General features: G+C 45.4%; 1 protein-coding gene across 1 annotated transcript; it reads right to left on the bottom strand.

Annotated features, from left to right (window-relative positions):
• Positions 1-49768: 49768 nt before the first annotated feature.
• On the bottom strand, positions 49769-56809 carry LOC147702807 (securin-like). The gene is made up of 6 exons (XM_086928829.1): positions 56732-56809; positions 52988-53108; positions 52318-52490; positions 50692-50758; positions 50379-50525; positions 49769-49922 (listed from the first exon to the last, which is right to left on the bottom strand). Exons 2-6 carry the CDS (start codon positions 53076-53078, stop codon positions 49849-49851), a joined length of 552 nt encoding a protein of 183 aa, XP_086784955.1. The 5' UTR covers positions 53079-53108; positions 56732-56809; the 3' UTR covers positions 49769-49848.
• Positions 56810-72089: the final 15280 nt, after the last annotated feature.

Here is a 72089-nt window from a genome sequence, read left to right as displayed (position 1 = left end):
TTGCTGCATGCAACTTACTTACCAAATTAAACAGGACAACTACAACAACATACAGATACAGTATCCATTGTTTTCTTCTATGAGTGTGACTGCATTTCTTGGATCTCTCTCTGCTTCTAAATTGATCCCTACAGCCATTCTATAGGTTTTACTTCGGCTATTTTTTAAACCTAATTTAATGTAAGAAGTGTTTCTCTGAGTGCAGAGATAGGCAAGTGAAAACGCTGCAGCCCTGTACTGTCGCATTCTGTCATTCACGGTTGTCGAAAGTACTACTTACTTTTCAGTAACAATGCATGCAGTAGTGTATGCACTTCCTTTATGTCACTTAAAAGATTTATGGTTAGCTTTGTACCCAAAGATTTCTTTATCTTAAATTATTGTTTGTCCATGCTGTGCTTTTTTTTTCTTCTCTCAACAAAACCTACCCAAAAAGAAACCCCCATTCCCATCCATTTTCCAAACCCTAACCCTCTTCCCCCGGGCTGTGTGGGTTTGATTGATGTGTGACTAAATGACATCAATAATTCCACACACTTGCTGGGGAAGATAAGGTCATAGCAACAGGCTGGTGAAGGAATCCGAGGATATATTCTAGACTTACTCAGCTTCAGTACTATTTCTTGTAGTAGTAGCCAATGTCAAAGAAATTCAACACAAGTACTAGTTATACTTTCAATACTTTACCATTTGTTAGGCTACATTGTGGCACTGTTCTAGTGTACTGTCACCTGCTATATTCTCTATTGTACCGTTGTAATGCTACAGTAAGGACAAACCAGGTTTCATTTTCTTTTTTTCCATAGGCATGCAACTGCCACTGTGTCACACCACTAGTACCACCGCAATGAGGAGGACATTTCATCCGCCCAGGATTGCCAACCTTAATCGCCATTTCCCGTGGAGCCAGCCCTGGGCCTAGCCCTACTTTCAAACACAAATTACAGGTAAGATAAGTGTTTGGTGGGAGGTAGTATAATGGAGTATTAGGAGAGACGAGAGATTGACGGTAGTACTACTAAAGTCCTAGGACTCTTGAATTCACTTACTCTGTGAGAGGCACTTAGTGTTGAAAACATTTAGCCATTTACACTTAAAGGAAGAAAATGACACAGACTTAAGTTTCAGGAACACAAACTTTCTGTTAAACCCCCACCCACCAGACTCAAAAGCAGTAAAAAACAGGTATGCTCAGATAAAGTTTCAAAAAGTATATTTTTGTAGCCCTAACAAAATAATCTCCTGCAAGACCCTCCCTAACCCCAACGATTGTCCTTCAAAAGTCCCAAAAACAACCCAACTCCCAATTCCCACCCTTCAAAAGTCTCTAAAAAAGGGGCAAGGGACACTACGGCAGGCTGCTGTTCACTTTTGCGGCCAGGGCATCATACTCCTTGCGGAGGGTGGCATGGTCGGAGCGGAGGCCATCCACCAAGGTCTTATACGTTAGGACCTCCTGCTCCAGGTAGGACACTCTGAGGCATAAGCGGTGCTGGCGTGCCTTCCAATTCCTGTGGTGGGCAGCTGCTGTCTTTGCTGCTCGGCGGTGGCGGTTGGCTTTGGTAGCCCGGCTCTGTACCGCTGGAGCACTGCGCTGGCTGGCAACCCGTGGGGGAACGGAGGAGGATGTAGCTGTCCCAGTGGATGTTGTACCGGTAGACTGCGTGTCCTCCAGGGCCACCAGCCACCGATATTCTGCGACAGTGGCATCCAGCCTCCGTTGCCGGGCCATTTGAGCCAGCTCCTTCCTTGATGGTCTGTTTGATTTGGAAGGAGCAACTATATGAAGAAAGAAAGACATAGTCTGTAACCAATGCTCCTTAAGATTAACACAAAATGATTGAGCAGAAAGTTGTGTCACAGTACAAGTAGCAAATTGAAAGCACAGTACATAACTATTGAGGACAGTATCTATCTAACCTCCCACTTCTTCATCCTTACTCTAACATTAGTGGGAGTTTAAGGAACAAATTCTACGAGCACTATGGACTTCCATTACAGTCGACTATGACAGTACACCAGTCTTATTCTTCTTCTTCTCTCTTGTTTAGGAAAATTGGTACGTTATCTTATGCAAGCCGGCATAATGCCAGCGCAGTGAACTTGTACCTGAGAAAAACAGACGCACACCATGGTGAGTGAGACAGACTTGCGTTACTGTACCGGTCCAGTACATGCAGGTGGTGAAGCTCTTACTTTTCTATTACGGGTGGCACTGAGAATACTCTGTTAAAAGGGCTACTGCCTAATTAATTTAGCTTTCACCCTACAGTGCAAATGAGTACTAGAAAAGGAAAATGAAGAAGCTAAATAATCTGATTATCTATCATTTCACATGGGATGTATTTGATTACATATGGGATGACTTTAGGTGCTTTGCTTATTATTGAGTGAACAGTGATACACCCACACATGAATGACTTACTACTACTAAACTAAAGTTATTAAGAGAGGTAGGGAGTGTCCACCATAAGAACCGGATATATGCTGTGCTTGCAGTTGCAATACAAACTACTGCTACTATTCATGGTAGTATTTGGACAAAATTACAACTTCTTTTCCTTGCCTTTCATACACTGGAACGGACGTGCGGGTGCGGTGTTACATGCTCTTCAAAGTAACACTTAGTTCATCCAGTGACCGTCTATTCTCTCTAGATACACATATGCTATCTAAGAGTATATGCTATCTAATAGTCAGATAGTACCATGATCCAGGCATCCATTCATTCAAAGTATATGCACACATACAGTTTCTGTTTCATCCACCCAGGCTGTTCTCCTTCCACCCATCCTTGCTTCATCATTCACCCAGCCATGCACCATACTATATTCTTTCCTTCCCAGCCACCTCGGGGACCAAGCAAACACATATCATTCTTCTTTGCCAGTCATCATTAAATTTCTCGTCCTTCCACACTTACTTACACCCTTCTTTCGATTTTCGTTCATCCTATCCATCAAGTTCATCTCAGATCTGATTGGGATTCTTCTCGCCAATGACTACACAGCTAAGTCGAAGTACATTTAGAGGAGGCTACTACCTGGTTGATTTATAATACACCCGTGCAGATAGCGGGCGCATGCTCCTTGCACTTGCTGGTGCGCCCCCTCCCCCTCCCAGAGCCCCAGATAGCACACTCTGCAGTCTTCAATCTCAATAAGTAAGGAATATATAGCTTACCTCTGCCCGCCACCACCGTGTGAACCCTCACAGGCACACTGGTGTCGTCCGGCACTTGCACCGCATCCTCCCCAGAAGTGTTCCCCTCATCCACCACCACCACCTCCGCGCTGGCCCCGCCACCAGATGTTCCACCTACAAAGAACATTTAAGAATGTTAGAATACACCACTCACTACTATATAATATTTGGTCTAGGAGTAAAGAAATGTTAAAAAAACAGCAAACAATGTAATAATTTGTGGCTGTCTACTCTAAAGTAAAAATGTCCCTTTTTCCAGGGAAGGCTGTTGTCTTGCTGCACTTTTTGGCACAACTGATGAATGCTTGCTTTTTATTTTTAACACGCACCACTTTTTCTCCTAACAGACAGAAGCTTGACTTCTAAGAACACGAGCAAGATCAAGTTCAAACCAGGTGAGAGCTCGTCTCGACCACAAGAAATGTGTCCAATTAATCGTCAGCACTAAGCACTTTTCCATTTTCAGTTAAACGTTTACTTTTATGACAAACTTGATTTTAATAAATGTGTTTACTTTTAATAAAGCTTTTAAACTTAAATAGACTCTGTGGTTTTTGGTCCTCCAGAATAGAGTGGCTGAGCTAAAGGTTTTGGAATTTTTGCAAGCATGAGTCCGTGCCTCTGACACTTCTTGACTCTGACTCCGTACTCTTGTCTTGCGTTGGATAATCTAATCATCATTGGGGATCAATCATCGGTGACTTTGGGAGCTAAATGACTCTGCCACACTATCTAGTCAGTAAGGAGATTGGGGGTTCAACTACAAAGTCTGTTATCACTGAGGTATGTGGAAAGTCTAACAGCGCCTATTATAATTGATAAGCTAAGCAATGCATTATTTAGTGTCCATAGTTCTGTTTGTGCAGATTTGTCCCTGCAACAGTAGTAGAATGGATTATCCTCCTATCCAAACCAAAAGTAAAGTAGTATCTTATTCTTTCTTGGTGGTCATTCACCTTTTTATTGTTGGCAATTGTCAAAGCATACACATTTAGAAGACTTGAAAAGACAGTATGGACAATCCCAGAGAACTGCACTCAGTGCATAGAGCTATTGCTGACTAGAATGGGAGTCCAATGGAATTGCCAAATGTGCAATCTTAGTTAGCTACACAGACAGACTAATAAGAATAATCTAGTAATACCACAGGCAGGATAAGAATTTAGATCCAGTCTACAAGAAGATCAAAGACGATTTAGAAAAAATCGAATGAGGAACGCTAAGAAAAAATAGGTACTCTATATTAAAATTAAAAGTTACCGGGCCAGCAAAGGAGCCCTCGCCTGCCCGATCCTGGCCTGCATCCTGGCGAACAGCAGCCTCCTCCTCCTGTGTCCTCTTGCCCCTGGGGGGAGCTGATGTACAACATGAAAGAAAGAAAGACCAGAAAACATGGATGAGATTTGTCAACCAAATCAAACATTTCAAAAGAACAATAATAAAATATTTTGTCGAAATAGCAAATAGACAACTATTCCACAGGATATATTGACCGATCTCATGTGGTCTACTACGTTATTAGTATTGCTTGATTTGCGGACCGTCGACTTGGAAAGTTCCTATGTAACTCACTAAACAAAGTACTAAAAAGGTTTGCCTAGGACTGGCAGGCAGCAGTCCGCAGCACGCGAAGTGACAGACAAAGTCCATCGTGATTGCAGATCAGCGACAACACTAAAGTTTCCTACTACATTAACCAGTCATTAAAATACTCAAACTATCAATCCACCACCACTATTTCTTCTTATCGCCATGTGTACAAAGGAAGGACTGGGCTTGAGTCTGTAGGGGCTGATTTAGAAGCTCCTTGCGGCTCTTTTGCTCCATTGTTGCGTGACTTTTGTGACGCAGCAGCAGAACAAAAGAGGCGCCATGGTGCGTCGTATATTAACAACGTGACGCATATGGGAGATGCATCCCGTTGTAAAGCCCTGCGCCATCAGGGGGCGCTCCGGCGCAAGGGAGGGCGTTCCTGCGCAGGAACGCATCCTAAAAGTGGCTGAGGGAAATCTACAAGATTTCAATCAGTCACTTTGAGGACAATGATGCGTGACTTAAACCCTGCGCCTGCTTGAAGCAGACGTACGGCTTGACGCAGCATTGGGGAGATGGGGCACCCCAGAGCATTGCTGGAGCTGCGCCATCGTTGCGATGCAACTCCAGCAATGTGCCGCCTTTACGGCACAGATGCGTAACGCTTTGGTGACGTTCTGGGCCCATGGTGCGCCGCATTGTAAATACGGCGCACCGTGGGTGGTGGTGGCGTGGCGCACAATTACTGGCGCATCCCTGCTACTTTGCAGGGATGCGACGGTAATTAAAAATCTGACCCTTAATGTCTAGCATTAGGCAGTTCTTTAAACTACACTCATGCATAATTTCACAGGCCAATGAAATGAGCACAAAATCGAAAACAAATAAGCATAGTAGCAGCGCTACTGAGAAGGAGAGCAGTGCACCTGAAATGCACAGAAGATTTTGAAATATAATTTACCTACAATGTAATCAGGAGCATTATTGCTCTTGGTAAAAAACAAAAATGTGCAAGATAATAACACACAGAGCAGGAGAAAACATAGTAAAGAAATAGCTACTACTACTCACCAAGCCCGGGGATCTCAAGGCCGAGCAGGTCGAGCAGATCGCGTTCCCGGTCCAGGACATCCGTCCAGCGGTGGGTGGCCTGGTTGTAGGTGTGCCGGACCCGAGAGTGGTGGTACATGGCCCGGCACACCTTCTCCCACCGCTTCCGGTGCTCCTGGATCCTGTACCCGCTAGCGATCTTGCCGCCTGCAATGATGGTCCTGGGGAGACGGCGCTGACCATAAAAAATTAGTGCGGCCACCTCCTCCGGGCTGAAGATCTCCTGGGGTGCGACCTGCTCCCCCCTCAAACACCCGCACGGGAGCCGGGCACGGGGTGCGGGACCCTTCCCCTTTTTGGGATGCTTCCCGGCTCCCTTTACCATGGTCTGGGCAGAAAGGGAGCTAAATAATAAAGAAAATAGAATAGGAAAGAGAAGAAAAGAAAAGAGTTTAAAAAAGTAGTTTAAAATTAACCAAAAGTAGCAGAAAACACAAAAATATAGAGCTAGAAAAATAGAGGGATAGATAATAAGTAAAATAGATTAAAAAAAACTTCAAACAAGCAAAGGATGGCAGAGATTCAGAGAGGATAGAAAAAGCATGCCCAGAACCATAGCAATGAATGAGAAACAAGATGGCCGCGCCCGTTCACGACCGCGTGGGTAAGTTCGCGTGAGATTTTCCTCGCGAACACACGCGAAATTGTACTAGCGAGCCGCACACTTTGCGAGATTACACATCGCGTCCGGAAACGGAAATACGTCATGCAAACAAGATGGCCGTGCCCATGAACGACCGCGAGGGTAGCTTTGCGCCGTTGCGCTACAAGCGGCTCGCTAAAACGCACAAAACCTTGCGAACTAACACGCCGCAAGAAAACAAATTGCATATTAGCACGAATTCGCAGCTTCCGAATTCGATCTCGCGCAGGCTCGCGCCCCGCGAATCCCGCAAAATTGCAGAAAAACGAGTTTTGCAAAACTGAAAGCACTCAGCAGGTGCAAGAGTTCAAACTCATCATTGGTAACCATTCCCTGTAGTGCTTCCTGACTGGGGCCCCTCCAGAGTTCAGTTGCTAGTTGCAACAATTGTATGACCCTGCTCTGACCCTCACAGCAGGCTCATAGAATAGCTACAAGTAGGCCACAAAGGTCCTGGAAAAAAATTGCACTGCAACAGAAAGCAAATTACTGATAAGGAAGCAGGTGCCAGACTGGAATTTTAAAACAGTGACACATTAATAAACCAACCCCAAATTAATTCATGTCAGTTGAAGCAGGGCAGGTGTGCTTGCTTTTCCCCCCCATAATCTATATTGATGATGAACCAGAGGGTGGCATTGATGTACCAGAGGGTGGCATGGGTGAAACAGAGGGTGGCAGTGGTGAAACAGAGGGTGCTGGGAACCTGTGATGATGAACCAGACGTAGAAACAATATAGTCGCGACCGTTCGAGCCGACAAGTAAGTTCGCAATTGCGAACTGGTACCAAACCCTCGCGAACTGGCAGAAACCCTTGCGAACACAAAGAATTCATGAAAATTCGCGGATTTTGCGGATTGCGAGTTCGCAAATTCGCGAACGCCCGATTCGCAAAATTCGCCCATGCTTAATCCCGATCGTGCTTGCATTGTGTGTAAGTATGACCTATGATATGGCGTGAGGTGTGTTTGTGACCTGATGCACTCAGCCTGTGCGACATTGCAATGTGTGTTTTAATTTCAAAGGTGACTCAGCATATCCCAGTCGACCCTGGCTGCTGAGTCCAGTGCGAAATCCCAGGACCCCGGCTGATGTCAGGTACAATGAGGCACATGGCAGGACCCGACGTGTCATTGAGCGGACTTTTGGGCTACTCAAGTCAAGATTCTGCTGCCTTGACCGGACTGGAGGAGCACTGGCATACTCGCCTAGGAAGGTCTGCAAGATCATTGTGGCATGCTGTATGCTGCACAATTTGGCCATTCACAAGAGGATTCCCCTGCTCGTGGATGACAGAGAGGAACCAAGGCCCGCACCTGCCCAAGGACCTGAGTCCAGTGATGAGGACAGTGGAGAGGAGGAAGGAGTTGACATTCGTCAACAGCTCATCAACCGCTACTTCACTTGAAGGTGTGAAAGATGTTCAACTTGTACATTATCTGTTGTGGTGGTTGTTGTTGTGCAGGGCTATCTGCGGATGGTAGACATAGGCACACGTTCAGTCACCTGTGTGTGGTAAATGCGAAATCGACGTTCCATATGAGGACGTATGTTGGACTCAATTTGTACACACCTGCAGCCCATTGTCTTGTATGCCAGTAGTCTCTTGTGTATGTTTTGTGTAGTGTTCTGTCTGTAATTCCACAATGACACCAGTGACTGTTGTTCTGTTGTGTCTCCCTAGGTGCTTCAGAATGATCCTGCCCTACAAACTGTACATCTTTTGGACACATCATGGACATTGTCAACACTGTAAATATTGCACTAAAAACGATACTGCACAAAATCTGGTGCGTCAGGTATTTTATTTAGAAAGTGGACATGTGATTTGTGCGGGAATATTTACATGAAGGTGGGGAATGATCAGTGAGTTGACAGTCATGGTAGATGAGATGCAAGAGTAGACACCACATGGTTGTGGTGACCCAGTCCAACAGACAAGTGCCATTGCCAAGGAAATGTGGGGAAAGACAGTCCAAAGTCAATGCAGTGGGGAAGAGGGTTGCCATCAGGGCTGGCTCCGTGACTGGCGTGTGGCAGGTGCTTTGCCTCCGGAGACTCCCAGGCTCTTCTTTGGACGCTCCCTTGATCTTTTTGGCGGTGGGGGGCCTGCTGAATAGCCAGCAACATCAGAGGACTCGACCCTCTCTCTGTTGGCGCTGGGCAGGATGGTGCACTGTCATCCTGAGGCACAACAGGAAGGGGCAGAGGTGTTGGTTGGGGCACAGGCCTGTCCCTCTGCAATGCCACTTGCTGGGCCATGAGGTCCACCATTTGACCTATACTTCTGTCGATAGACCTCATCAGCAGGATGAGCTCACTCAAAAGTTCGTCCAACCGGCCACTTTGTCCCTGGACCTGTTCATATGCACCAATGACTCTGGTGAAGTGGTCCAGGGATGGTGTGCCAACCTCCTGATGTCTGGGGGGGACCCTGGCCCTCCCACCTGCCCTGCTGCTATGGACCTGTTGTCTCACCACGGTGGCTCCTCGCACACTCTCCCTGCCCTCCACAGTTGGTGGTGTGTCCTGGTCGTCCCCTTGGACAGGGAGGGTGCTGGTGGTGGTGGTGTCCGAGGTGGCAGCGGTTGAGGCACAGGCTGTGACTGCAGGGGTCTGCTGTGCTGTTGTTGGTGCAGCAGACGTGGTGGTGGGGAGGAAGGGGTCCTGGGCCCGGTTGGGCCTTGGCACACCAGATGGGCCGGGCTGGAGCTCATCGTCCAAACTGTCCTGGGAGTCCATGTACCGGGGGTGGAGACTGGCTCTGCTGGTTGATGTTGTCCGCAGCAGCAAGATCTTCATCACCTGTGGATTAGATGGAAAACGGTCAGTGTTGGGCGATGTGCAGGGATTCTATTAGCTGCATGTCATCTGCTGTCTGTACACTACACAGTTGAGACAAATGTTGTATTCTTGTTACAGTCAATACTGGCTGTTATTACATGGTGCATGCCAACATCATGAACTCATACATGTCCTGTGTCAATGCATTGCATGCAATTGGTGCCCTGTGTAGTGTTGCAGGTCTCCCAGACAGAAACAGCTAGAGCTGTGAGGATGGCTACCAACCTGTTAGGTGAGGGTGGACAGTGCAATGGCTGACACATGCTCAGCTGCTGGAGTGTGGGACAGGGGGCATGCTGGGACTAGTGATACTGTCCTCCCACCCCAAGCAGTCCTCCAATACAAGATGGCTAGCTTCCTGTGAGTCTGTTTGCTGAACATTGCAATGGCTGACACATGCTCCAGGGTGGGTGAGGCCTCCTTGCTGCTGGGGTGTGGGACAGGTGGCATGCTGGGAGCAGTGATACTGTCCTCCCACCCCAAGCAGTCCTCCATTACAAGATGGCTATCTACCTGTTAGGTGAGGGTGGACAGTGCAATGGCTGACACATGCACCTGGGTGGGGGAGGCCTCCTTGCTGCTGGAGTGTGGGACAGGGGGCATGCTGAGAGTAGTGATACTGTCCTCCCACACCCAAGCAGTCCTCCTATACAAGATGGCTACCTACCTGTTAGGTGAGGGTGGGCAGTGCAATGGCTGACACATGCTCCTGGGTGGGGGAGGCGTCCTTGCTGCTGTAGTGTGGGACAGGGGGCATGCTCGGACTAGTGATACTGTCCTCCCACCCCCAAGCAGTCCTCCAATACAAGATGGCTAGCTACCTGTTAGGTGAGGGTGGACAGTGCAATGGCTGACAAATGCTCCTGGGTGGGGGAGGCCTCCTTGCTGCCGGAGTGTGGGACAGGGGGCATACTGGGACTAGTGATACTGTCCTCCCACCCCCAAGCAGTCCTCCAATACAAGATGGCTAGCTACCTGTTAGGTGAGGGTGGACAGTGCAATGGCTGACACATGCTCCTGGGTGGGGAGGCCTCCTTGCTGCTGGAGTATGGGACAAGGGGTATGCTGGGACTAGTGATACTGTCCTCCCACCCCCAAGCAGTCCTCCAATACAAGATGGCTAGCTACCTGGGAGTCTGTTAGCTGAACATTGCAATGGCTGACACATGCTCCAGGGTGGGTGAGGCCTCCATGCGGCTGGGGTATGGGAAAGAGGTCATGCTGGGAGTAGTGATACTGTCCTCCCACCCCCAAGCAGTCCTCCAATACAAGATGGCTACCTACCTGTTAGGTGAGGGTAGACATTGCAATGGCTGACACTTGCTCCTGGGTGGGGGAGGCTTCCTTGCTGCTGGAATGTGTGACAGGGAGCATGCTGGGACTAGTGAGACTGTCCTCCCACCCCAAAGCAGTCCTCCAATACAAGATGGCTACCTACCTGTTAGGTGAGGGTGGACAGTGCAATCAATGGCTGACACATGCTCCTGGGTGGGGGAGGCCTCCATGCTGCAGAGGTGTGGGACAGGGGCATGCTGGGAGTAGAGATACTGTCCTCCCACCCGCAAACAGTCCTCCAATACAAGATGGCTAGCTACCTGTGAGTCTGTTTGCTGAACATTGCAATGGCTGACACATGCTCCAGGGTGGGTGAGGCCTCCATGCTGCTGGGGTGTGGGACAGGGGGCATGCTGGGACTAGTGACACTCTCCTCCCACCCCCAAGCAATCCTCCAATACAAGATGGCTACCTACCTGTTAGGTGAGGGTGGACAGTGCAATGGCTGACACATGCTCCAGGGTGGGGGAGGCCTCCTTGCTGTTGGAGTGTGGGACAGGGGGCATGCTGGGACTAGTGATACTGTCCTCCCACCCCCAAGCAGTCCTCCAATACAAGATGGCTACCTACCTGTTAGGTGAGGGTAGACAGTACAATGGCTGACACATGCTCCTGGGTGGGGAAGGCCTCCATGCTGCAGGGATGTAGGACAGGGGGCATGCTGGGAGTAGTGATACTGTCCTCCCACCCTCTGACTGTCCTCCAATACAAGATGGCTAGCTACCTGTGAGTCTGTTTGCTGAACATTGCAATGGCTGACACATGCTCCAGGGTGGGTGAGGCCGCCATGCCGCTGGAGTGTAAATAAGGGGCATGCTGGGAGTGGTAGTGCAGACCTCCCTCCCCCAAACAGGATGGCTGGCTACCTGTTAGGTGAGGGCGAACAGTGCAATGGTGTTTGAGTTGTGAAAGGAAGTACTTATCAGTGTGTTGTTTGGTAGTTGTTTGTACTTACCAGCCTCCGTTCCCCCGGATACTCCTGTGAGACTCTCAGGATTCAGTATGGCAAGCACCTTCTCCTCCCATGGTGTGAATGTTTTCTGTGGGATGGGAGGGCCACTGCCAGTCAAGTTCGCCAGCTCCCAGTTCTTGCTCCTCTTCTCTTTGACAACCTTCTTGAGATCATGCCACCGCTTCATGATCTCCTTCTTGGATCTTGGGGTGGTCCCTACTGCATTGACCCTTTGGAATATCCTTTCCCACATTTGTGTCCTTGTGGCTAATGGTGTCTGTTGGACCAGGCTACCAAACTGTTGTGGTTCCAATCTCACTATCTCATTGACCATGACTGTCAACTCACCCTCTGTGAATTTTGGCATTTTCTGTGCTGCCATGGTGGTTGGTGTTTGCATTGTTTGTGGGTGCAGGGGTGGGTGCTGTGGGTGTGGTGTTGAGGTGTGAGATGTGTTGTGTGCTGGGGTGTTTTGGTGCTGGAGTTATGGTGGTGATGTGTGTGTGCTGTGTTATTTTGCCTCTCCTCTCAGATCTGGTGTATGCCCTTCTCTTCTGGAGTGTTGCAAAGAATTGTGATCAGTGAAGGACCTGTATTTATACTCAGCTGTGTGGGTGTGTCCAATTGGACCTTTGCTGTGAGGTGTATTGTGGGTGTTGTCATGGGAGTAATTTTTTATTTGTTTTAATTTTTTCTAACATTGGTATGTGTGTTGTGTATTTGCGGGGCATGGCTACTTTGATTTGTGCTCAGTTAGGCATTGCTGCGGTATTTAGGCTTCGTCTACCATGTTTTGCATGTACCCTCCGCGGTGGTGGCTATGCTGCAGCTCTTCCGCTGTCTCTCCCATTTACTGCAGTCTGCGACTGCGGCGGTCGGAAACAGCAGTTCGTACCGCGGGACCATCGGGGAAATCATAATTTCCTGTGCGGTGTCCCCGCTATGCTTGCAGAGGTGTGTAGCTTTTCTGCTGATTTTCCGACCACAGTGGTCGGTTTTTAGAAGTCACCACACGCGTCGGACGTTTTTGGTTAAGCCGCTACCGCCGGGATCGGTCATTTTTGGCGGTTGATCCTAATTTGACCGCCGGGCGGTTGTTTTCCGCCTCCATTGCAGTCGGGGTGATTTTCCGTCCGCTATCCTTGTGGGCCCCTTTATTTGTAACTGCGATGCAACCCTTTCAGGCAGCACTCACAAAGATGTGTTGCTCTTGTCTGTGGATTATACACAGGGTAATAATCTGCATTTCTTTCCTAGCACTGGGCTTATCAAAGTATTGCTTCATTAAGGTTTGTTGACTTTCATCAGTGCCACAGGCATCTCTTGTATGGGTTGCATGCGTTCTTTAACATACTCATCTGAGGGTAGCTCAAACTCCTTTTCCGCAGTGTTTTGGGCGACATATGCCAACAATCCAACACTGGCATGTTTTTTCCAAAAACTGCTTCATGTCTTTAGCCATTTGTCCCATGGTGGCGACAATTGTTCCCATGACACAGGTAAAATAATTTTCCGCATTTGAATGGGAATTACAAAGTGTGCCTTTCTTTACTGATATGCTTGTGTGACAACATTTTGACCCTCTTCTTAAGAAATCTGTGTAGTGTTTGGATGGTACAACATTTCACCTTAAAAGAAACTGTTACCCCATTGTTCTGAGTATGCTGTCTGTCCTTCCCCTAAAAAGCGTGTGATTTCAGTATCTTTGCACTGCAGTTCTCTTAAAAATTGGAAACATTTCTTCTCTTATTGTTCTCGGTTTATATTGAGCTTGTGTGACAGAGTGAATCTGAAGTGTATTTACTTGACAGTTCTCATCTCAAAAAAGGTGCACAGTCTAAATATCGAGTTTTTATTTCGACCTACAGTAATATCGAGTTGCAAATATTGTAGGGACAGAATATCGAAATCAAGAATATCGCCAACCAGAATATCGACTTGAAGGTAAGAAATATCATATGTGTTTCTATCGAAGTTAAATATTATTGATAGCAAAAATATTGATGTTACTAATATTTATATTAGTGTTAAGTATTTTATTATGTATTTTATATGTTTGTGTTTATATTGTTTGTTAATTATTGTACTAGTTTTAGAATATATGTATAACATTTTTAGAAGTTAGTAATTATTTTTAAAGTAAATTATGCATTTTAGTACCGTAGGGGGTTGTGGGTTTATAGGGGAATAGGGTGGAAAGTAATTTAATTATAGTAAATGTATTTTAAAAAAATTAGGAATTAGCAAATATTTTTAAGTACATTTTGCGTTTTAGTTCTGTAATGGGTTGTGGGTTTATAGGGGAATATGGTTGGAAGTAATTTATTGTAATTAAGTAATTATTTATTTTAATTTATTGGTATTGATAATTAATTTTATGTCAAACAATTATTATTTGGTAATTAATTTGTATTCATTGGTAATTAATTTTTATTAATTGAATAATTGGTAATTATATTAAGTGTATTAATGTATTTCTTATTGAAGTGTGCTGTGAGTTTATAGGGGAATAGGGTGGGAAGTAATTTAATTCTAAGTAAATATTCATTTTATTGATGGGTATTAATAATTAATTTATTGTTAAATAATTACTAATTGGCAATGCATTTTTAATAATTAATAATTTTAGTTTTGAAAATTAATTTATTGTTCATCAATTAATAATTGGGAATTATGTTTAATTAATTATTATTTATTGGCCTTTATCAATAATTGATTGTTAATTAATTATTAATTGCTAAATAAGTTTTAATAATTATTGTTTTTTGGTATTGAAAATTAAATATTTGTTATGTAATTATTATTTGATAATTCATTTTATAATTATTATTATTGCTTGGTGTTTATCGTTAATGTAATTGTTAATTAATTATTAATTGGTAAATATTTTTTGGTAATTATTTATAGGTATTGTTAATTAATTTGTTGTTATTTAATAATTAAATCATTAATTATTCAAAATACATATTGTAATTATTTTTAAGTTATTTTTACCGCTACGCTATCCAACACTTTCCCTACTGTTGCACTGTCTGGAGTTGGAATAGTAATTTTTACCTCTACGTTATCCAACACTTTCCCTACTGTTGCACTCTCTGGAGTGGGAGTAGTCATTTTTACCCCTACGCTATCCAACACTTTCCCTACAGTTGCACTCTCTGGAGTTGGAATAGTAATGTTTACCCCTATGCTATCCAACACGTTCCCTACTGTTGCACTCTCTGGAGTTGGAATAGTAATTTGTACCCCTACGCTATCCAATATTTACTGTTTTAGTTATTGTAGTGTATAATTTATTTAAAAATATATTTTTTAATTTGTTATATATTTTTTTTATATTTTTATTTATATTTTTGTTGTATGTGTATGTATGTATTTATAAATGTATTTAACAAGGTATAATTTATGACAATAATTATTTATAAATATTATTAAGTATATATATATATTATGTTTTATATGTATATGTTAATTTGTTCATGGTATAGAGTCAAAATATCGAGTTTTTAATATCAACTAGACATAATATCGAGTACAAAATATAGAATGGACATAATATCGACTAGACATAATATAGACTACCAAAATATCGACTAGAAAATGTTAATATCGAATAGAATGGACATATTATCGAATCAAAAATATAGAATGGACATAATATCGACTAGACATAATACAGACAACAAAAATATCGAATTTAAGGTAAGTTAATATTAATTTTTATTTTTTGTGTAATATAATTCTCTAGCGGGTTGTGGGTTTATAGGGGAATAGGGTGGGAAGTAATTTAATTATAATTAATTAAATATGTTATTTTATTTATTGTTATTTATTTATAAGTAGTTGTTAATTAATTATTACTTGGTAATTAAAATATAATTGGTAAATAATTTTAATTGATTAATTGATAAATATGTTAATTTTAGTAATTTATTTTCTGTAGCGGGTTGTGGGTTTATAGGGGAATAGGGTGGGGAGTAATTTAATTATAATTAATTAAATATGTTATTTTATTTATTGTCATTTATTTAGAATTAATTCTTAATTAATTATTAATTGGTAATTAATTAAAATATAAGTTGTAATTTATTGTGATTTATTAATTGATAAATATGTTACTTTTATTACATTATTTTCTGTAGTGGGTTGTGTGTTTATAGGGGAATAGCTTGGGAAGTAATTTAATTATAAGTAATTATATATTTTAAATATTATTTTGTGTCTAAGTTTTATTTATTTTTATATTGTAAATTAATTTATAGGTCCAAGCAAAATTGAATATTAATAGGAAATCGACGGAGAAAGCTACCGGGGTGTTACTTAAAGTTAACTCTAAATTTTATGGTGGTCGTAATAGAGCCTGTAAACAACTTGTGACTTATTTGAAGGTTAAATCTCAAAGATCCAAGATAGTTAATATCATTGATGATAACGGTGTTAATAATTTCAAGGACGAGGAGATACTATATTGTTTTATGGAGTTCTACAAGACATTATATACTCCAGAATCTTCTCCTTACGATACTGCTTGGACTCTTTTTCGAATCACTGCCTCATCACCCCTCCTCTTCTCCTGATTGCTCATTATTAGAGAAAGAATTATCCCTTTCTGAACTTAAGTCAGCCCTAGCTCAGTTACCCAAAGAGAAGACTCCAGGCCCAGATGGCTTTACGCCGAGTTTTACTCCTGCTTCTCACAGATCCTTATTCCTCATCTTCTATCTCTCTTTCAACACTTTATTTCTCACAAATAGGCTTGTGGTTCCTTTCTTGAAGCCATGATTTGTTTAATTCCAAAGAAGGATAAGGACCCCTTGTTGTGTACCAATTACTGCCCTATTTCTTTAATTAATCTACATTGCAAAAATGTTGCTACGGTTCTGGCTCTTCCTATTAATAAGGTTATCCTGGATTTGATTGGCTACGAACAGACAGGGTTTGTCAAAGGCAGAATGTTATTAGATAAGTATAGAACGTTTTTTAATATAATCCATCTTGCATCTAAAAGTTCCTCCCCTGTTGCAGCCATCACCCTGGATGCAGAGAAAGCTTTTGACCGCATCCACTGGCTCTTTTTGATGCGTGCACTCAAGTGGCATGATTTTGGCACTGTTATTTTATCCCATATAAGTCTGTTATATTCCTCCCCAATTACTTCAGTCTTTGTTAATGGATTTCGATCCCCTTACTGCACTCTCCAGCTAGGCACCCGTCAAGGTTGTCCTCTCTCACTTCTGCTCTTTATCTTATCTCTGGAGCCTTTTCTTCACTCTTTATGGCACTCCTCTGCTTTTCAAGGTTTTACTCATAAGTCAATGGAGGTCAAGTTCACAGCTTACGCAGATGATATTTTGTGATATCTCACCGATCCCTCTACTTCTTTACCCGCATTACAGATCTTTTATCCTCCTATGCCGCCTTGTCCGGATATAAATTACATTTTTCTAAATCTGAAGTCCTTCCATTAAACAAGTATTGCTTAAGAAGTGTGTTCGAAGGGGCAGATTTTAAATGGAACACTAATTACATTACATGTTTGGGAATAAAATACTCCTCTTCAATTACTAGAACGGTTCAGCTTAATTTGGAAGAAGTTCTATTAAAGGTATCTGGCATGGTAGAGAATTGGCCTCCTTATTTCTGTCATGGTGGGGCAGGTTGGACACCTCCAAAATGATGATGCTTGCGGTTATACATTTTTACTCGTCCATGCTACCAGTGAGACTTCCTTTGAAAAATTTTCAAACTCTTATGGGTCGATTCCGATTCGGGAAAAAAAACGTCCGTACGATTTGTACCCGGAGCCCTCTCCGTACGAATCGTACCCGTCCGTCCGAGTCGCGTAGTACGATCCGTATTCTGTGAATCCGTCCGAATCGTCGTGATCCGTACGTATTGCAAGGCTGAAACCGTGAACCGTACGACTCGTACACATGCCGTACGACTCGTACACATGCCGTACGACCCGACGAGTACGATCCGGACCGGGGGATGAGGACGTGATTCGTATGGTCCACGTCAGGTTAGGGCGAGTCGTACGGAAAAGCACACAAACACATACACACCGTACGGTCCGTACACCCAATGATCGCAGGGGTACGCACCGTACCCATGCGTTCATGGGGTGTACGAGCCGTTCCCCATGTACGATCGGTGTACGATCCGTACCCCATGTACGATCGGTGTATGGCTCATGCACCCATCGTACATGGGGTACGGCTCGTACACCGATCGTACATGGGGTACGGCTCGTACACCGATCGTACATGGAGTACGGCTCGTACACCGATCGTACATGGGGTACGGCTCGTACACGGATCGTACATGGGGTACGGCTCGTACACCCCATGATAGCAGGGGTACGGTGCATACCCCTGCGATCATGGGGGGTACGCACCGTACCCGCGGGGGCCGTTCCGTACCTGTATTGGCGGGAACTCTGCTTTAACGGCTGTTTACAGCTCCCGTAGAAAAAGGGTCGTACGGTGCGTACCCGACATGTATTGTACTTGCTGGGTCGTAAAAACCAGCAGCGAACCATACAGATGTCGCTACAGCGGGTTCCGAGGGGGAATCGTACGGAGATTAGAGTCGTACGGTCTCTGTACGACTCGTACGGAGTACGGCTCCTGGTATGAATCGTACTTCGTCGTACGTACAGGGGACGTTGCAGGGTACGATACGTACGGGAAAACCGCTCCGAGCGGCTATTCGGAGCGGATTTTTCCGAATCGGAATCGGCCCCTTAATGTCATTCTGAGTAAATTTCTCTGGAACAATAGGAAAGCTTGTTTATCTTTATCGTCTTTGTCTGCTCCTAAGGATAGGTTGGTGTCAATTTTCACAATTTCCGTAAATACCACTCTTCCTTTTTAATCCGTCAGGTTTTACCATATTTGTCTTCTTTGGAAGTATCCCCCGTATTGGTGTAGTAGATTAGAAGAATCTGCGATTCATCTGTTCCCCTTCTCCTCATTAGCTTACTTTACTCACTCCCCTCGCTCCTTTCAGTTACCAACCACTTCACAATTTATATTAACCTTTAACCTGGTCCTTAAAAAATCTCTTTTGCCTCTACAAATATTCCTGGATTCCTCTATAAGGCAAAATAAGTCCTTCAAACTCTCTTACCGTACTATTTTTGGGAAAGATTGGGTTGCCAAAGGGATTATTGAGGTGAAACACCTAATAAGGGATATGCAATTTTTGTCCTCTCAGGAAATACAAACTAAGTTCTGCCAACCTGTCACCTCCCTCCTAAAGGAGGACTCCTTAAGATTTCTTTTAACTCAACAGCTTTGTCTTATCTCTGGAACATCCTCCTCTCCATCTGACCCCCCATTAGAACTGATATCTACCTCCCTTTCCGTTCGCGCCTCCCACATATATAAGTATCTCAACTTTTCTCTTCCCACCCGCCCCAAGAGAAAAACTGAAATCTTATGGGAATCTAATTTGCAGCATACTCTCTCTATTCACACATGCAATTCTATTTGGGCACGATTACACCATACTTCTTGCAATGCTAGTACCACCCAAACTCTTTATTATTTTTACCATAGGTTGTTTTTAACCACATTTTCTGTCTACAAATTTAGTTCCGACCTGTCCCCCAATTGTTGGTCATGTAAAAACACTCCTGGCACATACTTACACTCCTTTGCCTTTGCCTTAACATTTCCCTTTTTTGGACAAAGGTATGTAAATCTATTTCCTCCATTTGTTCCACCAACTTTCCTTTTGATATTTACTCCATATTTATGGGTAGTAATTTCATAAATTTACTGTGAGCTCATAAACTGGGTTCTTTTGTGGATCTGCTACTTGCTATTGCTTTCCAGGTCATTACTTCCAATTGGAAGGATGCCTCCAACGTTACTTTCCCTGCCTGGTGGAATCTTCTCTGCTACCATCGAGGCTAGACAGAGCCTTGGATACTACCTCTCAGCCACTCTTTCGAAAAATGCCCTCTGGTCTCCACTCACTAACTATTTATCCTCTACTGCATTGCGTAACAAAGACAGTAATTTTGTATTCCAACTGCCGTATTGTGTTAAATTTTTCTCGCATAGTTCATATGCTATTGATACCATTTTGTTTTCTTAGATTTTATAATGTTTATTATTTCTATTTTTGTTAAATATTTGATAAGGATGTCGTTCTTAATTTTTTATTTTTCCTTTTTCTCCCTTTTCTTTTTATTTATCCTTTCTTCCATATCTTACACATTTATTTATTTTTTAAATGCTAATTTATTATGGTACATAATTGTTTAAGATTGTTCTCAGCGCTTGTTTCAGTTCTTGGAAAAGTTTGCTATATCACTTTTTCACCTCCCCCTTTGTTCATTTACATTTCATTTACATTTCATGATATCTTGATGCTCCGTTTATGACTGTTGTTATAATTCTGTACCATGGTCCTTACTTATTTTAATAAAGCTTTTTTAAGCAAACAAACAAAAGAAAGAAAGAAAACCAAAGTCAAACGAGTATTCAAGTCATAGGGAAATGGCAAACCACAAACCAGACTCTGAAATTACCTGCTATCGATCGACATGTGTAGTAGACACCCGCCAGATATATAGACAGACATGCAGACACACTTACAGACAGGGACACTACGCACTGACCGCCAAACATCTTTGCGACAGCCCCGTAGACAGATAGAGTTTGACAGTCGCAGATTGACAGAAAGCGGCAGACAGAGATATGTGTTAACACTGATGCAGTTAGGGAAACTGGAACGTCGTCAGATAGAAGTCAGAAAAGAGAAGTGGTGCACCCAAAGCGTATTTAAACCATTATATTAAAAAAAAAGAAAAAAATACGCACACAGTCTAAATTATCACAAAGAACCAAAGCATTGGTAAAACCATGCAGAGAGCATGTATGTGGGCATCAGAACCCTATCGGTTTATTTTTCAAAAAGGCACACATGCTTAGCAAAGTGGTTAAAAAACAATGTATTTTCTATTAATTAAACAAAGTGTGTATCCGTTTGTAATGCATTGTGCTTTCATTTTAGGTATTTATCTGAAGCACTATAAAAACCATCTGTTTGGAACGAATTTTACAACAAGCTCCTGTTACAACTGGGGACAGCATATGGAGGAGTAGGCAGTTGTAGCGCATGAGAGAGAGTGAAGAGCAGCTGTGAGCGGGGGAGGTGTTATTCTGGGAAGGGCTAGGCAGATTAAGTGAACTGGGAGAAGCAGCGAGGACAGAGCAAAATAAAAGGCAGTGCACTGAAGGAAAACATATGGCCCATAGTGAAAGTATCTACGTAGCAGGGTCAGTCTCCAGGGTGGAACAAACAGAGGGACTATTAAGTGTATTCAGCAAAGAAAAGCTTGCAATTCTAAAGGACAGTAAGAGGAACCAATAAAAAAGTGGGCGTTTTTTTTGAAGCCCAAATCCTAGATACTGCATGTCTCTTCTAGACAGTATATGCAGCGCATGCGCTGCCTGGCGAGACCTAAAAATGGGGTTTCTTTTGGTGAATGTCAACATTCAATATGAAATTTTGAACACCATCACAGTAACTTGCGCGCTGGTGTCATGTGACCTTTGTGACATCATCACAGTAACTTGATGGGTACTGCTGATCACATCATGTGACCTTTGTGACATCATCACAGTAACTTGATGGGTACTGCTGATCACATCATGTGACCTTTGTGACATCATCACAGTAACTTGATGGGTACTGCTGATCACATCATGTGACCTTTGTGACATCATCACAGTAACTTGATGGGTACTGCTGATCACATGGCGCGCAAGTCATCACGCGTTAAACATAATGTGATATCGATTTGTGTATTGGAAAGACCAACTCAAGTAAGAGGATTTCACCACTGAATCTCTTCCGGGGTATTTTGCGACTTAGAACACACAAGGTAAATGTTCCCTGTTTGACTATACTGCGGGTGGTGGTCATTACAAAAGCAAGGAACAAACTATTCCACCTAACGGAGGTAACAGGATTCTGTATACTCCTACAGTGGTTTTAAAAGAGATATATTTTTGGACTGAAAAGCTCACATATATCGGATATGATGCTGCAAGTAAAGCAGCAGAAAGAAGAATGTTAATATTGAGCTTCAAGCACAGTTTCATTTCTCGTCAGTTTCAAGCACATTTTGCAGTAGCCTTAAAAATACTGGTATTTATTTCCTCTACTGGAACAATGGTGAATACAAAGGACTGATACCCCACAATTTCCTTCCAAGAAGGCATAGCCTTTGTTGCCTTGGAAACAGCAGCGGCTCCTCCAATAATGCAGGGGAATATCACCTCACTGCTTCAGCTGCAAGCTGAATGCAAAAAATAAAATGTTAATAACGTTTGTTATAACCATTTAGTTTTCTGCATTCAGCTGAAGCCCGGGGCAGGGCTTTTTCTCCCCACGCATCACATGAGAAAGAACGGTGGCTGCACCTAAAGTGCGCATGACGCTTTGACCTGCACTTGCAGGCCAGCCAAAGCATCATGAGCATTTTGCATGTTCTCCACCCTGGCTACATTACAGCCTGCGTAGAGAACATGCAGAGCCTGCCACTCCCTGTCTGAGCGCCGAACCACGGCGCTCAGACCAATCACAACACTTCTAATGAAGAAATGTGATTGGTTAGGGGATTTTGACAGGCTGTGGGCTTCCTGCTGAGTGGAGAAGAGAGCCGAAAATGAAGAGGCAGCACCCGCGGTCGGCAGAGAAAAAGTAAGGGCATTTTTAAAATGATAAATTCCCTCCCCTCCCTCTGTCCACCGCCCCACCTCCCTGGTCGGTAGCACACACTACTGCTTGGAAGCAATTATTTGACTCATATTTGTAGGCAATTGGTGGAGACGCGTTTTCCGTGATAAGGAAGCAAGCTCTTTTACTTCACAACTTGTGGGTTGAAAGTCTGGATGAAATTCCAATGGGCAACACAGATGGAGAAACCATGAATGCACATGAGCTTTTTTATTGTTTGGGAACAATTTTGGGTCTTAAATCAATGTGGTATTGGGCCACTAAAAAGTTTTCACAAGAGTTCAGGCAAAAATAGGAAGTTATGTTGCATCTTTAATATTTGTGAATCTGACATGCTCACTGATCAGGGATCAAATAGTGAGGTGTGCCAAAAGGTGTAGGGGAAACCCAAATCTCAAAGAGGCAATGGCCAGTATTGAAGGAATGTAAAACACTAGTGAAGAGGTACTTAACAAAAAGTGTGCAAAGACAAAAATGTGAGAGTAGTGCGTGAACCGATGAGTGTGATTGACGCTAAGGGTGATAGTTTTGATTTTGTACAACATGGTAAGTTTGTGAATAAAGGTTTTAAAAATAACACCAATGCACATAAGGAGCTAACATTTTTTTTACCAATGTAGGAGAGAAGATCTTTCAAATAGTCCTGAGTATTTAACTAGCAATTTGGATTAGGTGTGGTAAAAAGGGACATTATGCACAGGTGTGTTGCAGGAGAAATCCCATAGCGTGAAATAGATTGATAGTGAAGTTAAAGTAGTCTTGGGCATTAAAGAAGATGGAAGTGTTGGCTGTTAGCCTTTAAAGATGCCAAAATGTGAAAATAGAATTGGAGGAAAGAAAGTGATGGTTCTTGCAGAATCTGGTTCACCCTACACAATGATCGGAGGCAAGAATTGGGACAGTATTTTTGGGGAAGAAAATGTCAAATTAGTTACTCCTGACAAAAATCAGGTGAGTTATGGGGGCACAAAGGATAATGTTCTGGGTTACTTGGTCATGAAAATTAAGTTTATGGAGACAGAAGCTGTGGGCAAGGTGTATGTTGTCAAACATGGGGACAATCTTTTAGGGTAGAGACATCAAGGAGCTATGACTATAAACCTTAACCCGAACTCAACTTAACACATCTTGCTGTCAGATTTGGATTCAGTAAGATGTGTCACCTGAATTTCCCCAAAATATTTAAGATAAAGCTAAGGTCGCTCAATAATTTTGAGCACAATATTGTCTTGAAAACAACAGCTGTGCCATGTGTTCACAAAGTAAGGAAGGTTACAAACATGATAGTGAAACCTCTCATTATTAATTGAAAAGGTTAATAGATTTCGGGGTGTTTGGGGAGATAAGTAATAAGAATGTCTTGCCCAAATATATTTGCCACTCAAGGATGAGGGCAAGTGTTGATTTCTGTAGGTTTAACAAACACATATGGGTAGATCCTCAATGCTCTATAAAATCGCTGAAACTCTTGCTATGATCATGGATGCAAAGTTGTTTAGTAGGATGGATTTGACGTCTGCATAGCATCAGGTTCCTGGTTGTAGACATTTGACATGTTTTTTGGGCAATCCATCATTTTAAGTTCTTTGTGGGGCATTTACTATATGATCAGATCATTGGCCTTTTTAACTCATTTTTCTTGTAGGTGTCCAGAGTTTGACTCCACGGTTAAAGAGATGGACAGTAAGGCTGTGTCAGAAAATAGGGTATGCTTTCATGGTTACCTCCATTTTTTGCTTGCTGGTGTCATTCTGTTTACTGACTAGGATCCTGCTAATCAGGGACCCAGTCTCTGTGCTTCCCCCCTAAATTGGACCATGGTGAGTACTTAGGTTCCCCCTAGATTAGCTACTAGTGTACCCATCTAAGTCTCTAGTATATGGTACTAAGGTACCCAGGGCATAGGCACCCCATTGGTCCCCCATGGGAGACCACTCAAGTTGTGACTACAGGTCTGCCATGGCAGTCTGTGTAAGCTTGTGCTAGCACCACTTACGATCGATATAGGTTTTCTTATATCTGAGGTCACTACACTTAAAACCTATAAGTCATCCCTAAAGCAAGTCTTTCAATCCTGAAGGCAGGACACCCATACAAACCACGGAGTCCATTCTCCAGGCATTGTAAGTAAATCAGCCATTATGATACATTCAGTGGCCATGCATCATTACACAATGGCCAACTATAAACTGCCTGTAACGAACCCTGGTGTGTTTGGTATCAAACATGTTGGAATCATACCCCATGATTCCATGCACTGTCGGACTCCTCCGAGAAGTCCCTGTGCTCCCAGTACCAGTCTTCCAGAATCTGACAGCAAGCTAGGGCTGTTGCCAATCACTAACACAATTCTTCACTCCTGCTGAGCCAATCTCAAGCAGGAGAAGGATGCACAATAGATTTCCTGTCACATGGAGGTATGACCACCTCCCAGACAGGATTTAGTGTATTGGGACAGGGTGGGGGTGCTTGCCAGCACCACTAGACTGCTCTTGAAGGCCACATTTGCTGTCCTCGCTGCATTCTCCAGTTAGAACCAACTCAGGGAGCCTTTTGATCCCACTCTGGCGTGAAACTAGACAAAGGACATGGGAGTATTCTCACCAATGTCCAGCCCCTCCTCTGGGGAGGGACCCCAGAATCGTCCCAACCCTCCGGCTGCTCCTGGTCTCGTCATCTTGACAGTCTTCTGCGTCGTCTGTGCCTGTGCTCCATCCAGGTTCTTCTGTAGGCCTGTGGGCATCAAAGACACCCAAAGTAATCTCTCTTGGAGTGAAGGAGTCACTCCCCTGCAACTGAAGGCAATGTAACTAGGCTGACCATTCTGCTGCTCCTGACTTCCTCCGTACTTCTCGAGGTCCAGCAACACAGGTGGTGGTTTTGCAACCCCTATGAGGCCAGCGCTGTCCTTTCATCATGTTTGAGGCCAGTATCTCTAGTAGGAACTGCTGGAACAGCACGCCTATGCACCACGTTGACTTGCCGTTACCAAGGCTTGTTGACTTCACCAGAGATCTTCAGGCGTCAAGAGGCACCAACAGAATCTACTTTGACCAAAGTCTTCGCCCTCACCACATCCTCTGCACCGCAAGCCAGCATCTTTTGGTGAGCTGCTCGAGGTCCACTTGCAACTCCTGTCCCTGCTCGGACTTGCCTGCTCGTTTTGAGTCCCCTTGGACCTTACTGGTCCAGACAGCACCTTTTTCATCTGCCACATTTCTCGCCGCTGCCAAGGCCGTCAACTCTCCTGCATCTTCTGACATCGATGGGCATTCGTCTTCCTTGCCTCTGGTCACTCCTGAGTGGCATAGACTCTGTCCCCGCCGCTTGCAATTACATCTCTTCCTGAATCCACCCTTGGATTCCACCAGACTCTTTCACCTTCTTCACCAGTGGTATATTTTCTGAAGTCCTCCATTGTGGGCTACGGTGTTTCCCGACATCACTTAGCACCTATGCACCAGTGTAGGTATCCTGGTTCCTATCCACGGGTGGTGTGACTCTTCAACCCTTCTTCCACAGGGTTTCTTCAGGGTCCTTCTTGAAAACTGCAACTTTCCCGTTGACTTATATGGAGTACGCGGCTGTGTATTCACTCTGCACAGAGCCTCCATGGAAGTTCCTTGGTACTTACTGTGGGTAGTTCCTTGAGTCCCCAGTGCTTAAAAATATTCTGGGTTCAGTCTGGACTCTGGTCACAGTTAGAATTCCACTTTATTAGTTTATGGTTTGGTCTTCCCTTGGCGACCACTGTGTTTTTGTGCTACTTACCTGTTCTCGTATTGAACTAGTTTTCATTGTGTTTAAATCCCCGGACAGGAGATATACCAATTTATTAGTGTGTGTATTATAAATAACAATTTTATAACTGCACTGTGTGGTTCTTTCATTTAACCTACACTATATAATTAGTACTGGTAAAAAACAAAAAGCTGCTTCACACTCCATCTGAACTAAGCCTGAAGGTTGTTTTTCACAGATACCATTTAGATAGCTTTCTAGGGTTGTAGAAGACCACTAAAATCACCATAAGGGTTGTCTGGATTAGTACACGGTGCTCCACTTAAATAAGTGTGCACCATAATAAGTCATCCTCCTACAGGCTGTCCATTATTTTTAGTGTTGAATACATCCCAGGGCCCAAGAACAATACTTCTGATTGTTTATCTTGACTTCCTGTTAAGAAGAATGTCGAGGAACCCCTCTGGTTGCGTGGGTTCAAGAATACATAGAACATTGATGACTGGGAATATGTAATGGTTGGTGGTGAATCTTTGACCATTTTGACTGATCTAATCATAAGGTGAGGGTGGCCAATAGCTAAAGACATTCCTGATGGTGTTAAGGGATTCTGGACAGCACAAGAGGAACTTGGCATTATAGAAGTGTACATTTGTAGGGGAGAAAGTGGTATCACCAGCAAGTGTAAGAAAAAAAAAGTTATCCATTTGGCACGAGGATCATTTAGGCAAAACTTTTACCAAAGAAATTGCGAGAATGGTATTGGTGGCCTGGAAAAGGCCACGAGGTGGAAGTTGTGGTAAAAGATTATTGGCAATGTACTAAAATGAGTAGAAAGTAACACATTGCTCTCCTTGTACTGATAGGAGTTACCTCTGAACTTTGGATAAAGGTTAGACTTGATATAGTTGGTCTTTTTTAACTGATGCCAAAGAGGGAACACCATGTTCTGCTGTTAATAGAATACACATCCAAATGGGTAGTGACAAAATGTGTTGCTGTGGTAAATACCAACACAGAGTGTAACGATGAATTTGCTTATGTACAAACTCCTGAGTTCTTGATTACAGATAATGGTGTGCAATTTGTGAGAGTTTTTAGATGGTCATAAGTGAGCCCATGCGGTGCCTTCACATTAGGAATGATGTGGTTGTTCCCTTTGAGTGCAAGGATGAGCCTTGCAGCAGAGTTGAGGGATGCCTTTAGTGGAGCAGCTAACCACAAAGGGTTGGTCTTATCTGGGGATCACTAGAGCTTGCACGGCTGATTTGAGATCAAAAGCGGAGAAGGATTTTAGTTTTTAGACAGTTCATTTGAAAGATTGCTCTTGTGGTGGCTTTTGTGTTCCTGATTGGTGAGATTCTTGTAAAATGTTATTCCCAGTGATCATGTGGCGCCTATAATGTGCGATAGGCAGTTGAAAGCTGTTAAACGTTTCATCCAATCTTCAATGTAGAGGGATCTTTTTGGTGGGGTAATTATGAGGAATTCACTTTTGAGCAAGGTACGTTTAAAGTGGTTTCTGGTCAGCTAGTTTTCAGTTTTTGCAAAGTTGTGTTGAGTAATTGGAACTCCCCAGGAGGATATTTTTAGATGTAGTTGGTTATCATCTGCATACATGTGGTATTGTACATTGGAGAATTGCGATTAAGGCTCTATGAACAGATTGAAGAGTGTAGGTGGTAAGGTGGACCCAGGAGGTACTCCCAAGGTGACCAGAGTGGTAGTGGATAGGGATTGGTTAACCTTTATTCTTGGAGTTATTTTGTCTAGGAATGAGGCAAACCACTGTAAGACAACCCCTGATAAACCCATTCTATGTTCAAGTAAGTCAAGGAGACGGTCATGCTTGACCATATCGAAGCCTGAGGTTAGGTCTAGGAGGAAAGATTAGTTTTGATCTATTAGTCTGAATGCATCATCAACAATGTGTGTGAGGACTGTTCCCGTGCTTTGGCCCCGACAGAAGCCGGATTGGAATTGGTCAGTAAGGTGGAATTGAGCTATGTGGTTGCATAATTGGATATGGAAGCATTTCTCAAATAGCTTTGCCAGCGAGGGAATGGTGGATATTGGACAGAAGTTATCTGGGATTGTGTGGTCTGCGGAGTGTTATTCTTAGAATGAGAGTTACCTGCCCTGCTATTAGGCAGTCTGGTAGAGCTCCTTGAAGTAGTGAAGCATTCACTATCCTAGTCCAAAGAGTTAGTAGAGAAATTTTAATCTCATTCACGATGTTGGTAGGTAGAGAGTCGCAGAAGTGATTTGATGGTTTAAGTATTAAGATATTAAGGATGGCATTTTCAAAGGTTTTGAAAGTGTCCCATGAGGCTTTGTTGAGGATGATTACTTGTAAGGCTGTCATATCTGAGGCGGGCAGGGGCTATTTGGAGGTATCCTCAGGTGTTCCAGTGCCATTTGGAAATCACTTTATCTTTATTTTTCAATAAAGTAGGAGGCAAATATATTGCAGTTTGGTTGTGGATTAGATCCAATTTGGAGGGGTTTTGGTGGTTGAGTGGATTGATTAATTGATAATTTTGAGCAGTTTTCTGGGGGTGACTTCTGGCTTGGTCTAATTGCGCTCCGAAAAAATTTGCTTTTGAGTTTCTAATGTGTATGTTGTAGGCGCTCCTCCATGATCTCAGGTGCTTTAGGTGTTCTAGGGACGGAGAGGATCTCCAAACTCGCTCAGCTAGTTTTAGGTTGCATCTGTTCATTTAGGCTCCCATTGTATCATGGAGGAGTCTTTCGTGGACAGTTTTTAGCATTAAGGGTGCAACTGTGTCAAAGATCAGGTCATAACTTGTTGAAATGGTTTGTAAGGTCACGGACATGTCCTCTGGATGCAGAAGTATGTGGTTGCTGAAGGCAGTCAAATCAGAGGTTTATGTCACAAGTGTTCCTTCTATAGTGTTTGGGTTCTTACAGGGGGGGGGGGGGGGGATCCCTCATTGGTTTGGTGATGCGGTAGTGTTCAATCCAGTCACATGAAACAATAGGATGGAGTTTGCCCTAGCAATGACTTGATCCAAGGTTGCACCCAGGTTGTGCATAGGGCTGCCACAGATTTGGTTCAGTTTCACTAGGAAGGTTTTTAGTCTATTAACTGAGGGTCATTCCAATGAAGGTTGAAATCTCCTAGGAAGCTTTGGGAGCAGTGTTGACCTAGGTTTGTAGTGATTTCTACAGCACTCAATGTGCCACTCACTTAAGCAGCCATTTTAATCTGGTCTCAGGCCTGCCATTGTAGCTGGTGTGCATTTTTAAACTGACAAATCGATCTGGCATAATATACCTTTCACCAGGCCTAAACCATTTTAATACATATACATCTCTCCCCTCCCCACCCCAGGGTGGACCCTAAACAGCCAACAGAGCAGGAAGTAGTATGTTTAAAAAGTAGACCTGTACTTTTAAGTTTATCCTGGTAGTGAAAAAAATCTTCAAAGTCATTTTTCACTACAGCAAGACCTCACAGTGTATCACAAAGGAGATTTTGGTGTGGGCAGAATGGGTGGGCGTGGAGCTGCCACCTACCGCACTTGAACTTCAAGGGAGCGGTCTCAGCAGTCTCAAAGGACTTCACAATAGGCTATTTTACCCCAGACACCTTGAGCCAAGCCAGGGAAAGCAAACTTCAGAATCAGATTGGGGATGTGGGGAAGAAATGGAGTTTCTCACAATTCAAAGCTGGCATCAAGTATAAATACTGGCCCCTCGGAACAACTCTTCAGTGCACACCATGACCTGTGGATACTACAGAAGGACTGCTCTTCTGTCGGAGGTGTAAGACTGGACCAGCAACCAGAGTGCCTCCATGGATCACTTGGCTGACCTGACGAGCTACAGGGACATAAGATCCAATGGCTGCCCAGCAACTGTCCAGCTGACCTGCTGCACTGGAACTGTATGAGCGCCTCTGCCAAAGTGAGTCCCTGATCCCCAAAGAGCACCTTCCCAGCCCTTGGCAGACAGAGTGCACGCTGAACCAACTCTTGCACTAGAGTAACAGCCAGCAACACTAAATCTCTACTTCATGACACAGTATAGAAAGCCTGTGGTGACTGCCAACACGAACCTCCAGCATCTACCATACACAACACCAGATCTTTGCGCTACAGCAACAACCGTCCACAACACCCAGCCTGCACTTCACCCTACAGAGACGAAAAATCCTCAAACCGCTCCTTGCGTTCTCCATGAACTCCACTCTTTGCAACACACTTTAGGAAGTTAACTTTTTCAGGAAGACAAGCCTGGTCCTTGTATCTGGCTTGCACTCCATCGTAGTCGGTCTACACTTGTGATGTTTCCTCCCAGTGTAGCATGACTAGATGACCGTGAATGGTGCTGTGTGCATTTAGGCGCTATTCTTATCTAAATGTTGGAAATTTTACCTCTATGGACTTACTGATTTGATTTTTCAGAGTAAAATAATTTATGAAATTTTACTCTATTTTTCTAAATGAGCACAGGATTTGTGTGTTCTATTTTCACTTTATTACAGTGCTGTATTAATACTACACATCCATCCAAGTTAAGCCTGGCTGCTTTTGTTCACAGCTACCACAGGGTTAAGAACAGATTGATTTAGTAACTGGTGGTTCACCTGGACAATAATTGGGATTGTAGATTGAGAAAGGCAACACCCTCCTCAACCAACAACAATTTCTCACAATAGGGAAGAAGTATAAATGTTATGTTACAGTATTTCTGCATTGTGAAGGTTTCCATTTTGGTAAGTTTAATTTCTCAGCTTCGGAATTCAATTACTCTTTTGTTTCTTTGCTCGGTTTTATTAGTTTTAAGGGGCAGAAGATTTGTTCTTGTTTGTATAATGCTTGGTCTGAGTGACTGCTGCTAAAGACTGGAACAAATCATGTCATATGTTCTAGAATCCTGAAAGGTGAGAACACCATTTAAGCAATGGGAAGAGGCAGCACAGTGTCTCTGGAGCACTTACTAGAATGAATATCAGGCGGTGTCTCACCTGGTGTGAATGCTTTTTGCAATTGCAACAATACCTTTAGATCCAAATATTACAGCGGATTACAAATACAATTAAGTCAAAGACTGATCTTCACCATTCTCAAACATTTAGGTGATATTTATTGTTCTTCTGGAGCTTATTTCGACATCAAGGTAGACTATCAGTTTCATTATTTGGACTTTGTCAAGGCTTCTATCTGCCCAATTTGAATAAGCATACTTATTTATAGGAAGATGCCTAGGACTGCTGGAAAAAACTGCAATGTAAAGCAGGAAGACTTGTGATGCAAATGATCCCAAATAAATTGAAAGTAATGTTCTAAAATAGAGGCACTGCCAAACAGGATTGAAAGAGGTTCCTCTGGAAAGAACGGTTTACTGTCCTGATAGGTAGGTCATAGTCACTCCATGTTAATAGTCATTTCTTTGTATGACATGAAGCGATGCACAAACCCCCACATAGATGACAATGCTGGTTATCGTGTTTCCCATACACATTCTACTACAAAATACTGAAAGCAAAAGATCTGAACTCGATCGCCAGATTTAACTAGTTGGCTTACCAAACATCAGAAGGAAGACTGATCAATATGGTTGTGAATTTCCAGGCAGAAAGAGCACTACAACTAATGCCTTGATGCGAGAAAGGCTTTAAAACCTCTCCCTCTAATAAAAAATACAAGCATTTACAATGTAACGGTCTCGCCTTTGCAAAAATTAGAGCTTTTGGCATTGTAAATGACATTTCTATTTTATTATATTACATTTTCTTTTTTTATTTGTTATCACTTTTAGCAGGTGTGTTAGTCCACCAACATCACTACATAACTTTAAAAAAAAATCAAAGCCAAAATAAGTGCATGGGTTCAAAGTTTTTCTTAGAAGTCGGCTGCAGACACTGCTGAATACCAGGATTGCTGAATGCCAAGGCTGCTTGCTCTTGAGTCCACCTTATGTCGCCCTGGTTGGTCTGCTTTCATCCTTGCTTCACAGTTTGTCACTATTTTTACAACTTTCTTTTTTCCTTTTTCGGACACTCTCACGTTGTAGGTTAACATATGATGAAAAATAAGCTCTGTCTCCTTAAACTAAGTGGTGTTGGCTATTACTGAAGCATTTCCATCTTAATGCAATTAGGCGTGCATCCATTGCAGTTAAATTGCATCCCATAGGGCATACTACCTATCAGGCTCCGCTTTCCGTTTTCCTCGGGGCAATGCTGCGAGTCCAATTCCCGCACCCTCTGAACTGCTCCAGAGTCCGAATACAAGAGTACAGACAACTGAAACAATGCAAACGCCGCGGGAAAGGAAGGGGACAGCAGGGAGGGAGATCTGCAATGACAAAGAACAAGGGATTAGAATACCCTGCCTCCCTCACTCTTTAACGCTATCTTTTTTCTAGATACAGTCTATGATAACCTCCCCCCCAGGCACGTAAGCTATACCTGTAAAAGAAAATACAACAGGCCACATCCAAATGGAGACAATGGTTCTGAAGAGGTATCCGGAACTTGTACCCAACTGTAAACGTAAAACAAAACACAATCAAGGTCTCTGCTACGTAACTATAAATTCTAATACTGCGTTGAGAGCTTAAAACACATACCCTTTGCTATTCTCTTAATCACTTAATATAGGTACTTTTCTGTTCCAATACCCCTTCTGTCTCCTGAAGAAATGAGAACAAATAAAGAATAATGAATCCTGCACACAATGGGCGAACACAGGAAATCAAGGGCGAGTACTTTTCCTTAGTGTTAGATAGTCACACCACGGAATATTTCCATCCAGAATACATGAACACACCAATGTTCGATATGCACATGTGTAGAGTTTTCTGATAGACTGCGAGGCTCAGAGAAAGTATCCCGCTATTGAGTCCTATCGCATCTGGTGACCGCAAACCGGTCCGAATAACCCTTGGTTAATCACAACAAGATGTTTGTAAACCGAGTCCCTCTCAGCCGAGAGACACTCCAAAGCTATATACCAGCAAGTGGTGTGCGCTGTTGGGATCGAAACTACCAACGCCTCGCACACCCAATAACACTCTGTACTCACAGGTTTGTAGGACTTGGGGCCAAAACAAGTCAAAGATCCTACCACGGCTTCATCCTGATCAAACGGAATTATCGGCGTTTTCTCGCCGTTCTCTGCATCCTTATATTTCCTGGTATGCGCGCGCATCACTGACTACGTGATGTGTGCACAGCCTGCCGGGAAATGTAGTTCAAGGTTCCGAATGCCCGTGTTTACCTAGCCACCGACGATGCGGATCTTGACAGTACACCCCCCCTCACAAGGGGACCCGCAGCCGGTCGCGGCTTGGTCGGAAACAATCGGTGAAACTGGGCCACCAACCTGGGAGCCCGAACAGCCCCTGCAGGTTCCCAGGAATTCTCCTCCGGACCATACCCCTTCCAGGAGAGCAGATACTGAAGACGACCCCGCACCCATCTAGAGTCCAGGATCCGATTCACCTCATATTCACTATCCTGTTGTACCCAGATAGGCAAAGGGGCTTTCCTAACCGGACACCTGGAGGGTTTCAAGAGGGAAACGTAGAAAACAGGGTGGATGCGTAGCTGCGCAGGCAACCGCAACTGAACAGCCACAGGGTTGACATGGCCCACCACTCGGTAAGGCCCAATGAAGCGGGGATTGAACACGCTATGTTTCCTGAATCTGATGTTTTTTGTGGACAACCACACCAAGTCCCCTTTTTTATACCTTGGATTGGGTCTCCTGTGCTTGTCAGCTTGGAGTTTGTATCTCGCCTTGGCCTGCACCAGGTTCTTGCGCGTACTCAAAAGGATTTTGCGTACTCGCAACAATCTGTCCCTCACCTCTGGCAGCTTCACATTGTCGCTCGCCAACAGCATAGGGGTGAATCTAGGGTGATGCCCGTAGGAGCAAAAGAATGGTGAGTGCTGAGTGGATGCGTGTTGTTATAAGCTATTTCAGCCACCCACAACCAATGTACCCAAGAATCACTGTTGGTCTGTACATAACAACGGAGATACTGCTTCAAGGATTGATTTAGTCTCTCCGTTTGCCCGTCTGTTTGCGGGTGGAAACTGGTGGACACAGAAGATGTAATGCGTAAAGCTGTACACCACGTTTTCCAAAAGCGAGCAGTGAATTGTGCCCCTCGATCAGACACAATGTCCCTCGGAAGGCCATGTAGTCGTACTATATTCACAAGGAGCAAATGAGACAACTGGCCAGCTGTGGGTACCTGCGGACAAGCGATGAAATGTCCCATCTTGGTTAAAAAATCCACAACCACCACTATGGTGGTATTGCCTTGGTCTTTCGGAAGTCCCACTATCAAATCTACTGAAAACCTCTCCCATGGAAGCTCTGGAGTGGGTAAAGGTTGCAGTAATCCCTGAGGCTTTTGTCTGTCCGATTTCATCTGGTTACATGTAACACATTCTGCCACCCAACGACTCAAATCAGGTCTGATGGAAGGCCACCAGAATTGTCTCTGGGTTTTCTCCAGTGTCTTGATAAAACCCATATGTCCAGCACTTGGACTTTCGTGACACCAAGAGAACACAGTTTTCCTCAACTTGGGCGAGGGTATTAAAACCTGTTGTCCTCTCATCGGTATGCCGTTTTTCAGTTTCCATTCTGGATGATGTCGTAGCCATGTGCGCTATACACAGGTTTGTGTACCTCTTCTGATTCCCATCAAAAAATCCCTGGTTTGCGTTGCTCCTATGACGTTGGCCAGTTCCACGATGGATCGGATGGGTTTCTCTGTGGGAAGTAGGAGATTTTCTCGTCTTGTGAGTGCATCCGCTTTTCTATTGGTAGATCCTGGTCTGAATGTAACCACAAAGCGGAACTCCTCAAAAAACATCATCCAGCGAAGATGCCTAGGTGATAACTGTCTGGCTGCCCTTAGAAACTGCAGATTCCGATGATCTGTGTATACAGTGACTACATGTTTTGCTCCCATCAGCCAGTGTCTCCATTCCACAAACGCATCCCGAATAGCCAACAACTCTTTTTCTGCAATAGTATAATTTATCTCCGCAGGACTTACCTTGCGCGACATGTAGACAATGGGATGTAGCATTCCAGTAGAGACCTCTTTCTGTGATAGCACCGCTCCTAGTGCTATTTCTGACGCATCCGCTTCGACAAGGAAAGGAAGGTCGGGATTGGCATGTGTTAATACGGGTGCCGAGGAAAAAGCGGTCTTGAGTTTATCAAAAGCGGTTTGTGCTTCTTCATCCCACACAAACCGAACATTTTTCCTCGTGAGCCGAGTGAGTGGTGAAACCAGTCCAGAAAATCCTGATATAAGCCTTCGGTAGAAGTTGGCGAACCCCAACAAGCTCTGAATATCCTTGACGTTCTTCAGTTGAGTCCACCCCACAATGGCTTGTACTTTTCTCTCGGCCATCACCTGTCCGGATGGAGTGAGCATTACTCCAAGAAATTTCACTGTTGTCACATGAAACTCACATTTGGTGATTTTGCAGAATAGGTGATGTTTCATCAATGCTTGCAACACCATTTTCACATGCGTGATGTGTTCCTCTGTAGAATTGGAATATATGAGGATGTCATCTATATAAACTATGACATGATGATCCAGATATTCGCGCAGCACTTCATTCAAAAAAAATTGAAAAGCGGCGGGGGCGTTGCAAAGCCCAAAGGTCATTACCCGATATTCATAAAGCCCATACCGCGTCTTGAAGGCAGTTTTCCACTCATCACCCCTTCTGATACGGACAAGATGGTATGCACCACGCAGGTCGAGTTTGGTATAGATGTGCGCTGACCGAACCTGTTCCAGTAACACAGGGATCAAGGGTAGTGGGTATTGGTTTTTTACGGTGATGGAATTCAACGCTCTGTAGTCGATGCAACACCTCTTTTCACCATTGACCTTCGGGATGAAAAACAACGGAGAGGCTGCAGGGGATCTGGAAGGCCTAATGTATCCTAGAGCTAGATACTTATCTAAATAGGCTCGCAATGTCTCATTTTCAGGAAGGGTCAAAGCATATATCCTCCCATTAGGGATTATCGATCCAGGTATTAGGTCGATCCGGCAATCATACGTTCGATGCGGCGGAAGAACCTCAGCCTCTTTGTCACTGAACACGGCTTCGTACTCCGCATAACATTGTGGAAGAGTCACCTCTTTTTCCGCAGCTGTGGCTATGGTATGCAAGGAACACAATGCTTGAGCCGGGCTCCAAACACCTGTAAGACAGTGTTCTAAACAATAGGGAGAAAGAAACTGGACAGTTTTTGTGGTCCAACGTATTTCAGGATCATGTTTTTGCAACCACGGAAGCCCTAAGATGATCCCATATTGTGGGGCTTCGATAATGTTGAATCCCAAATATTCGTGATGGGTGTGGTCATGGGTAACCTCATACTCCTGAGTATGACATGTGATGGGTCCGCTTGTAATTCGTTCCCATCAACCGCGTATACTGTTTCTGGACTTTCTTTGGGGACTAGTTGCACTCCCAATCGACGGGCCTCGGTGATATCCATGAAACAACCAGTAGCCCCGGAATCAACCATTGCCCGAATGTCTTGCTTCACCTCCCCAATCAAGATAGTCAAGTCTAGAAAGAGGCGTTTCCTCTCATAATCCACAACTGGGGTGAATGAAGGGATGATATGTGTGCTTGAGAGCCTCCCTCCATTGGCCTTCAAGCTTTGGAGTTTTCCGACTCTCTCATCAATTCCTGCAAGGTTTTGACCTCCCCGAAACCTATTGGTTTTAGGTTTTACGGGGCATTCGCGTACAAAGTGTCCTTTTTTCCCGCAGTACAAACAAAGTCCTAATTTACGTCGGTGTTCTTTTTCACTGGCAGTTAAGGAGGCTCGCACGACTCCAATGTCCATAGGCTCAGGTGGAGGACTAGTCTTCTCCCCACTGCTCGCATGTTCATATGGCATCACAGATTAATCTTTCTTTTTATGTTCCCCTTTCCTTTCTTTCTATGATCCAGACGGAGGGCAAGATCTATCCAAGCCGAGCAGGTACAGGGCTGTGGGTCGATTTGTGCCAGCACATCCTTCATCTCTTCACTGAGGCCTTGGTAGAAGATGGCTGATCTCTTGGGTTCTGGCCAATCTGTTTCGGCCACCAACCTCCTGAAATTATTTAAATACGTAACTAAATCTGCATCACCTTGCTTCAGTTTTAACAGTTCCCTATCTGCGGTGAAGGTTTCTGCTCGCCTGTCGAATGTCTTTTCAAATTCTTCTTTGAAATTATCCCAATGATTTAAGAGTGGGTCATCCCTTCTAACTATCGGAACCGCCCACTGCACTGCTTCTCCCCCCCCCCGAGATATGAAATAAGGAAAGCCACCCTCGCTTGGTGTGTGGAAAACATCTTAGGTTTACACATAAAATGCAACTGAACCTGTGTCATGAAGACTTGTACCTTCTTGTTATCCCCATAGTATCGTTCAGGAGGAGCAAGAGGGATCTGTGCAGGCATCTCAACCACCACAGAGGTAGTAGGAGTCGAACTGCCAGATGCCCCATCTTGTACAACCGTGGGAGGGGGTAATCTGTCTACCTTGGCTCGTAATTGTGCTTTCTCAGCCCTTGCTGCAGCAACCTCTCTACTGGAAGCTGCCAGCTCCACCTGCACCTGCACTAAGGCCAAAGCAGCCAAAACATCCTCTAAGGTAGTCATGGCGGAATCACAGCACTGCCAAGAAGAGGTAAGATTCGTAGGCCGATAATTCTATCAGGCTCCGCTTTCCGTTTTCCTCGGGGCAATGCTGCGAGTCCAATTCCCCCCACCCTCTGAACTGCTCCAGAGTCCGAATACAAGAGTACAGACAACTGAAACAATGCAAATGCCGCGGGAAAGGAAGGGGACAGCGGGGAGGGAGATCTACAATGACAAAGAACAAGTGATTAGAATACCCTGCCTCCCTCACTCTTTAACGCTATCTTTTTTCTAGATACAGTCTATGATAACCTCCCCCCCAGGCACGTAAGCTATACCTGTAAAAGAAAATACAACAGGCCACATCCAAATGGAGACAATGGTTCTGAAGAGGTATCCGGAACTTGTACCCAACTGTAAACGTAAAAAACAAAACACAATCAAGGTCTCTGCTACGCAACTATAAATTCTAATACTGCGTTGAGAGCTTAAAACACATACCCTTTGCTATTCTCTTAATCACTTAATATAGGTACTTTTCTGTTCCAATACCCCTTCTGTCTCCTGAAGAAATGAGAACAAATAAAGAATAATGAATCCTGCACACAATGGGCGAACACAGGAAATCAAGGGCGAGTACTTTTCCTTAGTGTTAGATAGTCACACCACGGAATATTTCCATCCAGAATACATGAACACACCAATGTTCGATATGCACATGTGTAGAGTTTTCTGATAGACTGCGAGGCTCAGAGAAAGTATCCCGCTATTGAGTCCTATCGCATCTGGTGACCGCAAACCGGTCCGAATAACCCTTGGTTAATCACAACAAGATGTTTGTAAACCAAGTCCCTCTCAGCCGAGAGAAACTCCAAAGCTATATACCAGCAAGTGGTGTGCGCTGTTGGGATCGAAACTACCAACGCCTCGCACACCCAATAACACTCTGTACTCACAGGTTTGTAGGACTTGGGGCCAAAACAAGTCAAAGATCCTACCACGGCTTCATCCTGATCAAACGGAATTATCGGCGTTTTCTCGCCGTTCTCTGCATCCTTATATTTCCTGGTATGCGCGCGCATCACCGACTACGTGACGTGTGCACAGCCTGCCGGGAAATGTAGTTCAAGGTTCTGAATGCCCGTGTTTACCTAGCCACCGACGATGCGGATCTTGACACTACCCCTGACGAGGTAGTGACGATGAGGTGGCAGCTCTGGTCGTCAAACTACTACCTGAAGTTCAGACTAAAACGTAAAATTTACAGAACCGTTCAAGACATGGCTGCCTGCTCTTAACATGGTTTGCTGAAGGTTGTATTTGAAGGGTAAGTAGCTGTGGCAATGCAGAGTAATCCATACATTGGGGATAACTGCAAGGAAGGCAGCAGGAATCTGGAGGTAGAGTAGCCCGATGAGTGGTTGTAAAGGAGCGTGTGTGGGGCGGGGGGTACGTCAATTTGCACACCTGTCAGTTTGCTTTGCCCTAAGGCAGGTGTGGCGATCTCCCACCTTGTTGCTGCGCCAGTCCCAGCTCTGTTTACTGTCCTACGCTGTAATTTTGCCCATTGCTGATTCAGCACCATCAAAAGGGCAGACTCTTGGTATACAAAGCATCGCGCAATAAAGAGACCACGCAGTGTCACCGTAAAAGGCCATTTTATTAGACCAGAACTGCGAATCTGTACATAACAGTAACATCAACAGTAACATCAACAGTAACAGTAACAGCAACAGCAAACCCCCACTCACACTTCCCCCCTCATTCGTTTCATTCACTACGCTTCATCACCAAGCCCTAGAGGCTCCAAACACCGTTCTTCTTGCCCCTCAATCACCGTCATCCAGCCCCCAGGCGTTGCGTCATCCCATTCACGCTTCTAACCGTCCTATGCAAACTCCCTCCCCAAGGGATGGGTGTGCCCGCTCTTGACCCCTTGTCCCTTCGAATCCTGCCAACCAGTGAACCCCCTGTAGAGCGGTTCACTGCCCCACCCCATCACAGGGCCACCCATCCGATACCAACACCCATTCACTCCCTGCGACACCTGATAGCCTTGTTCCACAACTTGCTCACCACATATCGCAACTCCATCATGTAGTACGCATTACCCAGCTGAGACAAGTGCACTCCGTCATCCCTAAAAACTAACAGTTCCTTCAGTCGAATCCCAGGATGCGCAATGACCTTAATGTCCCTGTCCGCACAGTAGAGTCTCATCACCCTATTAAGTTTCCTCCGAGCCTTCTCAATGGCTCCATGTTTCACAGCCCCCCTCCACACTTTCCTGGGGACCAGCTCCGTCCAGGCAATGCAGGCCCCCGCCAGCCTCGATTTCAAAACCTCCAAGTCCCTTTGCATGAGTTGTAACAACGCCAATCCAGACAGTTGCACCAGGTCATTTTCCCCCAGGTGAATGATCAGCAAGTCTGGGCATCCCCTCTGTGGGACCATCTTCGCGAGCCAGGGCAGTAGTGCCCCCCATCGCATACCACTCTTTCCCCACCATTTCACCTCGTGCAGTTGTCCCTTCAGTCCCAGGTTACGGCCGTAAACCTGCAGTTCCGAATATTTGGAAGCCCAATGCACGAAGGAGTGCCCAACAATCCAAGTCACCGTCCTACCGCCCGGTCCACCCACGCGACCTACGAAGAAAAAGATGTTAGAACAAGCAACAAACAGTGTAAAACAAACAACCACCTGCCTGGGACCAATCTACTTCCTCACATACCTCTCACAACATCGCGACTTCCAACGCCCAATCCTCTTAATCCTGTCCCAGGACCAACCCAGCCGGGCCGCCGCAGTCGCAGCCCCAATGCAAAAAGAGTGAGTGCCGAAACCAGCCCCATCCATGCCCAAACACCTCAAAGCCATACGCAACACCGCCAACAGCTGGCCAGCCGTCACCCTCGCACCAGACGCATGGCAAAAAATCTCACCACAGCGCACCCCACCCATCCCCAGGAAAGACCGCCACTCCAAAACTAAGCAAACCGCCCGCCAGACTCATTCAACCATACCCACTTGCCCCTGCCCATCTGATCCGTTTGAGCAACACAGCCAAATCCCCAATCGCCCCGCATCCACACGTACCTCCTCAAACAACCTACCCGCCCCCAGTCTCGTACCCAACAGCTCAGACACCCGGAAAGCCCCAAAAAACATCCACACCATGCACAAACGAAAAAGGCCCACCTCAACCGGGTCATAACAGCATTCCAGCAACACCCCAACCAGCCGAACCAACAAGTCAAACGTCACCGCCTCTCGCAGCTGACCCCCCCCAGCCCCCCTTTCCCGACCCCAACCCCGCAACATGCGAGCCAAAACCACATCTTTGGTCGGGTCAAAACCCAAGAACAAAACACAGTAAAAAGATATCCCCGCCAACTTCCCAGAGATCGTAGCCGCAGTCAACCCCCGGTCCATGCAAGCCAACACATAACCCCGCAGACCTCTCAGCACAGTCGACTCCCCGCTCACGACACCATCCACCGTCCAGCCCATGAAAGCACTAAATTCAGACCATGCCAGACGATAAGTCCTCCTCGTGGTCGGAGCCAGCGAACCCTCCACCAGACCAATCATCCTCACTCCCCCAAGGCCTAGATGCCGGCCGGCAGCTCGGTCTTGCAGGCATCTGCTCCCGGTGCCAGGTGTCGAAACCGCTGCCACTGCGAACGAGACAAAGCATCCGCAATGTCATTATTATTCGCCCCAGGTAAATGCTTAGCCCGAAACACCACATTCAGCTGCAGGCACGCCAACATGAACCTACGCAACAGCCGCAGCACTCGCAGGTCCCTCGCCCTCTGATGATTCACCAGCTCCATCACCGTCATTGTCGACGTGGAAGAGCACGGACCTGTTCCGAAATTCCTCCCCCCACACCACCAGCGCCACCAGCAAAGGGAAGAACTCCAAAAAGGCAATGCTCCTGCCCTGCCTGATCCAGGAGGCCGGCGAGCTCTCCGCATACCACCTGCCAAACCCAGAAAACACCAAACCCCGCTGACCCAGCCGCGTCAGAGTAAATTTGGCATTGCCAGACCGCCCTTTCCTCGTCAAAGTCCAAGGACACACCATTGAAATCCTGCAAGAAGGTGATCCAAGTCCTCAAGTCCGTCCTCACCCCCAAGGAAATCCTCACTCTGATGTGGAAGCACTGCCCCCGACATGGCCATGCCGAGCCGTCTGCAGAACGTCTGCCCTGCCCGCACCACCCTGCACGCAAAGTTAAGGAAACCCAGCAGCTTCTGCACGGCCCTCAAAGGGATCCACCGTTCCTCCACAGCCCACTCCAGACATGCCAGAATCTCCCTCACCTTTGCCGCAGGCAGGCGCGCCAACCACTGCACAGAGTCCAGTTCAATCCCCAAGAATGTGAGGCAACAGCTGGGACCAGCCATCTTCTCGGGCGCCAAAGGCACCCCAAACTGCAAGGCCAAAGCCTGGAACCGCGACAGGGCCCTGCCGCAATCCCAGGTCTCAGACCTCCCCAGGAAGAGGAAATCATCCAAGTAGTGGGTGACTTCACGGCACCCACTGACCCGCACCATGACCCACTGCAGAAAAGTGCTGAAAAGCTCAAACAGCACAGGAGATGGCACACCCCATGGGCAACTTTGTCCACGTAGATGGCCCCCCCAAACTGCATACCAAAAAGCGAAAAATCCGCCGGGTGAATAGGCAGGAGACGGAAAGCCGACTTGATGTCACACTTCGCCAATTCCGCACCCAGTCCACAAACCCTCACCAGGCGGATCGCATCGTCCACCGATGCATACAGCACTCTCGAGTCTTCCTCCGCAATAAAGTCGTTCACCGACTGACCCTCCGGCCACGACAAATGGTGAATCATCCTGAACTCCTTCCTCCTTCGGCACCACCCCCAACGGGGAAATTATCAGGTCCGGCAACGGCCAGTCAGTAAACGGGCCAGCCACCCTTCCTTCCGCCACTTCCTTCTCCAACTTCGCAAACACCACCCCTGGCAATTCTTTCGCAGATCTCAAATTCTCAGCCCAACGACGTTCCCTGGGACCCTGGTAGCCCACCCGAAAGCCCTCTGTGAACCCCCAGAAGAGCCGCGCCGCGGCCTCGCGATCAGGATAGCCCGCGAGCCACAGGGCCATCGCCTCCACCCTAACCGGAGTAGGCGCCCTTCGGTCCAGGCTGGCCCCACCCCCTCGCGTTCCTCCACTGCTCAGAGGGGGTGGTGAGCGTGAGGCACTGCGTAAGGGCGTGCTTGCCACCACACTTCGAGCACTCGTGTTTGAACTTACAGGGGTACCTGGAGCAGTACCCCCGATTGTAGCTCCAGCATGCCCCCGTGGAATAACCCCCCTGCTTGGACTGCTGACCCAAAACAATGGTGCTGGGCACTGTTCCACCCCCCGCCTTGGACGGGACGCGGCGGAAAAGACCGATACAACACCGGCAAACCACTGGCAGTATGGGTGGACGCCGTCGAGTGCGAAGACACCATCCACTGCATCCAAAGCTCCTGGTCTACCTCTCCCAAACTCTTCTCCGGATCCACGCTAACCCTGGCCCGAAACTCCTCATCGTAGCTTAACCAAGCAAACCCCCCCAAACTGCATCTGGGCCTTGCGAATGATGTCCATGTACTTAAACAGCGCAATCGCCCGGTCCAGATACTTCTGGCAATAAACACTGGCATAGATCAGGAAAGCCGAAGTCCAATTCTCCATAGTCACCGGCACTCTAGGCCGCCTCGTCAGCTCCCACTCCTTAGAGCCCTCCTTGGCCTGAACCTCCCGATGAAGTAACTTAAAAACGTCCACAAACTCATGTTTCCAGATTCTGTCCTTGAGTTTCTCCGACAAATGTGACCCAAGAGGCATCGCCAGCCCCATATACGGCAGCTTCTTAGGCACCTTCACCCCCTTTTCCTCCATGCCATCTCCTTTGTCCGTCTGCACCCCCTAAGTGACCGACTTACCGTCCACCTTCTTACCATCCGCAGGTGGACCGCCCGATAGCTTCTCCCCCTCCTGCACAGAACCGTCCCACACCCACTGACCGGCAGGTCCTTTTCCGGCCTCCTCCTCCCCCCCCCCCGTGGAGCGTCATCCCAAGCTGCCCACCAGGCGCCCTCACCTGTGAGTGCCGGCGTCCGCTCCCGGGGCCTTCCTCAGGACTCCGTCCCCCGGACCGCCATCGATCCGGCCTTCTTCTTCGTCACAGTCTCGACCTGCAACACACCAAGGTCGTGGTCTCCCGCTGCGCAGCCTACGCCTTCCAGGTCATCCCGCACCTCCCCCTCTTCCAGCTCCTCATTCAGCACTGTAATCCAACTCAAGCACAGTTCCAGATCCACACCCACGCTGTCCACCTCCTTCACCGCATGCTTCACCCCCTTCTGCACACTCCCTCGTCCACGCATTCCAGAAACGCCACGTGCCGAAGTCGCCCGATCCCTCGGTGGAGGGACAGCCGCCGCGTACTGACCTACTGCTTTCGGCCTGCATCTTGAGCCGTCTTGTGCCCCGCCAGGCCCCCCCGGGCTCTGCCGACAACCGCCGGCTTGGATCCCCTCCCGCCCCTCAGGTCGCTCGAACCTGAGCGGGCCCCGGCACCATCGGGCCTCAAAGCCGTCCCGGCCGTCCCTACTCCTGCCATACCCCCCCCGAGGGAGGGATGGCCTGCACTGCCTTCTGCGCCCTAGCCCTCCTAGCCTCCTCCTCAGAGGTCGGGGTGGGAGGACCCTCAATCTCATGGCCCCACACCGCACCCACCCTGGCACGAGTCGCCTCGGCCCACCTGACCTCCTGAATCTGCTCCAAGATACGCTCTCCCCAGGCCCTTTCCTCCCAGGAGACAGCACCCCAGATCTGAGGGGGGGGGGCAGGCGGTAGCCAAAGAAGTCACCCCCCGGGAGGGAAGAAACCCACCTGCTGAAAACACTGAACCCAACCAGGCCCGCCAATGGGACCAGAGCGGGTGTCCCGCTCCAGCCCGCCAAATCCCCGGACGCGCAACGGCCGGGGTGCCCGCCCTGGAACCCCTGGACAAGTCAATGGGGGCCTCCACCTCCAGCTCCCCTGCCTCCCGCAAGGCATCCCCAGGCCCATCCCCCTGAACGACATCACTTGCAAGGTGCCCGACGGGCCCATGGGCCCCACTCCCACCAGAGCAGGCCCAACAGGGGCACCCGCCTGCCCCTCCCCCCTGCAAGGTGCCGGCCGGCACCAGCAGAGGCCCTTGGGGCGGAAGCGCGGGGGGGGCGCAGCCCTCACGGCCACCCCCGAGGCCCCAGGCAAAAACTCAAGCGGAGGGAAGGCCCGCGCGGAAAGGCTCCTGCGCTTCCCGCCGGATCTTTGGGAACACCGCCCCCCCTCCTGCCGTCAAACCCCCCTGCAGAGTCCTGCTCGTCTTCCTGGCAGGCAAACACCGCCACCTTAACCCCGGCCGAGGCAGCACACGTGCCCCTGGTGGCCCCCACCCAGGCCTGATCCAAGACCCCCGGCTGAATAAGGTCTTCCCGGCCAGCCCTCGCAAGCAACAGCAAGGCCTCACGGACCTGCTCCGCAGACACTCCAGACATCTTACCAAAAAACTGCCCACCAAGATAAATGAGAAAAACCCAGCTGCCGTGAAACAGCTCCAAACGAAATCCAACCAAGACTAGCACTAGGCCTCACAAAAACTAGTCCTAACTACCTCCTTTTGATCTCCCTCCCGATGGTGCCAGGCACAGAAAGAGGAAGTTCCCTTCCTCCCCCGCGCTTAAATACCCACCCCCTAACTCCTCCCCTTCCCCTACCTGGCCTATCCCCTGCACGAAAGACCCCGGGGGAAGACTAGTCTGCGACTCTGCTTCCCCCGGGGCCCGGCATAGGCCACCACCTATGGCACATGGAGGTAGGTGAATCTGACCCCCACGTCTTGTATGCGGTGGCCTCAGTGACTCATGCTACAACTTTCTTCCAGTCTGAAGTGTGCAGTAAATCTTTACTTTGTCACATCTAATTAATACACAGTTCCCACTTGCAGCTGAAAGCTGCTCCGATTACCCATTTAGCTTGGCAAACAAATTTGATTGCCTACGATATTTGAGTGTTTACTATATTTGAATGCGCTGCCTTTGGTTTGCTTGTGGCTTGTTTACTTTTGTCATGTCTATTTGATGTAATTATACACATGTCCTGACGTTTTACCCAGCAGCTTTATGCATGCTGCGATGTTCACAGCCATAAATGTACGTTAAAATTAAAGCTACACACCCTAGCACACAAAAGTGTTGTTGGCTAAAACACGAGCACTGATGAATGAAGGTGTCACAAAGATCTGGTACTCCGTAGTTAAAAATAAAATGGAACTTAAGCATGGAATGAATCTAGAAGGCATGCATGGCACTGAACTGGCAGGCTCATGAAGCCTTAAAAGGCTACTTCCAACTTAAACTTTGTCAAAGTGTACTGTACTGAACAAAAAGTTTTGTTATCTGCCCCAGAGGTGTGTCGGCGTTATCCAGGTTTCAACCCCAGTAAAGATAGCTTGGTTGGTTGAGTGCCTACAACAAATTCCAAAGGGAACGCAGGCAGTTTCTGGCCAGAAGAATGAGGATCAGTTCAGAGTTTTGTGATGGCAATTATCTGCTTGATTGATCAACAACTCTTTAGTTTTAATGTAAGGTGTAGCCCATCTGCAACCCGTGTAAATTGGTCTTAAAACCTTCCTTGTGTAAGGGACTTAAAATTTTACTTTAGGGTTCCCCAGTATCCTAGGAGTGTTATCCCGTAAGCCCCTTATAAAGTATGCTGTAAATCCTGAAACATTTTAGCCTAATATGCATAACAATGCAGTTTGGCGCGAATTTCCCTATTATCAGATAGTCCTCTCTGTAAATCTATCTTCAGTTTTATTAAGGGGAGTGACATACACTATCTAGGAAAGCCAACGTGATAGAGCTAGGAAACCTAAATACAGTGATACGTGCGCTATATAAATCGCAATACATTTACATTTAAACTTAAAGATACAACACAATTCTACCAAGTTTGTGAAACTTATTGTGCTATAACACTTGAAAAGACCCGTTTTTGGCAGTATTTGTTCTAAAAAAAATGATATCCTTCTTACGAGCCCCCCCCTCACCAAAAAAACACCCGACCCAGATTGTGACACAGTATAAAACAATACTTTTGAAGCTACTTGCTACAGCAGTTTTGTAAACCGGTGTTACTAATATTCAATTTCAAGGTAATGTTATCAACCTGAGAAGGATGGACAGCTAAAATGGCCCCAACGAGACTCCAGCTTATGATTTGCAGGTTAAGCACAGGTAGATGTCTGCAGTGGATGCTTGAGTTACTGAGAAATCTTGATGGTTTTAAAAGCCTCCGATCATCCTAGCATTGATGCAAACATATTCTGAAGCGAACACACTCCATGTGAGGAATCGAAGGGGCACACCGCACACTTTGGTTAAAATAAAAAGCGAAGCGCAGCCATGCACAGCGGCACCTAAAATACCGGAGACCAGTGCTACGAGCTTTTCATAGGAGCCCCCCACTGGCGCTACTGATGCTTGGGGTTGGCGACCACCAAGCCTGCCTAGCCTTGCTGCCACTCGCCTCTTTCTTTTTATCTCACTGTTGAAGTTTTTTTTTTATCTATGCCTTCCCCATTGTTACTTGTTCCATATTTTCTCCTCCTTTTCTGCTTTTTTCCTGCTTTTGTCAAAGTCTGATAAGGAAGCCCCAAAAAATGAGCGCCGGTGCAAACATCAAACACTGATTCCGACCATCAGCCCTTCGAGAAGGCAGGGCCAGTTATTGACAGCCGCGCCTGTGAAAATAAAACGAGGGGCACCATCTGGACGGGAGGACTATTCCACCCCCAGAGTACGCTCAGCCATGCATTGCTCTGGGGTGCTGTTGGTTGAGTGTTGGCGGTCCCGGTGTGGTCACAAATGCTGGGGCAGCACCAGAGCCCTCTGAGATCCGGGTTCTGGTGCTATGTGAGGTGCTCGGGCATAGGGGCAGCACTGGGGCTGAGGCCTCCGATGAAATAAATTATAGGCCCCCAGAGTCTGCAGCCCCAAATGAAGGACTCTAGGGGCTCGTACGGCAGTGGTGAGATGGGGCTGCGGCCTCTGTTTTTATATTTAAAAAAAACAGACCTGCGTCGCTCAGTGTGGTAATGGGGGTCTACAGCCCAAACATGTGGTGGTCACCCCAGAGCCCTCCTGACCATGACGGGGCTCTGGGGATTGTCAGGGGCTGAGGTGCGGGATCGGTCCGAATTCAGGCATGGGGCGCAAAGCCCCTGTTGCAATAAATAAAAGGCCCTCAGATCCAGTTTCCACGAGAGGGTAGAGTGACACTGACCTGCTTGGACAGAAAGTCCCAGAGCTCAGTGCTGCTCTTCTCGTTCCTGGCTGCTATCAACTGGAGAGAGTCCAAGCTGAGCTGCAGGTTCTCCATGGTCCCAGCAAAAAGGCAATTCCCAGCAAAAAGGCCACTCCAGACAGGTTGCCTCTGTGCTCCTCCTTCGGCGCAAACACAGCAACGAGCTGAACTGCCCCGCCACACGTGGGGAAGAACAGCCTACTGTGGAAAAGAAAAGTACTGGACAGTCCGGCTCCAACGCTATTTCTTGAATTTTTTTCACTGTTGATCTCAGTTCTACAACAAGAACAAGAGCTGCTCAAACATAAAACATCTACGGAGACACGGACAGTGGGAGCAGGAACATGCGGCATGACGAAAAAAGAGGCAGGACTTAAGACACAGAAACGCCCACAAACTCAACGTGACAGGGGAGAGAGTGATTGACAACCATCTCTTCCAATGGGTAGCCTCCATTTATGGAGCTAGCCAAAGGAAGAGAGGCGGGACAAAGCCCCATTCTGTAGATCAAAAGATTTTGCCTGCGCGAGCACTGCTGTGCAGTGCTACGGCCAGGCGAAACCCAAGTAGTAACATCTATAGGACTCACCCTTGACTCTTACTTAAATCTCCATTTTTGAAAATAAAAACAAACCCTACTGAGGAAGATGCATCTTCAGTCCCAAGACCTCAAACAAGTGTCCCAATCTACGGATCACACCCAGGCCAGTGGTCATTTAAGTTGCCATTGGGGTTAAGTTACCAATTCAGACAGCTTCAGTAAAGTAAGCCAGTAGACCTGCAAGTGTCGTATCAGAACCACAGATACTCGTAGCACCTAGTCTATCAGAAGTCTTGCTGCATTGCATATAGCACACATTCATAATATTTATCTTCAGCTAAAGCTATAGATCTCAGGAGGCTTTCCCAACAAAGAGCAAATGGGCCATCCTGGAAATTCCAAAATTTTAGATTGCAAAGGCTTTCTGAAAACACCTGTCAAGGATTTAGCGCATGCTGACCAAGAGATTAACTCAAAGCACCCCACCCCCATTTTACGTATTCATGCAATATTGCGAAGGCACAATCTATGTTCTAAATAAAAGAAAAACCTCACCACTTCAATATACTCAAGAGAGTTCAATGCTAGACATATTGATGCGACAAATAGCCAACAGGTGTTGTGCATATTCAATGTGAGGCAGGAGAAGCGATACTACCACAGTAAGTGGAAATAAGGTGCAATTAAGTGTGTTGCCTATGGTTCTACAAGTGAGCTGCATTACAAATCACCACAAATTGTAGTTCATCCAGTGCTCTATTTGAATTGTGTGGGCCTCCATTCTGGCATTGCTGTCCTCCTAGACAGATGAAACAGTCACTATTTTTTTTTCTTCTGCTAATCAATCCACAAAGTTCCATACTATACCATAATTCTAGTACTAATCCTCACCCCCACTGAGGATATCTTCAGGCCTACTCATAGCTTGCTTCTCATTGAGGATATACCCCCACAGATCTATAGTTCACCCTTGTATGTGGCAATTATCTGCCAACTTATGTTGGAAAGTAATGAATGAGTAGTTTAGGTGCTAAACGCCATTCCATACAAATAACTTAGCTAGTGACAAAACCTTTATTAAAACATATAAATACAGTAAAAGTGCATAAACAGTCCCATTAAGTCCAAATTGCTTTCATTTTAATAGTCCAGCAACGGCGGCAAGTCAACAGATGTTTCAGCCGGCGAATACAAGAAAGGAAAGGGCAGGATATCTGAAAGAGATGGAGCAGAAAGAGCAATTTAGTTTTCAGAAGCTTTGCAGAATCCATGGGCATAAAACGTTCCGTTATTCCAGTCACCTGAAGACACTTCCAGACCCCTACAATGCTTCATGCCATGCCTGCAACTCAGCAGGTTATTGAAATAAGATTAAGTGTGGCATACGTAGTTTGTGACAGCGTGCAGAACCTGAAAAAACGTAAAAGGCTTTTGCAGTACAATGCAAAAAAGGATTCCAAAACCAAAGGTTCAGTGTGTAAGATCCCTATGCAGAGATAGTCCTTGCATAAACCTTAAATGACAGCAGCATAATACATTTTACTTGACACATTAGCAATTACCAGCTGGTCAAGGGGAATAGGGAATTTTTAATTAGTGGGCAAGAATTAAACAAAAGCAGCTTAAGGTGCATTTGAAATGGCGAAAAGGGGGCTCTTAATATTACCAACCTGACTCCCATGTGAATGAAGAGGGTTTCAGAGGAGATGGCATCAGGTTGACATGTCGATCAAACCTTTCCATTGTCTGGAGCGATACACCAGCCAAGCACAAGTGACTCAGTCTGTGCTCTTCACGAACATCAAAACACTCAAAATCTACGGCAATATACAGAGATAACAAGTTAAGATAGGCTGTGGAGACGTACACAGACCTACTTGTGTTCAGTTGCCTTCAACTGGCTACGACTCCCATTACCGATTACAGATAGAGACTCAAACCACTCTTTCATATAAATCTACTGTGCCAGAAGTACATGCTTACCAAGTGGATTATAGGGAATGAGTTTCTCAATTTCTGGATATTCCACCTCAGAATGTTTTCTTCCATTCTGTGAAAAAAATAAAGAGGTTTAAACTTTGAACAAGCAATCTATCATTTGTCCCTGAAGTGGCCAACCACACGAGACGTTAATCCATATTCGAACACCAATCACAGTTTAGTGTAAAAATGTGCTTACTATCTAGCACTAAATTAGTTCAAATGAAGCCTGGGAAATATGGTAGCAAAAGCTCCCAAATGTTCATAACTCCCAATCAAGTTTTGCATTCTCATCCACACTCTACAATCACTACAAAAGTAAACATTGAGTTTAAGTAAAATCACACTGGTAAAAAAAAACTCTACACTACAGAAACAGATGTTTCTCCTTTGTTGCAATGCACCTCAACGCCCTTATTTACTGCTAATTAGAAAGTGGTAGCACAGGGATGGATCCAGTCAGACAGCAGCAAACCAACAAATATTGGTTGTATCTGGAAATATTGGTTATATCTGGTATCCACTTTTTACAAGGGCCTTAAAGGACATCTACATGTTCTTAGCAATTTTTTATTCATTACTTTCCCCAGTTGTGAGAGATGGTAACATTGTCATCTTCTCGTAGAGGTCTTACAATTGCAAAGTACAGTCAAAACCATCCCCTGTACCTTTTGGTAAAAGGTACCTCACTTTTTGGTATGAGGCTTCACCCATACTTCACCTTGAGTGGCAATTTGAGTTCAGTGATCGAAGATAACCGCCACACAGGCGATGAACTAGAGCAGTCCCATCACAGCAAACCCATTGACTGGCTAGGGAAAATGCATTGTAGTAAAGCAGAGAATAGGGGGCTTAAATACATAGGCTTCCCACAAAGCAAAAGCAATAGGGCCCCACCTCCTTAACCCCCCCCCCTAAAAAAAAAAAAAGGGACCTCACAAAACAAACACCTCAATACAAATTGAACGTCAAATCTGCTCTGCAAGTTGAAGGTGCTAGCAAGCACCAATTGGGCTTTTGTAGATAGTTCTAGACGCCTTATTCTACTAGGAAAGTAAGGGTCCACTTTCAAAAGTGTGGCCAGAGTGCATGGATCTTACCATACCCAAGTTTAACTCACAACTAAAGTGGGCCTTTGCTATCCCAGTAGAGCGCAGGAACCATGTGAAGCAACTTGGTTATCTAAAAGTAGTGCTCCTGTGCAGGTAGTCTTGGGGCAAGAGTAGTAAATGTGAAAACCCAGTAATCACAGATTGTGTTAGTACGAACACAACCTCAATGTGCCCCTTTTCTAGCAGACATGACGATCAGTCCTTATCACATGCGCACTCTACTATTAGAGTCCTCCAGAAAATGAGCCGGAGTAGTGAACTGCATATTGTACAACAGTCCACAGTCTGGGAACAGTTTGCTTTTTTATGACCCGAATGATACATAAGTTGTGTTACAAATAACTGCATAAGTGAACAAATAAGTGACGTTGAGTCCCACTTGACCCACCTTTAGTTACATATCCAATCCACCAAACCTCAAGGCTAGCAAACATAGCAGCAGTAAGAGGGCCTGTATCAAGTTGGAAGTCGCACTAGAATATAGATTAAAGCACAGGAGGGAGGGATTCTGAAATACCTTAGCAGAAGGCTGTCGTAACCTTGGCTTCGCCATTTTTGTTTGTGTGCCAACAGGAGCGTTGCCAATGTTGATAGTGATGTCAGCGAGACCTTGCCTGGCTACTGGAGAAGCCTTCAGTACCTTGCCAAGTCGTAGTCCTGGCATTTGAGGTCGCTCAGAAAACACCTTTGCTAAGAGAAAAGCAGGTTACGTTTTGGAGTTCAACACCATGAACTGTCATTCAATCTGATACAGAAGGGTAACATCCCTACCTAGGGGAAAATAACAGTCCTCCACAATACCAAACAGTATTCTTAACATTTGAAAGTGGGAGCTAAATGATGTTAACTGAAGTTTAATGTAGCTCTATGATGCATGCAATTATAACTCAGTCTAGCAGCAACATTTACAGTAGCGCCAGCATAATACAAATGGCCTACAGAAGGGAGTGCAGCACAGCTATCCATCTCAGACTTTAAATGGGAATTTAACTTTGAAGCAAACAAAAATTACCACTGTCTTGAAGCCATGTGCACCCTCATAGTGCAAACTGTACAATATTACTCTTGCTGTCCCAGAAATAAAAATTTGGCAGTCACGTTGTGTGTTGTAATACCTACAGTTGTGTACTCAAGGAAGTAGAAACTGTTTCATTTCAGTGAACCAACTAAATGGACACAAAGCTTACTGGATGCAGATGGCAACCTCAAACGATCCTTCGAATCACCATTTGTACTAGCAAAGACATTCTCTTTGTCCACGTAGATCAGAGTAGCCATCTATCTTGGTTTAGAACACAAATACAAGTCCTGCAAAAGAAACAAGATGGTCACTGGACAGGTTTTGTACCCAAGTATTGCTGGAGACTGAACAAGAAGAACTGTTAGTGGAGAACAGTAAGAAAGTCTAACTGTACAACAAAAAACTAAACAAAATTAGAGTAAAATTGAACACACAACTTTAACAGAATGACAGAATTCCAAAATTAAGGGAATCCAAGATATGCATTGTTAAAAGTTTTAAGTAGAAATGGCGCAAAAAAGGAAGAAAAAAAGCAGAAATGACAGTCAATGGTCACCGTTGACCAGGATGTAGGTACACAGGTTGACTTCAATGGATACTTCAATCAGGTTAGAGATTTTATCTTGTGGATTGGTCCTTCAAGTCACAAACCACCACAAGAGTATGCTTCTAAAGCCCCATGGGACCTCTGATGGCGGGGCTGTACACAGACTTTCAGGGTTTCATGCAGGGGCCAACAGCAGGGTCCAGTTGCCACTGTTCTCCTGTAGCTTGAACAGGAGGTCATCTTTATGACCTTTGAGTCAACTTTTGTCCTGAGTGAAAGAAAACAGGGCCAGATTATTAATATTAATTTAGATTTATAATGCGCACTATCACCCAGTAGTCTAAGCGCTTGTCAGAAGAGGCACACGAACTGGGAAGATGAGAAAGGGGTCGTTAGGACATGTCACATGCCTCCTGGAAAAGGACTGTTGAGCTTTTTCCTGAATGGTAGTAAACTAGTTTCCTTGCGCAGGCTCATTGGTAGGTTGTTCCAGGCTACAGGAATTGCATTGGAAAAGGCTCGCCCTCCTAGTGATGATAGTTTGAAACATGGCTCCTCTCAGGAAACAGACAGCAGTTCCAGTCCCCTTCTGTTCTTTCACAGGTAAAGAAGTGTTCTTAAGTGTGTGCATGAGATGCCACGTTTATTCCTGGTAAAAGGTAGTGGGTGGTATGACTCCTAGGGACACCCTAACCAACAGGGAAACCTACCAAGGCTAACCCTCCACACTTTGGCCGTTTTGAAATTGATGAAGTCTTAAGCCACACTGATCTTGGGCTCAGAGTCTTGGGGGTTGTGGGAAGTGTACTATGATAGTGTCCATCCACATCAACAGTAAAATACAGTTTGAGGCAGCCACTCCATCTATAATAAACCCAGAGACAGATGTCGGATAGGACAAAGCAGGGTCCTTCAGCATACAGACTGGACATATTAAATAGAAAGCATTGTCTAGGCAACCTGTTCTCTCCCTTTCAAGTATAAGTGGCACATCAGACCTGTCAAGGTGGACTTGACACAGCTGTCAAAAGTAGGCACACAGTCTCCCTGCAATTCGCCAAGCTCAAAGGAGTTCTGCCCATTCAGGTCAGCCTACGGCTTGACCCTGGGAGGCATTTCAGACCTATTCAAAGGCTAATGCGAGCTGGTTCAAGATTATGCTAATTGACGTTCTGATCTTCAGGCAGATAAAAGATAACTTTCTAAAAGTACATTTTTATCAAAATCTCGTCATTTAATTGCATGTTTAAGTACTAAAAATATGTGGTTTATTATTTTCTACCTAGTCCGTTTCCCGATACAGTATTAGTATTTTAAACATCTGGGGTGCCACAAAAAAATGCTTTTGGGTACTAGTCACTAAGGAAATGTTAAGATAACATTTCTGCAGGTCCTACTTTTAAATACCAGGCATCCCGCCTTGTGGGTGACAAGGCCTACATAGGGGAGTTACAATTATTTAAATAGGAGGTTTGGATCTGTCAAAATGGTTTATTTTGACAGGTCGAAATGCAATTTTAACACTTCCATTAAGGCTACAATGGCAGGCCTGAAGAAACGTTTACACGGTCACCGCAGTGGATTGAATAAATGGCAGGACCACTAGAATTATGCAGCAGGGTTGAAAAAAAATTATGTGGCACTAAAAGGCTTGCTCAGTAACAGGTGTGGCGTTTATAGTGACTTTTGAACCAGAAGCAAATTTGTTAAAATCTGCAGCTTGTGCAACCGACTATGGATTATGAGGCAAATCTATAATTATGCTAAAAAATATCGCAGCTGCAAAATTGCATAATTCCAGGGGCCCTGATAAAAGGTGCTTCAGTCCAATAGTGGCATTTAACTTCTACGCAGAGCACTTTAACTACTAAACATTATAGGCAAGTCAAATATACCAATTCAACCAGGCTGTAGAGGGGAGCAGAGGCACTTGGCCACTACTTAGCAGGGTTGAGTGCAGAGCTCTAAAGCCAGAAAAACTATAAGGTTCCTGCAAAAGGCAGGGACAAAAAAAATATAACAGCAAGGAACACAGAAAGGTGGATTTCCTACAATACTTAACCACTACCAGCCACTCACACCCTCAGTGATGCTTCTAAATAGTTACCCTCATAGGGGACACCGAGTTGCCATTACTCTGAATGTACCCCACAAAATAAATGTTCAGACAACATTTTTGTAAATGCAGAGGCCTACACATAGGACATGTGCTCTACTATAACTTGCTCCACCTTAAGGTGAAAACACCTGTAAGCCAATAAATTGTTTTCACTCATTGAAGTCTCACAGCCCACAGGTCTGGCTTTCAAGTCATGGAAAGATTTCTATAGAGCCAGAAGGAACAGCTCTGTTATTTCAAGAGCTATGCACAGCAAGATTGAGAACTAAAAAAAAGTAGTTGATGCGGACCCTGTGATTGCCACTCATACTGCCGCCATCACTTTTTACCTGGACCTACCCAAATAGTCTTGGCGTGCCATTTTATTAATTCTACCTATAGACTCTTCTGAAAATAGTCGTTCTCATTGCCCATATGCTTCATCTGCCCATAGATCTTAGAATGTGCATTATAATGACAACTACACATTTACTACTCCCTTGAATCCTATACTGTGCCATTACTGCAGTCACACACACATCGCATTAACCACTACAACTAGTACGCCGAATAAGCAGGTGTTGCTTTTCCTGTATTATCGGTAATGCACGCGAACGTCCTACAGGATTGCATCTGCACTATAGAAAAGCACTGGCAAAGCCATGTCGTCTCACCTTTGGGACACATTGGCTTTGTAAATGCCCCTTTGCAACGCTGCACAGAAAGTATCGCATCATTTTGTAGGTTCTAAGAGTGAGTAGCGGAAGGATAACCCCGTTAGGCTTGAGCTAAAAACTAACTAAATGAAACAAACCAAACGCTCACTCCAGGCCTGTAATCTAGTTCTTAGCTACCCAACAATGCACCCGGAGAACTCACTCAAGATGCCTATGGCCCGTCGAGCGACAAAATTCATACCCATTTCCACTTTGTATTTTTGTACAGTGCGTCATAAAAGGTAGAGAAAATCGCATGTGCCAAAATGTTAAATAAAGCGTTTAATGAACTAGTAAACCGAACGATTAAATCAGGGACTGTTCATACAACCACCAGACTTGACACCTGGTGGCTCCTAATGTTCAATTGATAGAAACACATTGAAGCAGACGGTAGAAAACACTTTACTACTCCTCTTACAAACACCGACTTTAAACCCAACAAAAACGCTTCAAACAGCTTTCGAAAGGGTCAAGCCTAACACCACAGAACATAACAAACTGCTTATAGCGAGAATTAGAGAACAAAACAAATACAACATTACTCACGCTTTTCAATCGAACCTTACACGTTCAACACTAAGCATAAAACAGCCAGCCCGGGGCATTTAAACGGCACCCCGAATCGCTATTGGTGATTCTTCAACGAATGTTATGTTGCCATTAGTCTGTTTTCACAGACACGCCCACCGCTGGGGAGAGCAAGATAGACCTACGGGAAGAAGGCAGGGTGTGGTTGCACTTCAATGCGGTTTGATGAAGATAGCGGGGCCTTTTCTATTGTGAAATAGCCAGCTTGAAAATGAGTTGGTTTACAACATACATAGACGTTTGTTTAGAATGTATCAAAATAGCTATGGTCAGTGAGAAGCCAGACAATGGAACTGTGGAGAAGTGTGGCACAATGGTTAGAGCGGCAGACCCTGAGACCCGGCCCGGGACCAAGGTTCATTTCCCCGCCTCGGTGGGTCTTGGGCTCAAAATTCCACGGACCTAATAATTCTCACCTCGGTGCCTATTCCAATCATGGAGTGCAACTCTGGGCAATAGCTTGCTTAATCTCCACAACGGCCCCCACAACGCTAAGGATGCCTGGCCTCCACCTTTGGGGTGCCCAGGAGTCCACAGCAGGTATTTGTACAGTAGTGCACTATACAAGTATCAATTTACATTTAATTGTGAGGTATGTTTGACATCTCTAACTTGTCCAAATTTAAAGAATATGCACATATTGCAAAATTTACACACTATAAATATTTGTATTTCATAATCGTTCTTTTTTTTGCCAGTGAAATCTTCCCGGCACCGAAAAGGAAAACGCACATGTCGTTTAATTCCACGAACTAGTACGTCGGCATTCCGATTTCTTCTTTGAATTGTCAATGCGTTTTCTTATATTTCAAAATATTTTTATTGAAAACAAATTTTACATATACAAAAACAAAACAGTTGTCTTACTTTGGGCTGCTCTTGCAATGTGTACTTTTGGCCTAGTGGAGCTAGAGAGAGAGAAGAGAAAAGAGAAGAGAGAGAGGGGGGGTGGGGGGGGGAGTTTGCGGGTCATTGCTTCAGATGGGCATCGAGGGCTTCCCACATATCCTCTTTGGCTGTATGGTTTGCCGCCTTGTGTTTGGCTGTAATGTTGTCTGCCCCTCGAAGGAGTGTTACCCAGTTGAACCAGCGTTTGAAGGTGGCTTTGCTGGTGTACTTCCAGTTCCCCAGGATTTTTTTTTTCACCGCAGCCGTCAGCACAACGTCGACTAGATCACGTTCTTCTTTGGAATGAAGCTGTGGTTCTAGGAAGGCGGTGGCAATCCCTGCTAGGCCTCGTTGTGTCTGGCATCCCATGATTGTGTCTATGAGGTTATATACTTTGTTCCAGAATGCTTTAACTTTGGGGCATTCGTATAACATGTGGGCTAGATCCCCCCTTGCTTTATGGCAGTTCCAGCAGGTGCTATTACCGCTTGCCCCCACTGTTTCTAGTCTCGCTGGTGTCCAGTGTAGTCTGTGTAGTATCCAATATTTTGTTTGTGCCAACTGCGGTGTGATTTTGTTTTTGGACGCCGATGTCCATAATCTGGCCCTCTCCTCTTCGTTTAGCGGTCTCTGTATGGTCTCTTCCCAGAAGGCTATTGTTTTGTTGTTAAGAGCTGTGGTGCGTAGTGTGATTAGTTTGTAGATCTGCGCTGTTTGGTGGCCTATCTTGTTTAGATTCTGTGCATACTGTATGATGGTGGGTTTGAGTTTGGAGAGGTTTGCTTTGGTGATGGCAGCTTTGATTCTTAGGAATTCGTAGAATTCCTTGTCTGGTAGGCTGTGGACACGACGCCACGAAGCCAGCTGTCAGATCAAATACAATATGTTGGACTTATAAAAATCCAGCGCATCACAGACTACTTATCATCAAAAGATTACAAAATACATATCAGGAAAGATGCTAATTGAAAACTTACAAGCACAGTAGTGATACAGAAATTGCACCAAATATATTAAGGAAGTGACTTATGTATATAATCATCACGAGAAGAAACAGTAAAACTCTTATTCAATCCAGACAGCGATTCATCCGCCCTGAAGAAGTCCTTGTTGGACGAAACGCGTAGGCACCGGCTACAGCTTTGTTTTTATGAAGAAAGAATTCTGATTTTTGAAACACATAAAGAATTTATTACTCGTCCACTGAAGACTCATCATTTACCGGGACTCACTGAATGGAACACTGTGATATAACATTGTTTATTATATATTGTTATGACTACATTGCATAGTAACAGATCACTTTTACTTTGTTAAAGAGTGCTGGACATTTTTGGAATTATGCTTGTCTGGTAGGCTGGTTATCTGCTGTAGTGCCGTGTAGGTGAGTGGGTTGTTTCCTACTTCTAGTTGTGCCGGCGTTGTGATTCCTCTGCTGAACCATTCTCTGCTATCTAGCGCCTTACCTTTGTATGTGATTTTGGTATTATACCATATTGACTCCCATTTGGTGCCTCTGACGCTTACTTCTTGTTCCCTGTCTACTCTCAGTAGCGCTATTTTTGTGTTGCGTAGTATCGCGTTTTTTGCTTCTGGGTGTCTGTTTGCCGTAAGCGCCATGATCAGGTCTGCTCCTCCTAGAATTCCCCTTTCCAGGTCCAGCCATACTGGCATGTACTCTGGTGTGGGGGCTACCCAGTGTAGTCCCTGCTTGGCAAGGCATGCCGTTTGGAAGGCCTTGTAGTTTGTGAGGTTCAGTCCACCCTATTCTCTTTTAAGTCTGAGTTTCGCTGCTAACTGGGGTGGATCCTGTGTTAGTCCTCTGTAGTCGGTGTGTACCTGCCGCCCGCCACCAGTCTTTGGGCCCCCCCCGGGGTGTGGATAGGGATGGGGATGTGTGTGTGAGCAGAAGAAAGAAAGAAAAAAAGAGTAGGTAGCTCCACCTAGCTATGATTGTCCGTGCTACATGGCCTCCCCCCCGGCCCTCTCCCCCGTCAACGTACTGTAAACGTGCGACAGCAATGGTTCTCCGCCCTCCGCCCCCCCCCCCCGGGTACATTAAATCTTCCCTTGCTCCCTTCCGTGCTGTGCATTCGATAAAAAGATATTTTGCCGATCACTGGGGCCTGCCCAACAGTGTTCACATTTTGAGAGTTCTGTAATACTTGTCTGGTAGTCTTTTAGTTCTTCATTACGTTTTTCATGAGGTAGTTGTCGTTTTAGTGGTCTTTTAGTTCTTCGTTCCGTTTATCATGAGGTAGGTGTCATTGTCATTTGAGGTAGATGTTGTTCATTTGAGGTAGATGTTCCTCTGTGGTCATATGACAGAGTATGTTATCGACGACCTGCTGCTGCATTCTCTCCTGTCTCAGAGCCATCCGATGAGGCCCTTCTCTTTGCCGTTCCCGGGCTGTTTTGTTCCATCTCTTCCTGATCTGGCTCCTGAAGGTATCTACGTAGCTCCGCCGGGTCTTCGAACAAGCGTGTGCCTTTCCTGTCTGATATCTTCATTTTTGCCGGTCCTACAAAGCTGCATGTTATCTTGGCCTTCTTCAATGTGCCTCATAGCGCCAGGAATCCCTTCCTTGTTTCCACCGTGCCCTTTGAGAAGTCCTGGGTGATGATTATCTTTTTGCCCTTCCAGTTGAGAGTTTGGCCTTTATGTGCGAAGGCGAAGATGGCGTCGGTGTGGTTGGTTCTCAGGGGTTTGCAAATGATCGTTCTTGGGCCTTTCATGTGCTGTTGTCTTATGGCCGGAACTCTGTACGCTTTGTGGATCTTGAAGGTTCTTTCAAAGTTTAGGCCAGTCAGCTTGGGTATCAGTGTTTCAAGTAGTGCTGCGCATGAGCCAGCCGCTTCTTCCTAATCTTCTGGTACTCCTAGGATCCTGATGTTCCCTTTCCTGTTTTTGTCTTCTTGTTCCACGAGCATTCTCTGCATGTCGCTAGAGATCTTGGAAATATAGCGAACGTCCCTGTCCATGGTGTCTGATTTGTCTTCTATTTCGCTGATTCTTCTTTCTGCCTCCCCTTCTCTGCTCGTTATTCTGTTCTGGTCTGCACGTATGGCTGTGAGCTCTAGCTGGACATTGTCCATGGAGATCTTTGTGGCTTTGGCCAGGTCATTGGCTTCAGTTATTTTTTTGGACCAGCAGGTCCATTGCTGTCTCCGTGTTTTGCATGTTTTTCAGTTTGATTGGTGATTCCAGGTCTTTCCTAATTTTTTTGTTGTCACTGATTGACATCCTACCAAAACCTCTTCTTTCTTGGTATATGGACAGCCTTTCTTTCTTTTGCTAGTCCGCCTGTTGGGCTCCTTGTGGTGGGCTGTTGTTTATGTTGTCCGTGTTTTTGTTGATCCTTGTAGTGCCCCCGAATGTGAACCTGCTAGGCCACCTTACCGTCCTTGTTCTGGTTTTCCCGGACGCCAGGGCTTCTGTCCCTGGGTGGGGGAGTTCTTTGTCGAAGTGCCCGGTGCCCCCTTTTGCTCACTGTGTTGCTCGGTTTATTGACGGGCTCCGTGGGCTTTCGTATTGCTGTCCCTCTCCTTCTGCCGTCCCTCCCTTATGCACTGTAGGCTATCCCCCTTGTCGCCACACTACCTGCTTCAGTGCTGGTAGCTACCGCCTTCCGTTTGCCCCAATTAAGGTGTCTGCCGCCTTCCGTTTCGTGGGCGTGTCACCAGTCTCCTTTGGCAGTCTGGTGGGGGCTGATGGGGGGATTCGCTCTTTTCCAGGACCCTTCTGGTGTACGTTTTGTTTCGCTCACTCTGCCGTCGCTCCGTGAGACTAGTGGCGTTCAATAGGTTTCTGCCGCCACAAGATGTTTGTATGACCGTTCAAAGATGGCCGCCGCTTTTTTTTTTGTTGTTTTTGACCTTTTTAAGATGGCCGCCGCGTTTGTTTTGCAAGAGGTTCCTGGGCACTTGATCGCGTAGTGATTGGCACTTGCAAAAACCAGTTCAACGTTGTACGACCTGCATTGCCCTGTGTGCTCGGCTTTGCCTCTTGTCACCTTACTTAAGATGGCTGTCTCCGTCGCCTCGACCCGTTGTTGGATGGCCGCCGCCTGCGATCGGTAGGGGAACTGGTCTTGTAGGGGAGATCGTTCTTCTCCAGGACCTTTCTGGTGCCTTGTTCGTTCGCTTTCTGTGCCGCCCTGTCGGTGAGACTGCCCCAACTAAGATGGCCGCCGCTGTTTTGTCCCTTCTAAGATGGCCGCCACTGTTTTTGTTTGCCCTGTTCCAAGATGGACGCCGCGTTCTGTATTTGCGGGCGGTTTTCTTGGTGCTCGATCGAGTAGAGATCGGCACTTGCACTTGCAGAAAAACAGCGCTCCGTTTACACAGCCTGCATTGCCTGGTGCACTCGGCTTGGCCTCTTTTGTATGGTTTTCGCCACTCTACTTAAGGTGGCCGTCCCGCTGCCTTGCCTTGCGCTTTGCCTTGCCCTGCGTTCCACTCCTCAGTGTGTGGCTATTGGCCTTTTGGGTTGCGGATGCTAGTACCACCAGGTGAGTGCTTAGCTTTACCACCCCTCTCGGCTGCGCTCTGGTTGGTGTGTTCGTGCAGTGAGGTGTTCAAGATGGCCGCTTCGGGTTTGGCTTCGGTTTCGTTTCCCTTTCTTTTGCGTGGTCTGACCTCTCGCCTGCCCGGGGCTTGCCTTCCGCGGTCGCTGCCGACTCCGTCCTACCTTAGCTCTTATCGTCAGCGTTTCCCCCTGGTTCCGAACGAGCCTGGTGTCTGTTTCAAAGTCGTGGCTGCAGTCCCTTGTCTTCCGTGTACTTTTACTGCTCCGCCATCTTGGCCTGCCTTGCTCCGCTCTCTCAGTCTTGGGATCTTGGCCTTTTTCTGCCTTCTATTTGGTGTTTCGCTCGCTCAGGCTTCCTTCTTCTACTGCTCCATGTGTTCCCACACCCTTTGCTCTGGTTTGCGTGGGAGTTCGAGGTCTTTTCGCCATGTTTCTCGCCGTTCTTTTCCCCGGGGTCACGGAGCTCTCGAACTTAGACAACCGCCTTCGTTGCCATCCAAGCCATGCCCCCATCAATGCGTTTTCTTAAAGGCTGCAAGGTCGCGCCTGATGCCTAGCTGTGGCTCAGCTCGAAATCCTCTTTGAGATTCGCGCCCATAATGAACCGAACTTTCATATAGCCTCGGCCTACTAACCCCCCTTCTGCTACCCACGACGAGGGCCAGAGCTGCCAACTTTGGTGAGGCATGGGATCCTGGGTTCGAGTCTGGTGTCCGCTCTACATCCTGTGATTCTGGACAAATCGCTGAGTCTATCCAATGCACCTTCCTTATGCAGTTGATGTGAAGAGCTCCACTACTTTTGGAACGAGTTTGTGCCAGGGCCGGACTGAGAACCAAAACCGGCCCTGGCAAAGTGCTCGGCCGCCCCCCCCCCCTGGGGGTGCGACCAAGCTCTTTGGCGGGGCCAGTTTTCGGCTGATTTTGTTACAGGACCGCTTTTGCAGCTATGCTGCAAAAACGGCCCTGTAACAATAACGGCCCCCTGGGTCCAAAACCGGCCCCCACCCTTGCAGCGCACCGGGGGATTGCCCGGTGCCCGCAACGGCTAGTCCGGGCCTGGTTTGTGCTATAGAAAAATGCACAAACATAGAATAGAATTGAATAGAATAGGGGTAGAAAAGGTTTATTGTTTCAGTTAATTAAAATCATAACACTACAGTTTGTAAAATCAGACACTACGAACAAAACTGTTTGGGATAGGTGGTTAAATAACATCGCTTTACCATCCCTGCAAACAGCACAAAGGGTCTATCTAGAGAGGGAGATTTCAGAGGAGGAGGTGGGAAGAGCGATTTCTCATCTGAAGAAGGGGAAAGCGGCAGGTTCGGACAGGTTACCCAGAGAATTATTTTGAGGGTTATGTCCTGCCATAATTCCAGCACTGACGACCCTCCTTAATGGTATTCTTTTGAGAGGGGAGAATCCGCCTGACATAGAATAGAATTGAATAGAATAGGGGTAGAAAAGGTTTATTGTTTCAGTTAATTAAAATCATAACACTACAGTTTGTAAAATCAGACACTACGAACAAAACTGTTTGGGATAGGTGGTTAAATAACATCGCTTTACCATCCCTGCAAACAGCACAAAGGGTCTATCTAGAGAGGGAGATTTCAGAGGAGGAGGTGGGAAGAGCGATTTCTCATCTGAAGAAGGGGAAAGCGGCAGGTTCGGACGGGTTACCCAGAGAATTATTTTGAGGGTTATGTCCTGCCATAATTCCAGCACTGACGACCCTCCTTAATGGTATTCTTTTGAGAGGGGAGAATCCGCCTGACTCTTGGAATGATGCCACGATTGTTATTATTCCAAAGCTAGGTAAAAATCCTTTGGAGTGTGAATCCTACAGGCCGATTTCCCTTCTAAACAATGACTACAACATTTTTACATCCATTTTGCCATTAAGATTGGGGGAGGTAATTGGTTCGATATCCACCAAGATCAAAGTGGCTTTATAAAGGGACGCCAGCTGGCTGACCACACTCGAGATTTGGTAGGGGCAATTGACATTGCAACCACATTTTCTCTTCCAGTGGCTACCTTGACCTTAGACGCCACCAAAGCCTTCGATAGGGTCAACTGGCCCTATCAGGTGGAGGTGATGAGAAGGTTTGGGTTGGGGGAGGTCTTCTGTCGGGTTAGATTGCTAGTTAATGGCATTTTAGCAGACCCAATAAAAATCACCAGAGGCACCAGACAGGGCTGCCCGCTTTCCCCTCTTTTATTTAATCTTTGCATAGAGCCGTTTGCCCAAGTTTTAAGAGAGGAAGCGGATATCCCCCCTTTTGTATTTGGTGAGTGGGAGAAGCGGATTGCTCTTTATGCAGATGACATCTTGGTCTACACGTTCGACCCGCAGAGAGCTTTCCTGACAGTAATCAAAAAGGCAGGGGAGTTTGGGCAAATCTCTGGCTATGACATCAACACCAGCAAAACAGAGATCATGTGTTGGAACGTCCCTAATGTACAGTTAACAGTAGCAACATCAATGAGGTACCTGGGTATACGTATCACCCAAGAAATAGGAAACTTGGCACAGACCCACTTAGATCGTGTTGCCACGGAGTGCAGGAAACTTTTGAAATCTTGGTCGTTTCTGCCACTCTCCATTTTTGGGAGAACAAACTTAGTTATAATGTCCATTCTTCCAAAGTTTACTTTTATTTTTAATTCTATCACCTTGACTTTTGAACGAAAAAACTGGAAAAAAGCCAGCGAGAAATAAATTTGTTTATTTGGAATTTTAAAACAGCTAGGCTGACCTGGAAGAAGTTGAGAAGAAGGAGGGAAAAAGGGAGGGCTGGCATTGCCAGATTTGCTACGCTTGGGCATTTCAGCTGACTTATTCCAGGATGCTTCTTAAAACCCCAGTCCCATCATCTTTTGGGGCCATGTTTAGGGCTATGTTAGGGGGAGTAGACATCCCATCGGATGGATTTCTATTTAAGTTTGGAGACATGAAATACTTAAAAAAAGTCAGATTATAGACGTTACAGTCCGCCATAACAAATTGGGTCCAGATCAAAAAGAAAGTCGGGTTACATTATTTCTCCAATTTTGCTCCGGTGTGGGACTCTCCAGGGCTGCCACCTTGTATGCAGGACAGTTTAGCAACCCCGGTAAAGGAGGCAGGGATACTTAGATGGGGAGAGTTATTGGTGGACGGAAGGGTACAAGATTGGGAGGTGTTGAGGGACAAGGTGGGTGTGGCCCTCTCCAGGTTTAAATACATACAGCTGGACAGTTGGGCACGAGCAGTAAATAGGAGGGGACCCCAACTGGGGAAATACAGCCAGTTCGAACAACAATTGGTAGAAAAGCGAGAAGGGGGTAAAGAGGTGGCAGTTTGGTACTGGTGCATTGTGGAGGAGGCGGACGGGGATTTCGCCTTGCCAGACAAGCTATGGGGAAATGAGTTGGCCTTCCAGTGCGAGGACCTATGGATTAGATCCTTTTCTTTCCTCTATAAAATAGTGAAACCAGCTTGGTTAATCATTTGTTTACTCTGCATCGGGCCTATCTCTCAACACTAAGGCTCTCCAAGTTTCTTTCAGGGAAGAAGTGTAATAAGTGTAATCTGGTGGCAGCCTCAGACACATATATGTTTATGGATTGTCCTGCCATTAAGTTGTTCTGGGAAGAAGTAAAGGTTACCTTTGATTCGATTTTAAGTATATCGTTGAACATTACTCTTCCGCTAATAATTTTTGGATTGGAGGAAAATGTAAACGGACAGGCAAAGTCTTTTCTTTTCTATTCTATCATCCTGGCACGTAGCTTGGTTAATGTCATTGCACGAAACCTCAAAGACTGACTTGGCTAGATCATGTAGCAAAATAAATCTGTCCTTTTGGGATTTGTTAGTAAACTGGAGATAGGACGACCGGGTTTTTTTTTTCTCCCCACGGGTCCGATGATTATGTCGATTAGTCTCCAGAAGACTTTGGGAAGTAGCCTCCCCCGTGCGTAATCCCGGGTCTGTCAGGTTGGACACCGTTGGCTGGAGTCTCTCCGTTTCCCACTTAAGAGACTGGTCTCCCGCCCATCATCAAAAAAATAAAATCGTGTCTGGAAAAGGTCATGAAGGAGGATAGACCACTAAAGTACCTTAAGGCAGACACGTGTGGTGGTTGGCGTGTCTTTTGTGGATGGAGGTTATGGCAAATGAGGACAAAAATACAAAAAAACTTTTGGTGTTTTCCAACTTTTTGTTTTTCTAAACCATAAAACTTTCCGTTTCAAGTGCGATTATTTTTAAAATATAGCCAGTCTAACAACCACAATGTACTATTATAAAACGGATCGGAAGCATTTGTTGGTCCATGTGTAGTGTTACTCTGAATGTTCTAATGTTGTTCTATGTTGTATTCAGGAGTACACTCCACTTTAGAGTTGGCTGACCTGTTTCTTTTTTGTGTGAGCAGGACACAAGTTACATTTTAGTGGATGTGTATGAGCTAAGAAAAACTTTATTAGTTGGCAATTTAATGGAGTGTCAGTTGGGTCTAAGGTCGCCATAATTGCCGATCTACACGTTCTTATGCCTCTGGAGTTCATGGATTTTTTTAGAAAGATGCCTCGTGCTTGGGATAAGTTTGGACAAATGCAGACAAGATGAATGAAGTCCTCCTTACTACTCCCACATAGTCTTGAGTCTTTGGGCCTGTCGTGTTCTTATCTAGGACCCTAATTAGATATTCCCGATTTATGCACTTGTGAGGTTATAATCAATAATGTCCTGACAAAGGCATAAAAACCTATGCAGTCAAAAGCACAGCATGGCTACTCCCATCGACTCCTAGAAAGCACAACGGGTTCTTTAAACAAACCAAGCCACCAGCAGTCCGGGAAAACCCCCCTGCTTTTGTTTTGATTTGAACAAGAACTCCTGAAGTCCTGCAAGAACTGTTAGTTCTCAGTGACGTCTTATGTCCAACCTTACATCAAACACGGCACCTTTTCAGGTATAAAATACCAACAGTTGCCTTAAGCAAACACACAGTGGTTTGGAGCAGAGCGGCCATCTACTTGCCCAAGAGCCCAGCTGATGCGAGTGCCCGCGGAAGCCGCCCCTCCTGTTTGACGCACTGAGAGAGACGCTGTCTTTTTCTCCAGCCGAGAAAATCCAGCTCCGGTGTTTCCAGCCTACCCTTGCAGGTTGCTGGGATATCGAGTCCTGAGGCAAGAGATACCAGACCTCCCACATTCTATTACCAAGGTACGGAGCTGATTAAACATTTAGGAGAATTCTTGATGCAGATTCTTGGCAAAATTATCTTAACCAACTTAACTTAACACTACTACTTACTTGTCCCTTCCCACGTATTAGGCTTAGGTCAGGTACACCGGGGTAGGCTTAGTTAGAAGCACCAGTTGAGCCTTTCAGCCAATGTATATATGTATTTATATATTTTAACCATTTTAAAGTATCATATGGCTAAGAAACCGTATCAATGCTTTTACAGTATTATTTCATAATACTACTTTTACTGTACGCACTTTACTTTACTTTAAGTATTGCAATTGTGGTAATTCATTTCTCTTGCATGAGAAGGAAGACTGCTCAATAAATAAGGCCTTATTATTGAAAACGCCCGTCTCTCCATTTCTCTGCATTCTGGTGAAACGAAGTATGCACTGCTGACTGAGTGAAATATTTGTCTATTGTTTTCACACAACTCTAGAGATATACTCCTATTCTGGGGGAACAAAGTTGTCATGTTTATGCGGTTGTCGGAAACTGAATCCCTTCTTGTCTGAGCCAGGGAAGGTTCTCCCTCCCTCTTCATTCAGGAAATTTTCCAGTGACTTCTGAGCTAGCTGGCGCAAACCTAAATTAAGTTTAACATAGTCAGTAGAGACCTAGATGACCTCAGTCCTACGTCTACACTGCTGTTTATGTTCTTCCAGTGCGCAGAGCCTATTGGGAAAATAGGAACTACACTACATGGCGCCCAACGGTTGGTAAGGCGGTAATCTAACGCAAGACAATAGAGTAACTCAGTCGTGCTTTTTCACACAGAACCCTTTTCCCGTAAAAACTCAAATAGACGTCTGGAGTGGGTGAAAGGTTAATATCCGCCGGAACTTAGTAGGATGAGAATCCGATGTATTAGTTTCTGGTTTTGATCAACTTTGAAGGATACAGTGTTCCAAAATATTGTGCACCTAATCTTTGTTTCCTTGAAACTCGATCTGCAACAGAAAACCTTCAGTCAGTTAAAAGGTCAGAAAGTGACGACGAAAGGGAACGATTAAGACTAGCAGCTCAACTCTTAGAGGAAGACACAAGTCTCCATGAAACCAAACCAAATGCTATACTCATTCCGGTCAATCTAAGAAGAACTATAACTCTAAAACTTATAGAAAATGGGCTGACACCGCCAGGTGGTACAGTCATATTCGTGATAGAGGCACATGAATATCGGCAGACTGAGGTATTCTATTCATGGATATACTTTCCAGCAGCACATGCTACGACAAAAGACTTCCACTATTACAAAATAGAGGAACCACCAGATTAATACACTCCTTTCGAGGAGATTGAGATTCCACTAAAATACCAAGAGCATCTGCTCTGGTTTAAAGGTGCCCAAAAACATAATAATCACATCACCAGGCTCGGTCCACTAGGTAGACCAGAAGAAACGGGTCCGGTCCTCTGTAACTATGCAACACACCCAGACTACGAAATATTGTCAAGCGAACATCTCCTAGTTAAACTAAAGAATTAACAAAGGCATATAGAGAATTAGTTCAATTGGCAAGGGATGACATAGAGAACCTCCAGAAACTAAAGGAAACAGACATAGCAGCCCAACCATTGGAACTTGCCAGAATCATAGAAAAATCCTATGAAGAGCTAGGAAGAGATAGTTTGGGTGGGAAACCGATAAAACCCCAACTAACTGAAAGTCCTGAAAAAACATTTATTGAAAATAGTTTAAAAACTCCAAAAAAGAGTTGGGAAGGTAATAAACAAACCATTCCCAGGGAAAAACGTTTCGAGTCCAGAGGAAGGTCTCCTCAGCGTAGAGAGATCTCCAGGCCGAGAAGACAAGTTTCCCCAAAGGGAACCCTATGAAAAAAAATACAACCTTAGAGATAGGGATAAAATAAGAAAACCAGACAGATATCAAGATGTTGATACACGTCCCTCTAGATCATTCTTACTGAATCCTTCTCGATCTTCCTCGCAGAAATAGGAAAGAAGAGGACGGTCAGAACACAGAGAAGAGCACGCCAAGTCCAAAGACAAGGAACCTGCTCATCAAAGTAAAAAATTAAAATTTCCCAGAAAGAAGGTAGCAAGTATTAAGATTAAACATGCCGAGAATTCTGAGGACACAGCTGAAAAACGGATAGTGGGCACAGACAATGCTAGACAGCGGAGCAGAAGTGACCATAGCTCACAAGACCCTGATGAATCTTGAGGAGACAGTGGACTCAAATGAGTACATTCAAGTGGAAACTGCAGACACACGAGTTAGTGTGCCCCATAAGCTATATGAAATACCACTACGTATAGAGGGAGATAAAACGAGAAAAATTAAAAGTCTCTTTTGGGAAAAACTTTCAAAAGGCTATGACATTCTGTTAGCTGAGAAAGACTGGCCACCAGAGTTTGTCAGAGAGTGCCCTCATGGCGAAGAAATGATTATGCCTGCCTTCTCAAATCATATCTCGATTCATAAAAAATACACATATGCAAGGAAATGGGCAGTAGCCCAAGCTCCTGCTTTGTACAACAATCATGTAGGATGGGATGAGGACTCACCTCATCACAAGATCCAGTTAAAAAATCAGCCCACTGCACAAAGGCAGTACTCAGTTAAACAAGAAGCTAAAAAGCAAGTCAGGGAAATCTTAGATCAACTTGAGTACCAAGGGGTGATCGGCGATTCGTATTGTCTAGTTTTGGACTACAGACACCTTAATTCCTGTTAAAAAACATTTGCAGTACAAAACTCACATAGTGCAGCACTAATGATTAACATTGTGCGCAAAAAATATAAAACGACATTAGACATCTCTAATGGATTCTTCTGTCAAAACATTGCACCAGAAAGCAGGTATTTGACCGCTTTCTCAATATTTGGATCGCAAAAAACAATTTTGCCGACTCCCACAGGGATTTAAGAATAGCCCAGGATTATTCTCAGCAAGGGTAACAGAGTTACTACAAATATATGATGATGAAGCATTATCATATGTCGATGACATCTATCTCACCGATGATGACCTGGAGACTCACTTAAAAAGGGTGAACACCATAATACTTGGACTCGCCTCAGAGGGTTACAAATTTAACTTTAAAAAGTCACAAATTGCCCATCTAACTGTCCTATTTTTAGGTTATGAATTATCAAGTGAACGCAAAAGCCTGGCAAACAATTTCTTAGAGAAATGTGCTGTACTCCAAGCACCAAAAACGCTGAAGAATTTACAATCACTACTAGGTTTCCTGAATTTCGGAAGAACATACATTCCAAATTATGCTGAGAGGGTTAAACCTCTCTATGAATTAATAAAAACCAGATTTCAAACAAACTAATTGGACTCAGAAACACACAGAAATTTTGCGATCACTACAAACAGACTTGTTAACTAAAACAAAATTGCAAACACGTGAGAACATATGCAATCTTGTAATCCGAGTCATCCCAGGAAGATGCGGATTAACATACCTGACCTCTAATGAGGGAGAAACGGTACCTATAGCTTACAAATCACATTTGTACACTGAAGCTGAAATAAAAGTCAGCTCCACAGAAAAAATTCTAACTGCGGTTAAAACTGCTGTAGCTAAAGAAAGAGCCCTAGCCCAAGGCAAGAGAATAACTGTTTTTTCAGCAGAATCAGCCCTTGAGGCGTTAACAAGTCCACGCAACCTGGTTAAAGGAATATTAGATCCAGAATGGATAGAATGGGAAACTTCTTTGGCTACAGAAGATGTTAAATACTATTTTGACCCAAAACTGAAAAAACTAGATGATCTAGTATATGAACGGGGAATATCCTCTGCCAGCTGAAATTCTGCCTCTAGAAAAATATACCTGCCTAATCTATATGGACAGATTCGCACAACACTTTGATGAAGAAAACAAATCCTATGATGCAGCGTGCGCGATTGTTAAAGGTCGCTGGCGCTCTGGTAGATTCAAACCAATGATTACCAAAACGGAATCACTCAGGAAATGTTCAGCTCAGCGAGCTGAAATAAGAACCTTAAAGATGGCGCTTGAAAATGCGGATCGCGAATTCCCCACACTAATAGTGTGCGATTCTTATTTCTGCGTCAAATCCTACAACAGTGACATGCAGACACGGATCAAAAACGGTTACAAAGATGACAGAGGTGCCACAATAAAGCATAAGAGGCTTTGGGAACAGGTAGTTCTTTTACAGAAGGAACTACAAAAGACTCACGTGATACACGCATTGAGTCATCGACGTGATGGCGTTCACGTTGCAGGGAATTCATTGGCTAACACAGCCATAGCGGAAGCGGCTCGCCCGGGTTCCGTAGCTTTCAGAAAAACACATAGATGGGGAAACCATGCAAGCGGTAAAAGCCTCATTAAAAGGCGACTATTCAGCATTACCTCCCAACTATCCACTCAGTAATACATACATAATTGATGCAAACTACGTTCCGTTTGCTCGAATCCCTGGAGTGGGGGATAGGGTAATTCCAAACATGAACAGGAGAGTCTTCCTGATTAAAGACGCACACATGGGACTGGGTCCAAGGCACCAAGAAATAGCAATATCTCTAAAAGAATTACAATCAGAGTACTGGTGGCCGGGGATGAGCCTGCAATGTTTCAAATTTGCAAAGGATTGTCCGGACTGCAACAGAGATAGCAGTTGTGAACCGACCGGAGTAATGCCAGGA

This window comes from Lissotriton vulgaris, chromosome 7 (assembly GCF_964263255.1).
Source record: "Lissotriton vulgaris chromosome 7, aLisVul1.2, whole genome shotgun sequence".
In the NCBI taxonomy this organism is placed as follows: domain Eukaryota; kingdom Metazoa; phylum Chordata; class Amphibia; order Caudata; family Salamandridae; genus Lissotriton; species Lissotriton vulgaris.
Note: the sequence above shows the minus strand (reverse complement) of the source record. Positions and strands in the feature narration are given on the sequence as shown.

What these genes read in the sequence shown, in the direction of transcription:
- LOC147702807 (XM_086928829.1), bottom strand. Translation starts at nt 53,078, where the DNA reads ATGGCTACTCTGATCTACGTGGACAAAGAGAATGTCTTTGCTAGTACA. An exon ending in TACGACAGCCTTCTGCTAAG is followed by an intron (nt 50,759 to 52,317) that starts GTATTTCAGAAT and finishes TTTTTTTCACAG; the next exon opens with AATGGAAGAAAACATTCTGA. An exon ending in CATTCCCTATAATCCACTTG is followed by an intron (nt 50,526 to 50,691) that starts GTAAGCATGTAC and finishes ATATTGCCGTAG; the next exon opens with ATTTTGAGTGTTTTGATGTT.